At 37.4% G+C, this 72089-nt stretch overlaps 1 long non-coding RNA gene across 1 annotated transcript; it reads left to right on the plus strand.

The window, feature by feature from the left end:
• Window positions 1–2454: 2454 nt before the first annotated feature.
• On the plus strand, window positions 2455–54981 carry LOC123582261. Its single transcript, XR_006704289.1, has 4 exons — window positions 2455–2662; window positions 19130–19265; window positions 36346–36440; window positions 54678–54981. It is a non-coding gene; the product is annotated as an uncharacterized LOC123582261 (long non-coding RNA).
• Window positions 54982–72089: the final 17108 nt, after the last annotated feature.

Consider the following 72089-nt stretch of genomic DNA (forward strand, 5'->3'; position numbering starts at 1 on the left):
TGACTTCATCTAGTTTATAATCCATGAAGAGATAGTATCTGAAGGTAACCCAAAGCAAGTATATTGGAACACCCTTCACTTTGATGAAAGTATGGAGAAGTGGTAATCAGTTTCATTATATGCTTTTATTTCTAAATACTATGTCATGCTTGGTGATTCCGTGGTGAGGGACTGTGGGGCAATGAATTGAAGTGTCTACTTTTTGGGAAATGACTTTTGTACTTTTCTCTGTGAATAGAAAATTGTGACTGAGGGAGAGTCCCAGGTGACAGCCATTTCTTTAGCATCTTGCCCACCAGGAGAGTGGAAACAAGGCTCTGACTCTGTCAGTAACTTCTCTGCGTGCTTGTTTAATTAATTAACCACAGCCTCAGAATTTGGCTTAATAGCCTTAATTACGCAGGAAAACAATACACTGTGTAAATTAGTATACACCAGACGTGACATAATTACCAGGGCAGGGTGGACAGCATTTTGTTGAAGTGCTGCTTTAAATGAGTCATTTCAATGCTGAAAATATATTTTTTGTATTTGAGAGCTAATGTACTGAATTGTTCTTTCAGAAACCTGGTTCCAAGTGCTCTAAAATGCCAGGTAGGTGGAAAATAATAAATTCTGTGTCTTTTGGGATAAAAACCACATTTTGTATTATACTGCTGGGTGGCACAATCACTGTAATTTAGGAAGGTTGCTATTATTGTATGAGCAAACTTTTTTTTATATTATTACTGTTTATTTTAATGCAGGGACATATTCTCTAGCAGACACATAATGAAAATGGCCTTGTATTAAAATTGTTTACCTGCTGTTTGCTGAAAGGTGTTGTAAAAATTAGAAATAGCAAAGACCTCCTATGGTACCTAGTCCATCCCAGGCAGGGCAGAGAAAAAGATTATACCCTTTAGCAGCTTTGCTAGGGAGCCAAAAATAGACCCCACTTTCATATATCTCACTGAGTAAATTGTAGGTGGAAGGATGAGATCGTTTGTGTCAATTCAGGAGGAAAAACAGTATTCCCACAAATGTTGAGAAAGAGGGGGTACCAATTTATTGACAAATAAATTGACTGAGGTCCCACATTTGAGGGATTTAAGGTCAAAACAATTTTTTTTAATTCCTCGAAATTGATTGTGCTGACTTGTGCAATTATTTAGAGTTTCCCCGTTAACTTATCCAATTATCTGTGTAACTACATAGGCATTGGAAACAAGAGTGGAGAACGTTATTCTTTCACTCTGGAGATTAAGTGCAATAAAATACTGGATTGCTTTGAATATTACCAGCTTTTCGTTCCTTTCTGAATTTTCTCAAGGCACAAAGGAGCAAGACATGGCAAAAAATGTACATAAAAGCAGGAGGAAGCAGATGAGTCACAAGAGGCCTAGATTATTTGCACCAGAAATGAGCCCAAAATGGGTTGAAGTGACACTGCTGTGATAAAGCTGAATTAGCCCTTGGCAAAATTGTTTCTGAGACCTTTTCTCTTTTCTCCACCCTTTACCTTTCCCGTCAGTACCCCTCCACTCCCATTTTCCTTCCCCGGGGCCCCAAGAACCTCCTCCAGTCAGTGAAAATCTTCACCAAACTAAATTGGAAAAAAACCGATGTTAGGTATCTACCCATCTATTTCACAAATTCAGTATCTCTTTGTGGCCCCTTCCTCCACCCTTCTGTCAGATCTCCGTTGTGATTAGAGAAGGGGCTACTTAGCAAGTCTTAGTCGCTTAAGAATTTCAAGGGCTTTCATGTTAATGACTGTAACAGGCAGCAGCTAAAGGGCCCCAGTGATCCCCACCTCCTGGTGTTCTGCCTGTGTGTAACCCCCTCTCCTTGAGTGTGAGCTGCACCTAGTGCCTGGATTCTAACAGAATATGGCAAAAGTGATGAGATGTCACTTCTGAGATTAGGTTACAAAAAGATTGTGGCTTCTTTCGTAGGCTCTTGCACTCTTTCTGGCTTACTCTGAGAGAAGCTGCCTGCCATATTGGGTATGTCCTATGGATAGGAACAGAAGGAGGCCTTCAGCCAACAGCTGGTGAAGAACTGCATCATGCCAATGACAGGAGTAAGCTTCCAAACTGAACCTTCCGGGGTCAAGTGAACCCAGACCTAGCTGACAGCCTGCCGGCAATTTCATGACTGACTTTGAGTCCGAGCCATCCAGCTAAGCTGTGCCCAGATTCCTGACCCACAGAAACTGTGAGATAATAAATGTTCGTTCTTTTAAAATTCTAAATGGGTAACAAACGACACAATGAATTATCTCATATAAAACATAAAAATGAATTTCAGTTAAAATGATAATCAATCCGCTTAATTAGTGAACCAATTAGTTAACTTTGCCCCGTATTGCAGACATCAGAACTCACCAGTCAGACTTTCAGTGTGCGTGCTGGGCTGAAGAGCCGAAAGGGCACACTACCATCTGTAGTGCGATGACTGAAAATTGCTGTCAAATCCCTGCCCAGGCGTAACTGTGCTGCAGGGCAGGGGGCGTGGCTTGGCCTCGCTACTGGCTGCTCCCTGCGCCTGCGCCTGTTCCTGCGCCTGCGTGGTGTGGTGTCCTTCGGCTGGCTAGGCTCTAGTTGGGAGAGCCCAAAGCACAGAAGTCGGAGGTCGCTGTGGCTGTAGCGGGGGGGTCACCCCTCCACCTGACCACAAGGTACTTTTGTGGAGGGCTAAACGCCTTCATAGTGGATCTGCTTCTGTTAGTTCTGATGGTTGGCACTCAGGGCTAATAAGACGAAATTTAGAATTTTGAACTCACTATGAACCCACGTAGTCGCTTAGCTTTTATGTCACGTGAGCCTGGCTTGTAAATTTTGCCTTTCATTCCAAGGGAATTCCCACATTTAATTACTGTGGAACTCTTTCTCAAGCAGAATCTTATGACACTAGTGCTCTAAGGAACACATTTTGGGAAACATCGATAAACTATTTCCTGTTATTGGACAGATAGATTGTTGGCAGTTTTTAGCCATTGTAAATAACTGTCATCTTTGGGAACATCTTGAATTATTTCCCACAGTACATCCCTAAGAGAGGAATGCCTGGGTAAAACAACATCTTAAAATTTTTTGATAGAAATTCTCAAATTACTCTTGAGAAATATTTCACCAATTTTATACTCCGGCCTTAGGTATTTTCCTCAAACCATATCATTGGAAATTGCTGTATTAAATATTTGTCCGGGCACCTGGGTGGCTCAGTCGGTTAAGCGTTGGGCTTCAGCTCAGGTCACCATCTCATGGTTTGTGAGTTCAAGCCCCGCCTCAGGCTGTTTGCTGACAGCTCAGAGCCTGGTGCCTGCTTCAGATTCTGTGTCTCCCTCTCTCTGCTCTTCCCGGATTTGCACTCTCTCTCTCTCTCTCTCTCTCTCAAAAAATAAACATAAAAAAATTAAAAAAAATATATGTCAATTTGATAGGTAAAAAAATATGTATTTTAAAATGCGTTTTATTTGATTATTAATGTGGTTAAACATTTATACTTTTGTTTGGTGAATTATTTATTTTTGTACTTTGCCCAGCTATCTTGGGTTTTCTTTTTCATTATTGTGGAAAATTTTAATATAATTTCATGTAAATATAAGTGCTTTGAAGGCAGATAGCTGAGTAGGGGGTTGGGGTAGTGACAAAGGACAGAGGTTGGAGGCACCTTAATTAATTAATTTAGTTTCTAGTTTATTTTGAGAGAGAGAGAGAGAGCACATGCAGGTGAGCAGGGGAGGGGCAGAGAGAGAGGGAGACAGAGAATCCCAAGTAGGCTCCATGCTTTCAGCACAGAGTGCAGCATCCCCACGAACTGTGAGATCATGACCTGAGCCTAAATCAAGAGTTGGAAACCTAACCAAGCCAACCAGGCACCCCAGAGGCACATTATTTTAGATAGCATGGTTGAAAAGATTGCTCAGAGAAGGTGACATTTGTTTGTCTGAAACATCTTTTATTTGCCTTTATGGAAAACAATGTCCGCATTCATTTCCATCCTTCCCATTGAGCTCTCCTCCAGGGGGTTGTTCTATATGCAGTGTATTAAAAACTTCCTCTGGCTTCCCATTGAGCTTAGCAAATGGAGAGTCCAGCAGGAGGTCAGAGGGAGGAAAGAGAATGAAATTGGGGTATTTATTTTCCTAAACCTCCCTCCCTTCCCCACCAGTAGTCACTCTGGGCTGATGAAGGTCATTACTTCTCTCAAAGCAACTTTCTCTTCATGAAACTTTCATGGTTCCAGTAACTGCTTTATGCCATTACCCTCTGCCCCCCCCCACCCCCACCCAGTTTTTGAAATAGTAACACCTCTATCCCTTGTAGTTTTCCTAACCCTAAACACACATTTATAGTTTCTTTGCAAATACGCTGTCTTTAACTTATCCCAATTTGAGGGGTGCCTGGGTGGCTCAGTTGGTTAAGCGGCCGACTTCGGCTCAGGTCATGATCTTGTGGTCTGTGAGTTCGAGCCCCGCGTCGGGCTCTGTGCTGACAGCTCAGAGCCTGGAGCCTGTTTCAGATTCTGTGTCTCCCTCTCTCTGACCCTCCCCCATTCATGCTTTCTCTCTGTCTCAAAAATAAATAAACGTTAAAAAAAATTGTTTTAAAAATAAATAAATTATTCCAATTTGAATGTGCCGTCTATTTACTTTTGAGACCCAGTACCAGAAACCTACCCAGATCCCTTCTACTATTCACCCATCTTTCCACTGCTGTAAGTATTTGCTGCTAATGGCTTATGACTACACACTTCAGAGAATTGCCTTTAGGCTCACGGAGCCACCTTACCCAGAAATGCCCCAGAAGTTTTGCCCTCTCATCCAGGGGGCAGCCTGAAGCCTTTGACTGATGTAAGGGGCAGGGTACAAAAGTCTATTAGCCTTAGTGACTAGGAAAAAAACAACAAAAGGTCAATGAGTCATTTTATCAGATCCTAGGCAGTAATATGAAAATGTATTGTTTAAAACCGGGAGGTACTTGGGCAGATAGACAAATAGACTACTAGAGAATAGACTGAAATCAGACCAATGTATATTTGGGAGCTTTATATTTGAGAGCTGATAAAATCCATAGGAAAGGATGAACTATTTAACAAATACTTCTGAAGATACTGGCTATGTTACAGTACAAGATAAATTTAGATTTCCATACCACATCATTCACAAAAATACATTCCAGTGAGGTTAAAAATCTAAATACCAGGGATGCCTGGGTGGCTCCGCTGGTTAAGCATCTGACTTTGGCTCAGGTCATGCTCTCACAGCTTGTGAGTTCGAGCCCCGCATCGGGCTCTGTGCTGACAGCTCAGAGCCTGGAGCCTCTTCAGATTCTGTGTCTTTCTCTCTCTTTGCACCTCCCCTGCTCACACTCTGTCTCTCAAAAATAAATAAACAAACATTAAAAAAAATTTTTAAATAAATAAATACCAAAAGAAGCTCTAAAACTTTTAATAAAAAAATGGGAGGTATTCTTTATGCCATTAGTAGATAATTCTTAAATGCAAAGAGCAAACAGGAAAATATTTATACATTTTCCTACATTAAGACAAAAAACTTCTGTATGATAAAATGTAAAAAAAAAAATGAACACGCAAGTTACAGAGAAAACAGCTGCAACTCATATTACCAATGAAATATCTATGTCGGGGCGCCTGGGTGGCTCAGTCGGTTGAGCGTCCGACTTCAGCTCAGGTCACGATCTCACGGTCCGTGAGTTCGAGCCCCGCGTCAGGCTCTGGGCTGATGGCTCAGAGCCTGGAGCCTGCTTCTGATTCTGTATCTCCCTCTCTCTCTGCCCCTCCCTCATTCATGCTCTGTCTCTGTCTCAAAAATAAACATTAAAAAAAAAAATATCTATGTCCAGAATATATAAAATGCTTTTAGAAATTGAAAATAGCAAAAGAAATATTGCCAAAAGATATAATAGTAAATTCAGAGAGGAAGAAAGATGTCCAATAAATATATGTAAAGATGTCCAGCCTCTTTAGGAATTAGAAAATGTTAATTAAAACAAAGATATGACATTTTATATTTTCATATTTATTAATTTTTCTAATATCAACTGTTAGTGATAATGTGGAGAAATAAGAACACTAATGCAGGACTGGAGGGAGGGCAATGGGTATAATTTTGGAAGGCAATTTAGAACTAGCAAATAAAATTGACAATGCACGTTCTCTGTAATTCAACGTTTCTACTACTGGGGCTTGCTTATCAGGGAGAAACTCTTGTTCAAGGAGGCATGTACAAAGATATTTGTACATGAAAAAATACGTTGTAGTTTGGTCCAATGGGAAGCATAAGAATGAAACGAATGAACTAGATTTGAATGTGTCAATGAGTACAAATCTCAAAAACTTGTAGGTTAAAAAAAAAAAAAGGTTGAGTATAGATGTGGTACCAAACATTTAGCAAGTTTACTCAAAAGAAGAACAAAACATATATAAGTTTGTTAATACTCATTTTAAGTGGGGTGTTATTTCTGGGCAGATAGGGGTGGAAAGTGGGACTGTACTTGTATTTGTAGTGTTTTGTTTCTTTGAAAATAAAGATAATCTAAAGAGAATTTTAAATAGAAGCAATATATTAATAGAGATTTAATCTCAGTAGTGAGCATATCAATATCTGGTACATTTCCTATAGTTTTCTATTTGGCATAAATAATAATAAAACATTAAAAAACAGCACATGTTAAAAATATATAGAAAAATTAAAATGAACAATGAAAATAATAAAGCTTTAAATGATGCCTAAATTATTTGTGTTAACATGGCTGTAAAACTCCAGTTAAAAATTTGTTGATGAGGCAGATACTTGATGTAAAGAATTAATAAATACAGTCTTGGTCTTTAAAAAAAGTCAGAACATTTTGCCTCTCATGGAATAACCATATGGTGCTTTCATACTATAGAACTCCCCATGGGAGAAGTTTTTTTCAACACCAGAAACCAAAATGTTTAAGCAAAAACATTAATTACAAAATACTGTTTCCAATGTTCTCTTACCTCTTGAGATTAATGTTTTTGCTTAACATTTTGGTTTCTGGGATTGAAAAAACTTTTCCATTAAACTATGCATTAAAAATATTTAAAAGTATCTTATCTAGCATTCTGGTGAGGTAATTTACTATCAGTTAACTATTATAAATATAGTATCTATTGTTACAAATTAATACATAATAGTATAAAAATAATACATTGAAATAATGTGCATTAAAATATTTAAAATATATTACCTAGCATTTTTAGCTCTACTGGGGAGGCATTTTTTCAAGATACCTAGTTTGCTGCATTGCTGGAAACAGAAGTTGGAGGTGATACATATGTAGATACTTGAATGTGGTAAAGAGGCAATCTATGCAAAAATTAGTTCTGTGGAAAGAACAGAAGTTCTGAGCAGGGATAGTTTAGAGTATCTGAGAACTGTCAATATAGCAAGTATAACTAACATGGTATAGTAGAGAGGGGAGAGTAGTAGGAGACAATGTCAGAGAGGTAGGCCTAAGATAGGTCCTGTTACAGTCTTATAGGGCATGGCAAGGATTTTGGATTATTCAGATTTTGGTGGGAAACCATAACATAGTTTGATAAGAGGAATGATGTGATAGGATTTACATTTGTCTGTTTGTTCTATGGAATATAGTTAGTAAGGGAATCAGCTGGATTTTGAAGTAGTCCAGATAGGCTACTATATTGATTATCATCTCTTTTCCTAAAACAAACACAAAAGCACTGAATACTATGGCACATAGATATTATTAGTATGTCTTTTATTACCAACATCATTTTATTGCCACAATGCCCTTATTTCTACAGCTGCTATGAGGCAGGCCACTTGGAAGAAGAATTCATGTAATGGGGTTTTTTAATGCCATAATTTTACTTCTGCAAACTCTGCTTCCATTAATTATTTTCAACATGGTATGTTTTAGTAAATTCCACAGTTAGTCTTCTTGGTTGAGGTAATTTCTCATCTAGTTCCACAAATTACCTGGAATATATTATTGAATTAAATAGAGTATCTGGGTGGAAAGGCTGTTTATGGGCAGGGCATCATTTATTGCACATAAGTACCATTATTCATCATTATGCTCATTACAGTACAAAGGCTTTATCTGCTTTTGACATCTTGCCCTTTAAAGCAACCCAATTTTGGCTGCATGTGGAGGTTTAAGAAGAAGTACAGCCCATTTTTCTAATGATGGTGCTATAGAAGCTAATGGCAGCATAAACCACTCTACACAACTAAGAACAACTTGAGTAGTACTTTTAAATACTTTTAGAGGAAAACCTGAAAACCTATCAAGAAGGAAAAATTGAAGTTTACTTTATAATCAAAGAGCTTTTAATTCTTGTTATTACCATAAGGAAAAAAGGAAACACACCTTAATATGAATAGAATTTGCATGTATGCATGTGCATGGATAATCTTCCCCACAGAGACTTTGGTTAGTACAAAACATGCATTATGAGGAATTAGAAATTGAGTTCAAGTATGAGTCAAATTCTGGTTTGGCCATTTGTTGAGTGACCTTAGGCCAGTCAGTTTGTCTCTTGGGGTGCTTGCTTTAATATTCCACAGTTCTGTAATCTCTCTTTGTATTAAAAAAAGGGGTGATCAATTCCCACTTGACAAATGTCTCATTTGTGGATAACTGCTTGACAACTGTGATGTTTGTCCCTGCAACTCTGATCCTCAGAGGCACTGGCCTCATGATTTTCTGTCTGCTGCTCGTGATGTGTCATGGGTTTTAATAATAATTTTTGGTGATGAAGGGAGTGCTGATAATGCAGTTGAAAGTGCATGAAATTGAACGTTTGTTGTGTTTTAAATCTCTTTTATTATGAAGCCTTCTAAGAATGTCTTAAGAAATACTACTACTGGGAGCATAACCACCCATGATACCCACTGTCTTTTGTTTTATTGATGATATATTGGTGATATATTTCCTTTTGAATGGGGTAAAAGTTACTATTAGATCTTTAACTTCAGTGCTGCTTTAAATTTTCTATTTGTGCTTTAGAAGTTTTCTATTTGTCCTTTAAGTTTCTGAGATCACTAATCTGGGATTACTTAGAGGTAGGAGTAAGAAAATGTGATTGTAGGAAGGCATGGGCAAAGGAGAGGGTAATAGTAAGTTTCAGGGTTCAGGTTGGCATGGTTGGAAAAAAAATAAGAGCAGAAGTATGAGGATGGGAGAGAGGGGAGGATTTATTCTATTTACCCCAAATGTAAATTTATAATACAGGCCTTTTATCAAGTCATCCATTCATTAATTCATTGAATATTTGTTAAATGATGTTACGCTAGGTGGCAGGGAATCAAATGCAAATAGGATACCATCAAACAGTGAAAAGAGATAATAGGTTTATGGAAGAGATGCAAAACAATTCTTTGGGAGTCTGGAGAGATAAGAAAGTTCTTTGTTATTGAGAAGATCAGGGAAGTCTCTGGAAAAGAGGTCTTGAAGGATGGGTAGAAGTTTTTCATTTATAGCAAATATTTAGTGAATACCTATATTGTGGCAGGATTTCTTCTTGCTGCTGGGGATACAGAATCAAGCAACACAAAGCCCTTGCTCTTGAGGAGCCTTCATTCTGGAAGGAAAAGACAGAAATTTAGCATACAGTGTTTCTTTTTTCTTCATAAGTGTTACAAAGAAAAATAAAGCAGAATAACAAGAGTTCAAAATAATGGGTGGTACTATTTTATATAGGGTATATACAGAAATGGCTTTATTAAGAAGATGACTTCTGAGCAGAAACATGATGGAAGAGGGTGCAAGACACGTGGATATCTGGGGTGTGAGCACTGCAGGCAGAACAAGCACGAAGACCCAGAAGTGGGAGCATGCTTGATATGTTTTATTTTTATTTTTTAAAATATAATTTATTGTCAAATTGGCTAACATACAGTGTGTACAGTGTGTACAGTGTGCTCTTGGTTTTGGGGGTAGATTCCCATGATTCATTGCTTACATACAACAAACACCCAGTGGTCATCCCAATAAGTGCCCTCCTCAATGCCCATCACCCATTTTCCCCTCCCCCCATTAACCCTCAGTTTGTTTTCTGTATTTAAGAGTCTCTTATGGTTTGCCTCCCTCTCTTTCTGTTTGTAACTACTTTTTCCCCCTTCCCTTCCCCCATGGTCTTCTGTTAAGTTTCTCAAGTGCCACATATGAGTGAAAACATGATATCTGTCTTTCTCTGACTGACTTATTTCATTTAGCATAATACTCACCAGTTCTATCCGCGTTGCTCCAAATGGCATAATTTCATTCTCATTGCCAAGTAGTATTCCACTGTATATATAAACCACATCTTCTTTATCCATTCATCAGTTGATGGAAATTTAGACTCTTTCCATAATTTGGCTATTGTTCAAAGTGCTGCTATAAACATTGGGGTACATGTACCCCTGTGAATTAGCACTCCTGTATCCTTTGGATAAATTCCTAGTAGTGCTATTGCTGGGCTGTAGGGTAGTTCTATTTTTAATTTTTTGAGGAACCTCCATACTGTTTTCCAGAGTGACTGCACCAGTTTGCATTCCCACCAACAGTGCAAGAGGATTTCTGTGTCTCCACATCCTCGCCAACATCTGTTGTTTCCTGAGTTGTTAATTTTAGCCACTCTGATTGGTGTGTATGAGGTGCTATCTCAGTGTGGTTTTGATTTGTATTTCCCTGATGATGAGTGACTTTGAGCATCATTTGATGTGTCTGTTGGCCATCTGGATGTCTTCTTTGGAAGAGTGTCTATTCATGTCTTCTGTCCATTTCTTCACTGGACTATTTGTTTTTCAGGTGTTGAGTTTGGTAAGTTCTTTATAGATTTTGGATACTAATCCTTTATCTGATATGTCATTTGCAAATATCTTTTCCCATACTGTCAGTTACCTTTTAGTTTGACTGATTGTTTCCTTTGCAGTGCAGAAGCTTTTTATCTTGATGAGGTCCCAATAGTTCATTTTTGCTTTTTAATTCCCTTGGCTTTGGAGACGTGTCAAGCAAGAAATTGCTGCAAAGAGGTCAAAGAGGTTGTTGCCTGTTTTCTCCTCTAGGGATCTGATGGTTTCCTTTCTCACAGTTAGGTATTTTATCCATTTTGAGTTTATTTTTGTGTATGATGTAAGAAAGTGGTCTAGTTTCATTCTTCTGCATGTTGCTGTCCAGTTCGCCCAGCACCATTTGCTAAAGAGACTGTCTTTTTTCCATTGGATAGTCTTTCCTGCTTTGTCAAAGATTAGTTGGCGATACATTTGTGGGTCCAATTCTAGATTCCCTATTCTATTTCATTGGTCTGTGTGTCTGTTACTGTGCCAATACCATATTGTCTTGATGATTACAGCTTTGTAGTAGAGGCTAAAGTCTGGGATTGTGATGCCTCTTGCTTTGGTTTTCTTTTTCAACATTACTTTGACTATTCAGGATCTTTTATACATCAAGAAGGCTGGTTTGGTGGGGCACCTGGGTGGCTCAGTCAGTTAAGCATCTGACTTTGGCTTAGGTCATGATCTCATGATTTGTGAGTTCAAGCCCCATGTTGGGCTCTGTGCTGTCATCTCAGAGCCTGGAGCCTGCTTTGGATTCTGTGTCTGCCTCTCTCTCTGTCTCTCCTCCACTCACTCTCTCTCTCTCTCTCTCAAAAATAAACATTAAAAAAAAGAAGGCTAGTGTGGCTGCAATAAAACAAGCATGAAGAAAAGCATTAGAATATGAAATCAGAGATGTTGAGGGGCCATATTATGGAGGGTCTTGTAGCCTATATAAGAACTTTGGATTTTACTTTAAGCAAGGTGAGAAATCACTCGATTTAAGTAGACAAATATGATTATACTGATGGGTAAAGAACAGATTATGTGTTCATTGGAGAGGGCGCAAGTAATGATGGAAGCAGGGAGACTTGTTAGTAGATTATCAAGGTAATCCAATTGAAGAGTGATGGTGGCTCAGATCTGAGTGGTAATAGCAAACATAATGAGAAATACTTGGAATTTGATGTATTGTAAGATTAGAACCCAGGGGATTTGATTTTGAATTGGGTATAAGATGTGAGAAAAAGAGAAGAGTCAAGGATGACCCCAAAATTTCTGACATGGAGCAACTGTAAGGTTGATAAGTAATCTTAGAAAACATGGAACAGTTGATATGGTAAGGGCTACAGAAAAGAGCAGGTGTAGTGGGGGAGGTACTATTTTATATACGGTATATATAGAAATGGCTTTATTAAGAAGATGTCTTTTGAGCAGAAAAATGGTGGTCTTTAATCCAATTTGAGTTTATTTTTGTGTATGGTATAAGAAAGTGGTCCAGTTTCATTCTTTTGCATGTAGCTGTCCAGTTTTCCCTATACCATTTGTTGAAGAGACTATATATCTTTTTCCCATTGGGTATTCTTTCTTGCTTTGTTGAAGAGTAATCTATATGTCTGTTTTTGTCCCAGTCAGAACTATACTATTTTGATTACTACAGCTTTGTAATATAACTTGGAGTCTGGAATTGTGATGCCCCCAGCTTTTCTTTTCTTTTTGAAGATTACTTTGGCTATTCAGGGTCTTTTGTGGTTCCGTACAAATTTTAGGATTGTGTATCCTGACTCTGAAAAATGCTGTTGGTATTTTGATAGAGATTGCATTAAATGTATAGATTGCTTTGGGTAATAAGCATTTTAACAATATTTATTCTTCCAATCCATGAACACGGATGTCTTTGCATTTCTTTGTGTCATCTTCAGTATCTTTCATCAGTGTTTTATAGTTTTCAGAGTACAAGTCTTTCAGCTCTTTGGGTAGGTTTATTCCTAGGTATCTTGTTCCTTTTGGTGCACTTGTAAATTAGATTGTTTTCTTAATTTCTCTCTCTCTCTCTTTTTTTTTTTTTTTTTGCTGTTTCATTATTGATGTATAGAAATGCAACAGATTTCTGTTGATTGATTTTCTATGCTACTTTACTGAATTCATCAATCAGTTCTAGCATTTTTTTTGGTATAGTCTTTCAGGTTTTCTATATATAGTATCATGTCATCTGTAAATAGTGAAAGTTTTACTTCTTCCTTACCAGTTTGGATGTCTTATATTTCTTTTTGTTGTCTAATTGCTGTGGCTAGGACTTCTAGTATTATGTTGAATAAACGTGGTGAGAGTGGACATCCTGGTCTTATTCCTGACATTTGGGGAAAGGCTCTCAGTGTTTCCTCATTAAGGATGATGTTAGCTGTGTCCTACTTTGTTGAGGGTTTTTATCATGAATGGATATTGTACTTGCCAAATGCTTTTTCTGTGTCTATTGAAGTGATCATGTAGTCCTTATTCTTTCTCTTATTGATATGATGTATCATATTGATTTGTGAGCTACATTTGCATCCCAGGGATAAATCCCACTTGATTGTGAATGATTTTTTTAATGTATTGTTGGATTTGTTCTGCTAGTATTTTATTGAGGATTCTTGCATTGATATTCATCAGAGATATTGGCCTATAGTTCTTTTATTTTGTGGTGTCTTTATCTGGTTTTGGTCTCAGGATGATGCTGGCCTCATAAAATGCATCTGGAAGATTTTCTTCCTCTTTTATTTTTTGAAATAGTTTGAGAGTAGGTATTAAATCTTCTTTAAATGTTTGGTTGAATTTGCCTGTGAAGCCATCTGGTCCTGGACTTTGTGGGAAGTTTATTGATAACTGATTCAATTTCTTTGTTTGTTCTTAGTCTCTTCAAAATTTCTATTTCTTCCTGTTTCAGTTTTGAGAGGTTATATGTTTCTAGGAATTTACCCATTTCTTCTAGGTTGTCCAATTTTTTGGCATATAGTTTTTCATATATTCTCTCATAATCCTTTGTATATTTGTTGTGTTGATTGTTATTTCCCCTCTTTCATTTCTGATTTTATTTATTTGGGTCCTTTTCTTTAAAAGTCTGGCTAAAGGTTTATCAATTTTATTGTTTTTTTCAAAGAACCAGTTCCTGATTTCATTGATCTGTTCTATTATTTTTTAGTTTCTGTATCATTTATTTCTGCTCTAATCTTTATTATTTGCTTACTTCTGCTGGTTTTAGGTTTTGTTTGTTGTTGTATTTTTTCTAACTCCTTTATGTATAAGATTAAGTTGTTTATTTGATATTATTCTTGCTTCTTCATGTAGACCTGTATTGCTATAAATCTCCCTCTTAGACCTGCTTTTGCTGCATCCCAAAGGTTTTGCACCATTGTGTTTTCATTTTCATTTGTTTCCATGTGCTTTTTTATTTCTTCTTTTATTTCCTGGTTGACCCATTCATTGTTTAGTAGCATGTTATTTAATCTCTATATATGTGTGGTCTTTCCAGATTTTTTCTTGTGGTTGACTTGTGGTTGAGTTTCATAGCATTGTGGTCAGAAAAGATGCATGGCATGACTTTTATCTTCTTGACTTTGTTGAGGCTTTTTTTTAATGACCTAATATGTGATTTGTAATTTTAATGACCTAATATGTGCACTTGAAAAGAATGTGTATTCTACTCTTTTAGGGTGGAATGTTCTGCATATATCTGTTAAATCCATTTGGTCCAGTGTGTCATTCAAAGCCATTGTTTCCCAGTTGATTTTTCATTTAGATGATCTGTCCATTGATGTAAGTGGAGTATTAAAGTCTTCTATTATTATTGTATTATCATTTCTAGTTCCTTTTGTTTGTTAATAGTTTATGTATTTGGATACTCCACTTTGGGTGCATAAATATTTACAATTGTTAAATCTTCTTCTTGGATTATGCCCTTTATTATTATGTAGTGTCCTTCTTTGTCTCTTGTTATAGTCTTTGTTTTAAAGTCTAGTTTGTCAGGTATAAGTATTGCTACGCCAGCTCTCTTTTGACATCCACTTGCATGATGTATTTCTATTCCCTCACTTTTAATCTGCAGGTGTATTTAGGTCTAAAATGAGTCTCTTGTAGGCAGCATATTGATGGGTCTTTTTGTTTTTAATCCATTTTGTCACCCTAGGTCTTTTAATTGGAATATTTAGTCTATTTGCATTCATAGTAATTATTCATAGATATGTATTTATTGACATTTGATTACTCATTTTGTGGTTTCTGAGGATTTTTCACGGATCATCTCCTATCTTTCTCTCTTTCATGGTTTGCTGGATTTCTTTAATGATATATTTGAATTTCTTTCTCTTTATTCTTTGCATATTTATTGGTGGTTTTTTATTTTGTGGTTATATAACATCTATATATAGCAGTTTGTAGTAAGTTGATGGTCATTTAAGTTTGAGCCAATTCTTTACTCTTTTCCTTCAAAAATTTTAGGTATATAATGTGTCATATTACACCTTTTTATTCTGTGAGTTCGTTGACTCATTTTTTTAAAGAAATATTTATTTCTACTGTATTTGTGTTTCCTACCTTCACTGTCACTTTTGAACTTTGCTTTCCACTCAAAGTGTCCTTTTAAATGTTTCTTGTAGGGCTGGTTTAGTAGTCATGAACTCCTTTAGTTTTGTTCATTTGGGAAACTCTTGATCTCTCCTATTCTGAATGATAGCTTTGCTGGATAGAGTATTATAGGCTACAGATTTTTTTTCATTTTTCAACACTTTGAATGTATTATGCCAGTCTCTTCTGGCTTGGAAAGTTGCTGCTGAAAAATACCCTGATAAAGTTATAGGATTACCCTTGTATGTTACTGTCTTCTTTTGTCTTGCTGCTTAAAAAGTTTTTTTTTCTTTATCACTATATTTTCCCATTTTAATTACAATATGTCTTGGTGTGGATCTGCTTTTGTTGATTTTGTTGGAGGTTCTCTGTTCCTCCTGGATCTGGATATCTGTTTTTTTCCCAGATTAAGGAGGTTTCTTGCTATGATTTCTTCAAATAAATTTTCTTCTCCCTTTTCTCTTTTCTTCTTCTGGGACTCCTATAATATGAATGTTATTATGTTTGATGGAGTCACTAAGTTCCCTAAGTCTGTTCTCATTTTGCATGATTATTTTTTCTCTCTTTTGTTTAGCTTGATTGCTTTCCATTACTCTGTTTTCTAGGTCATTAATTTGTTCCTCTGCTTCTTCCAGCCTGCTGTTCATTGTATTAAGCATGTTTTTACTGCACTCTTCATCTCTGGTTCTTTTTTACCTCACTGATGTCTCCCACTCTTTTCTCAAGTCTATTGAGTATCTTTATGATTATCGCTTTAAGTACTCCATCAGGCATGTTACTTATATCTGTTTCACTTAGATCTCTGGCTATGGCCTTGTCCTTTTCTTTCATTTAGGATAAATTTCTCTATGTTCTCATTTTGTCTAAATCTCTGTGCCTGTTTCTCTGTGTTAGAAGAGTCAACTATATTGCCTGTTCTTGAGAGTAACAGCCTCATGAAGAAGAGGTCCTGTAGTGTCTTGCTATGTATTGTCCCTTATTCCCTAGAGCTTGGCACTTCCGGGAATGTCTCCAATGTGTACTGCATGTGCTCTGCTTTTGTGTCCTAGCTGCTTTATCCTTTGGGCTGGTCATTTGCAGAGGTTCTCCTTACCTGCTGTGAGCAGTGATGGGTTCCTGGCCTGACTGTGGTGCATTTTAACTAGGTGTGCTCTTGTCTGCTTATAAAATGAGACCTGTTGCCATGCTGTGGAAACTGAGGCTCCACAAAACTCTTAGGATGGGAGACACAGTGTTGGTAGGGCCTGTCTTCTGGGGGAGGGTCCCACTGTGTTGGGACTGAGGCAAGTGTGACTGGTTTCAAAGGAAGGTTCCAAAAGAGCATGGGGGTGTTTGGGCTTAGTGTAAGCAAGTGAAGTAGTAAGTGTGAGTGCTGTGCTGGTTCCTGTAGGTGGCCCTGTGGTTATGCTGAGGGACAGGCGAGGGAAATGGTGCCTGCTAGTTCCTTTGCTCTCAGAGGGATCTCTCCATGAATGCTGCCTCTCTGGCACACACTCCAAGATGAGCAAATAACCTTGCCACTCAGGTGTCCTTCAGATCACTATTTCTAAGTTGTGTATCCAGGGGCTGTTTGCCTTGCCTTTTCTCCAAGAGGAGCACCAATGCCTCTGGGCTCTCCTCAAGCCAAGCCTGCTGACCTTTAGGAACTACAATCTTTAAGCCCTGCTGGTGACAAGAACTCACAAAATTCAATCTGTCTAGCTTTCCAAGAGAATATCTATGGGGATTTGTTTTCCCCATGCACTCCCCTGTGTGTTCGTCTGAGGCTACCTCTCCACTGCAGTGTCACTCTCCATTTCTCTCCCACACCATGTCTCTGTACTTCCTACCTTCTTCAGTGTGGCCTCTTCTCTGCCTTTAGTTGTGGAGTTTGTTCTGCCAGTCTTCAGGTCAATTTCTGAGGTATTTAGGATGATTTGATAGTTATCTAGTTGTATTTGTGGGACAAGGTGAGCCTAGGGCCCTCCTATTCTGCTGCTATCTTCCCTTAAGGAAAAACTTGTGAAATGCTTCCTTGAGCAAAATTTTGAAATGTTTTATGCAGAAATGTATCAAAAGGGTGTTAGGCATACAGGAAAAAGAGGTAGTTAATGGCAGAAGAATCATTAAAAAAACTGAGATTTAGAGATCTCATAGATGAAAAATTAGAAACATTTTTTTTAATAGAGAGAAGATAGTTGGATTCTGGTTAAGGACTGTATGTGAGAGTACATACACTAACAATATCTGCTTAACCACAAGGAGCTCTATGTCTAGTTCTGCTTGATTATGAAATATTATCTAAAACTGGTGCTTTCTTCAGAACCAAATGCTTTTTAAGTATTTGACAAGATTGTTAGAGAAAGGGCTTGTATTTTAAGACTCCCAGAATTATTATTAAAAAGTTATTCCTTATAGATCTATTTAGTCCCTAAGAGGGTGTTACATTTTGTTATTTAATCCATGTATGAGTATTTTACTTCCAGGGCTCATCTGCTCTGACCAAATCCATAGAGAGGCTCATGATATAAAATAAGAATGCCATAATAATGTTTCAATTAGTAAGTGGATGCTTTATATCTTCTGTAAAATGGTAATTTTATAGTATAATGCTGGAAATATTTTTTAAACATTAACATTTATTAAATACTAATTTTATTACTATAAAGACAGATATGGTTAAAAATAGCCACTCACTTTTCCCACTCTGAAATATATATGCTAATTTATTTCCTTCTTTTAAAAGAACTAAGGGGGCATCTGGGTGGCTCTGTCGATTGAGCATCTGACCCTTGATTTTGGCTAGGTCATGATCTTGTGGTTCCATGGGTTCGTGCCCCACATCTGGCTCTGAGCTGTCAGCGCAGAGCCTGCTTGGGATTCTTTCTCTTCCCCTTTCTCTCTGCCCCTTCCCAATTTGTGCTGTTTCTGTCTCTCTCTCAAAATAAATAAATACTTAAAAAAAATAAAAGAACTGAGCACAAAGTATGAAGTGGGAAGTATTTAGGCATTTGACAAATATGACTTCTTGAAATATTCAGGTTATGTATGAACATGAGGAAACTTTCTAATAAAAGGGCAGTTTATTTGTTTGTTTCCAGTAGTATTTATGAAACAAAATATATAAATTCAATAATTTATCTAAGCTATCTATTTCAAAATGGAAAGCCAATACATTTGCTGTTTGATAGAGAAGAGAAGAAGTGGTGGGGAAAGGAGGAAGTGGAGTTAGACAGTATACACAAGGTCATCATGTTTGGGTTAGGAGTTGTGGTAGATTATAGAAATGACCACAGATTCTTCCCATTCCTGTAAACATGTCCCTTTGTAATGTCACCTTTCAAATCCTCTAACAAAAGTTGGTATCTACTCTGTCTTGAAGCTGGGTTGTCCACATGACTTTATTTGGCCAGTTGGACACTGCCAAATAAACGTGTTTGCCCTCTTGCTACATTTTAAGGGGGTTTACCCTCTTGCTACACTTGAAGCTCATAGATCACCCATATGCTGAAGGTATGAGAGGCTGTGTTGAGGAGACCCAAGGTGCCACAGCCAATAATCTGTCAGGATCTGGCCAACAGCCCAATAACCACCAGTCATGTAACTGAGGCCATCCTTGAACATCCAGCCAGCTTACCTGCCAGTTGATGAAAGAAGAAAGAGAGGCATTATATGTTGATGAAAGTGTTAAACAATTAATAGTATATACTATTTATACCTTTTTTGCTGGCCATTCTTCCTCAGAGGCCCATAGGCAACAGCCATGGTACCCATCTAGAATAGCCTGATCCTGAGCCCCACTTCCACAAGCTTGGCAGCAGCTATGTGACTCAACCAGATAGCACAGAAGATCTGAAGACCCAAGGCCCAGCAAGCCAAGGTAGGCCACATTGCCCTGTGCCTCGTTTCTGGGCCCATCCAGCCTATAGTGAGGTGAAGGCTGGCAGGGGCTTTGGTTTATGAGTTAAGGGTGGCTGGAATTCACAAGAAAGTGGCATGGACCATTAGGATCTCAGTGGATCCAAGAAGGTGGAACAAGTCCACAGAGTCTCTGCAGGCAAACATGTGGCCCCTGAAGGAGTACCACTCCAAAATCATTCTCTTACCCAAGAAGCCCTCAGCTCCCAAGAAGGGAGACAGCTCTGTTGAAAAACTCAAATTGGCCACCCAGCTGATAGGACCAGTCATGCCCATACAGAATGTCTACAAGAAGGAGAAGGCCAGAGTCATCTCAGAGAACTACAATGGTTCACCAGCATTTGCATGACTCATGCCAATGCCAAGCTCGTTGGCAAAAAAGACCAAGGAAGCTGAAAAACAGGATGTTGAAAAGGAAAAAGGAAAAAAATAAAATGCCATTGGCAACTTGTGATAAAAAGTACATATATATTTCTAGAACTGTATGCAGTTAACAGCACAACCTCAAAAATATAAAGCACACGTTGACAAAACCAAAAAGAAAAACAGGGAAAAAAGAAAAATCTACAATCATAAAAAAATTTTTTAACACACTGATAGGAAAAGTGAAGAATAAAAAAAATAAAATTTGAATATAACAATTATAAACTGACTTAATGGATATCTATAAAGCACTTATTCAGCAACTATAGGATATATCTTCCCAAACCTCCTCTTAGCAAAATTGACCTTGTGCTTGGCTGTAAAACGAGTCTCAACACACTTCAAGGATTAAAATCATATAAAGTATGTTCTTTTACATAGTGGAATCAAGTCAGAAATGAGAAATATAAAGATAAGTTTATTTTTTTCTAAATTTTTATAATGTTTATTTAATTTTTTAAGAGAGAGACTAAGTATGAGTGGGGGAGGGGCAGAGAGAGGGAGACACAGAATCTGAAACAGGCTCCAGGTTCTGAGCTGTCAGCACAGAGCCCAACGCGGGTCTTGAACCCACAAACTGAGAGATCATGACATGAACCAAAGTTGGATGTTTAACCGGCTGAGCCAATCAGGTGCCCCTAAAGATAAGTTTAAAATCCAATAGGATAAGGAATAAACCACAGTAGAAGTTAGGAAACATTTTAATTTAATAATATTGAAAACATTACATTTGAAAAATTGTCCAATGCAACTTAAACAACATGTCAAAAGAAATTTATAGTCTTACTTGCATATATATATTAGAAAAGAAGATCTGAAAATCCATGATCTATGTACCCATCCCAAGAAGTTAGAAAGAGACAGCAAATTAAACCTAGAAAAGAGAAGGAAGAGATGATAAAGACAAGAATAGAAAGTAATGGAACATTTTACAGAAAATCAGTAAAACCAGAAGTTAGTTCTTAGAAAACACTAATAAAATTAACAAATCCTTAGCAAAATCATCATGAAAAAAGAAAGTATTAAATACCAATATGAGGAATATCTCAACAAATTCTAAAGACATTTAAAAAATAGTAGGAGTTTAGCCATAGAGAATAGCTGATGCTAGACTTGTGCTCCTGCCATAAATAAGCAACTAGGAAATTGGGTATAATTTATGATGCTGCTATGTTTAGACATTGAACTATGGATAGCACAATACTGTGATCCTGGAGTGAAGAAATACAAACAAGGTGAACCCCATGATCACCCTGCTCTCTGACTGGAGACACTTTTCATATTGCAACATAGGAAACGGCAAACAGAGCAGAGCGCAGAGATCCCAACTGGGAGACCAAGATTAAAGTTCAGGGAGTCTAATAAGGCAGCTGGAATGGGTGGGGCAGAGTATATCAGGGAGAAGGGAAGTGTGCAAATAAATAGTTCCAGATGTCTGGTTCTTAAGTGTGTTGCTGAATGCTAAACTGAGCTTGAATAAAGTAAAACTTTACGGGGCAGGGTAAAGAACTACCAGGATGTTGTAAACTGAATAATTCCCATTGCTCACATAGGCTTGGGAGATGTTCAAATTCTGACTGGCTCAGTTAGCTCTTCGGAGTATTCTACCAAGCCTTCATGGAGGAAGTAATGCTAATTCTACACAATCTCTTCTAGAAAATAGAAGAGGGAACACTTCCTAACTCATTTTATGAGATTAGCATCATCCTAATACCAAAACCAGAGACCTCATAAGGAAAGAAATTTATAGACCAATAACCTTCATGAACATAGAGACAAGAATTCTCAACAGACATCGTTATGTATGGATCAAATTATAAGGAATTACAAAAAAAACCTAAAACTAATGATTGTCTTTAGCAAAACAGAATGCAAAGTCAGTTTACAAAAACTGCATGTGTGTGTGTATAAATAGGTAGATAGGCATACATAATACTTACATATGTAATACATGTGATGCATACACACACACACACACACACCCCACAGTGGAAAATAATATTTTTAAAATAATTTACAAGAGCATCAAACAATATGAAAGACTTGGAAATAAATTTAACAAAATATGTGAAAGACCTGTAAACAGAAAAGACATTAATTAAAGAAGTCCTAAATAAACAAGTACACCATTTTCGTGGATTAGAAAAATCAATATTTGTAAGATCTCAGTCCTTCTTAAATAGATTGATATTTCCAATACAATTCTAATGAAAATTCCAGCAGTCCTTTCCATGGAAATTGACAGATTGATTCTACAATGTGTGTGGAAATGCAAAGGATCTGGAATAGCCATATGATTTTGAAAATTAAGAACAAAGTTGAAGGACTTACAATATCCAATTTCCAGACTTTCTATGAAGCTGCAGTAAACAAGACAGAATGGAATTTGTGTAAAGATAGAATATAGATTAAGGATAGAGTAGAGAGTTAGAAATTGACTTATACATGTATGGTCCACTGCTGTTTGATGAAGGTGGCAAGGTAATTCAATTTGGGACAGGACAGTTTTTTCCAGGAAATGGGGCTAGAAACAGAATATCCAGGTGGAGAAAAAACAAATCTTGACCCTTAACTCATTTCATATGCAAAATTATCTAAAAATGGACCTAAACATCAGATATGAAATTGTAGACCTTTGAGAAGAAAACATGGAAGAATGTCTTCATGTTTTGGGATAGCCAAAGATTTCTTAGATAGAATACAAAATACATACAAGAAGAAATTAATAAATTGGCCTTCAAAATTTTTTCAAAAATTTTTACCAACACTGTTAAGGAAATGAAAAGGCAAACTACGGACTGTCAAATTATTTGCTATGCATATAACTAACAAGGATCTTATATTCAAGATGTATTAAGAACTGCATAACTCAATAAAAACAAAAAACCCAATAAAAATCAAGCAAAAATTTAAGAAAAAAATTTTAATGTTTATTTTTGAGAGAGAGCATGAGCGAGGGAGGGCAGAGAGAAAAGAAGACACGGAATCTGAAGCAGGCTCCAGGCTCTGAGCTGTCAGCACAGAGCCCAATGCGAGGCTCAAACTCATGAACCTCAAGATCATGACTTGAGCCAAAGTCAGATGCTTAACTGACTGAGCCACCGAGGTGCCCAAAAATTAAGCAAAATTTTAGACAGTTCATAAGAGAAGGTATGTGAATGACCAAAGAACACAGGAAAAGATGTTCAAAACCATTAGTCATTAAGGATATGCAAATTAAAATCACAATGAACTATCACTACACACCTACTAGAATGTCTAAAATTTAAAAGATTGGCAGGAGCAAGTCTTGGTGTAAATATGAAACTTTCATACATTGCTCTTGGGAATGTAAAATCACACAACCACCTTAAAAAATAGTTTGGCAGTTTAATATATAGTTAGACATTCTTTTAGTGTACAACTCGGCAAATCCATTTATAGGTATTTACCCAAAAGAAATGAGTATATGTTCTCACAAAGACTTGTACACAAACGATGATAGCCACTTTATTATAATAGCATAATAGCCAAAACCTGGAAACAACCCAGAACAAATTAAATATGGAATATTCAGGTAATGTAATCCTACTGAACAATTTAAAAAACCAAACTACTGATACATGAAACAACATGGATGAGCTCCAAAAACATGCTGAAAGAACAAAGCCAGACATAACATAGTATATATTGCATGATTGCTCTTCTAGAAAATTCTAACATGAACAAAAATCATCAATAATAGCAGAAATAAGATCAATGGTTATTGGTGACCTGGAGGTGAGGGTGTGGGTTGGTAGTGATTACAAATGGAAATGAATAAATATTGAATGTTTAACATTTAAACATTGAATTTAAATTTAATGTTAAATAAATGTTGTTTATTTCTCTTTATTTAATAAATTTAAACATTGTTTAACATTGAACATTTAAGAAAAGAAGGCTTTTAGGAAACACTTCTAAGGAAATTGAAAATTGAAAAGCTTTCCACAAAGAACCTACAGGCCTAGAGGGTCAATTTTTCCAAATATTTAAGGAAAAAATAAGATAAATCTTGCATTTCTTCTAGAGAATAGGATGTGAGAGAGTTCTTTCTAATTATTTTATGTCCTCAGCATTATTTTGATATCAACATCTCCAAAATCATTAAAGAGTAAACAAAACATGAAATAGAATAAAGAGTACAGAATAAGAAAGATGACACTTGTCACTTGTTTCATGTTAAATATTTCTTACTGCTGGGTAAATTTTTTTTAATTTTTAAAAAAATGTTTATTTGTGAGAGAAAGAGAGAGAGAGGGTGTGAGGAGTCAGGGAGGGGCAGAGAGAGGGAGACACAGAATCCAAAGCAGGTTCCAGGCTCTGAGCTGTCAGCACAGAGCCCATCTCAGGGCTCAAACCCATGAAGCACAAGATCATGACCTGAGCTGAAGTGAGATGCTTAACTGACTGAGCCACCCAGGCACCCCATTGCTGAGTAAATTTAATATCAATGTATATATGCCATGTGTGTATAGAATATAAGTACATATTCTATATGTGTATATATCCATATACTCATATATATATGGATATATATATATAGTCATGATGTCTAATTCAGAATATATGCACAAATCAATTCTATGTAGATCTTTTAAAAGATTAACAGATTTTATGTCGTAGCATAGTGTTTCCTATTTTAGTTTTCTACATTTTACAGAAAAATAGACAGTGTAGAGAATTCTCATATACTCCCTCTTCTCTGCTCACAGCTTCTCCTAGTTTTAACAGTTGGTCAACCAATATGGATATATTTTTTTTTTTCAACGTTTATTTATTTTTGGGACAGAGAGAGACAGAGCATGAACGGGGGAGGGGCAGAGAGAGGGAGACACAGAATCAGAAACAGGCTCCAGGCTCTGAGCCATCAGCCCCAGAGCCTGACGCGGGGCTCAAACTCACAGACCGCGAGATCGTGACCTGGCTGAAGTCGGACGCTTAACCGACTGCGCCACCCAGGCGCCCCAATATGGATATATTTTTTAAAACTAAAGTTCACAGTTTACATTAGGGTTCTTTTGATGCTGTACAGTTCTATGAGTTTTGTACATAAAGTCATGTATCCATCATTACATAATCGTACAGACTGGTTTCACTGCCCTAAAGTACCCTTGTGCTTCATCTATTAATCCCTCCCATCCCATTCCATGAATCTCTGGCAACCACTGATTATTTTTAAATTTTTATTTATTTTTTAAATTCTAGTATAATTATCATGCAATGTTATATTCATTTCAGGTATACAATATAGTGATTCAAAATTCTGCACATTACTCAGTGCTCATCACAATAAGTGTACCCTTAATCCCCTTCACCTGTTTCATCTGTCACCGCCGCCCCATCTCCCCTCTGGCAACCACCAGTTTGTACTCTACTTAGGAGTCTCTTTTGTTTGTTTGTTTAATTTGTTCATTTGTTTTGTTTCTTAAATTCCACAATGAAATCATATGGTATTTGTCTTTCTCTGACTTATTTCACTCAGCATTATTCACTCTAGATCCATCCTGTGGTGTTGCAAACGGCAAGATTTCATTCTTTTTTATGGCTGAGTAATATTGCGTATATGTTATACATATACATATACCACATCTTCTTTGTCCATTCATCTACCAATGAACATTTGGGTTGCTTCCATATCTATTGGGAATAGTGCTACACTAAGCATAGAGGCGCATATATCTTTTCAAATCAGTGTTATCATTTTCTTTGAATAAATACCCAGTGGTATAATTGCTGGATCATACGGTAATTCCATTTTTAATTCTTTGAAGAACCTTCATACTGTTTTCCACAGTGGCTGCACCAGTTTGCATTCCCCCCAACAGTGCATGAAGGTTCTCTCTTCTCCACATTCTCACCAACACTTTTTATCTCTTGTGTTTTTGATGTTAGCCATTCTGAGAGGTGTGAGGTGATATCTCATTGTGGTTTTGATTTGCATTTCCCTGGTGATGAGTGATGTTGAACATCTTTTTTATGTGTCTGTTGACCATCTGTATGTCTTCTTTGGGAAAAGGTCTGTTCTGCCCATATATAAATTGGATTATTTTGTGTTGTTATTGGGTTGTATAAGTTCTTTATATTTTTTGTATATTAACCCCTTATTGGATATATCATTTGCAAATATCTTCTTCCATTCCGTGGGCTTTTTCTTTGTTGATGGTTGCCTTCACTATGCAAAAGCTTTTTATTTTGATTTATTCCCAGTAGTTTAATTTTGCTTTTGTTTCTTTTGCCAAAGGCGACATGTGTAGAAAAACGTTTCTTTCTTTTTTAAAAAATGTTTATCTATTTTGGGAGAGAGAGTGAGAGAGACCTCAGGGGGGTGGGCAGAGAGAGGGAGAGAGACAGAATTCCAGGAAGGCTACGTACATGCTGTCAGCACAGAGCCCGATGCAGGGCTCATCTCACAAACCTTGAGACCATGACCTGACCAAAAATCAAGAGTCAGATGCTCAACGAACTAAGCCACCCAGAGGCCCTGAAATATGTTTCTAAGACTGATGTCAAGATTACTGCCTATGTTTTCTTCTAGGAATTTTATGGTTTCAGGTCTCACATTATGTCCTTAATCCATTTTGAGTTTATTTTTATGTATGGTGTAAGAAAGTGGTCCAGGGGCACCTGGGTGACTCAGTCGGTTAAGCATCCAGTTAAGCATCTGAGTCTTGATTTTGGTTCACATCATGATCTCAGGGTCATGAGATTGAGACCCTGCGTTGGGCTCCGTGCTGAGCATGGAGCCTGCTTAAGTTTCTCTCTCTCCCCATCTTTCTGCCCCTCCTGTGGTCGGTCTCTCTCTTTCTCTCTCTCAAAAAAACAAAAACAAAAACAAAAAAACATTAAAAAAAAAAAAAGAAAGTGGTCCAGTTTCATTCTTTTGCATGTAGCTGACATTTTTCCTGGCACCATTTCTTAATAAGACTGTCTTTTTCCCATTGTATACTCTTGCCTCCTTTGTTGTAGATTAACTGACCATACAGTCATGTGTTTATTTAGAGCTCTCTATTGATTTATGTGTCTATTTTTGTGCCAGTACCATACTGTTTTGATTACTATAGCTTTGTAATATTTCTTGAAATCTGAGATTGTGATACTTCCAGGTTTGTTCTTTAAGTTTGTTTTGCTATTTATGGTCTTCTGTGGTTCCATACAAATTTTAGGATTGTTTGTTCTAGTTCTGTGAAAAATGCTTTTGGTGTTTTGATAGAGATTGCATTAAATATATGGATTGCTTTGGGTAGTATGGATATAATATTGGTTTTTCTAATCTGTGAACATGGAATATCTTTCTACCTGTTTGTGTCATATTCAATTTCTTTCATCAGTGTTTTACGGTTTTCAGAGTTCAGATCTTTCTCTTCCCTGGTTAGGTTTATTTTTAGGGATTTTATTCTTTTTGGTGCAGCTGTAAATGGGATTGTATTCATAGACTGCTATATGCTTAGGATTATATATAAACCTCATAGTAACCACAAATAAAAAACCTATAATTGATATAAAAAAATAAAGAGAAAAAAATCCAGATATATCACTAAAGAAAGCCAGCAAACCATGAAAGAGAACAGGAGTAGAAAGGAACAGAGAAGAACTACAAAATCAATTGTAAACCAAGTAACAAAATGGCAAGATGTAAATGCCTACCAATAATTACTTTGAATGTAAATGGACTAAACACTCCAATCAAAAGACATAAGGTGGGGCACCTGGGTGGCTCTGTTGGTTAAGCATCTGACTCTTGATTTCTGCTCATGTCATGATCTCACAGTTTGTGAGTTCGAGCCTTGTGTCAGTCTCCATACTGACAATGCAGAGTCTGCTTAGGATCCTTTCTCTCTCTCTCCCTCTCTTTCTCTGCCCGTCTCTCTCAAATAAATAAATAAATAAATAAATAAATAAATAAATAGATAGACAGACAGACATAGGGCGACTGAATGGATATAAAAGCAAGACCCGACTGTATGCTGCCTACAAGAGACTCATTTTAGACCTAAAGACACCTGCAGATTGAAAGTGAGGGGATAGAGATACATCTATCATGCAAATGAATGCAAAAAGAAATCTGGGGTAGCAGTACTTACATAGAACAAAACAGAGTTTAAAACAAAGACCATAATAGGAGATAGAAGGACACTATATAATTGTAAGCTGAACAGTCCAAAAAGAAGATGTAACAATTGTAAATGTTTATTCACCCAACATGGAAGCACCCAAATACATAAAGCAACTATTAACAAACATAAAGGAAGAAATTGATAGTGATGCAATAATAGTTGGGGACCTTAACACCCCACTTTCATCAGTGGATATATCATCCAGATGGAATATTAACAAGGAAACTGTTTTTGAATGACACATTGGGCCAGGTAGACCTAACAGATATATTTAGAACATTTCATCAAAAGGCAGTGGAATACACATTCTTTCAAAGTGTACATGGAACATTTTCCAGAATTTATATTAATAACTGGTGTTTTTTGACTTTGTTGGTTCTTCTTTTTCTAGCTCTGTTAGGTGGAAGGGTTAGGTTGTTTATTTGAGATTTTTCTTTCTTCTTGAGGTAGACCTATATTGCAATAATGTTCCCTCCTAGAATAGCTTTTGCTTCATCCCAGAGATTTTGGACCGTTGTGTTTTCATTTTCACTTGTCTCCATGTATTTTTTTAAATTTTTTCTTAGAGTTTCTATTTCTCTGCTTATATTATCTGTAAATTCTTGCATGTTGTTCACTTTTCCTGTTAGAGCTCTTAACATACTAATCATAGTTATTTTATTTTATTTTATTTTATTTTTTTTATTTTATTTTTTTTTTCAACGTTTATCCATTTTTGGGACAGAGAGAGAGCATGAACGGGGGAGGGTCAGAGAGAGGGAGACACAGAATCGGAAGCAGGCTCCAGGCTCTGAGCTGCCAGCACAGAGCCCGACGCGGGGCTCGAACTCACGGACCGCGAGATCGTGACCTGGCTGAAGTCGGACGCTTAACCGACTGCGCCACCCAGGCGCCCCTAATCATAGTTATTTTAAATACTAGCCTGATAATTCTAAAATCATGTCAAATCTGAGTCTGCTGCAAAGCTTTTTGTGTCTATTCAAACTATGATTTTTTTTTCCCATTAATATGCCTTTTGATTTTTTGTTGAAAGCCAGACAGAATGTATTGACTGGGCAAGAGGAACTGTGGTATATAGGTCTTTAGTATGAAATTTTGTTTATCTGGCTAGAAGTTAGACTATGGCTGCAGGTATCAGAGGCTTCAGGTTCTTCTAGTATCTTGTTTTTGTTTCCTCTGTGTATTTGGGTTTTCCTAGTAACTTCTTAAATAGTCTGTGTCTTGCAGCTGTCTTAGTTGTAATCCTTTGTTATTTATCCTGGAGCTCTGTTGATATGATGGTAAGATATTAGGAAGGGAAAATGTTCTGTTATCTCATAACTGTGTGTACACACACACACACACTTATATAAATTATACATATATATTTATGTATTTTGGCAAGAGTCCCTGGGCTGTGACTTTCAGAACAGTTTCTTGGGGTTCCTCCCTGCTCCCCACCCCCACTATGTGAGACTGAGAGACTAGCCGAGGGTTGCATTGGCTAATTGTCCTTGCCCTGGTAAAATAAGGCTTTTGCAAAGTAGTTTCCCTTGGGAGCTGGCTTTATTACAGAGACTAGAAAGAGAAATAGAATGCTGTAGGCACATTTCAAAATGGATAACTTCCCCCTGTGTATATTTCAAAAAGATTACTTTTCCTCCTCTCCGTGCTGGAAGCAAGAGGCGATTTTTCTCACTCACTATGACAACCTGATGGGTCTCTTGAAGGTAAAACTTATGAAAGTATTGGAGTCTCCCTAAGGCTGGGCCCTCTGATGTTTTTAACTTTCAAGCTAGTTCATACTGAGTGACCAGCAATTTGTCAATTACAATTTAAGCATCCCTATGGGTGCTGGCTTCAGACAGTAGCTTCTGCTCCTGATAAGTGGTGAATTTCTGTATTTGCCTGTCTCCAGTTTTTGAGGAAATGGTTTGCTCTGTGACCAGAACTTTCTTACGAATCTAAGGAGAGTTACTGATTTTTTGTTTGTTCAGGTTTCTTCTTGCTGTGAAGACAGGAGTGATGACTTCCAAACTTTTCACATCCAAAGAGTGAAAACCCAAAGCCTTCTACATAGAATTTAGAACTAAATATGAAAAGTAAAGTAATGGAACTTCTGTAGTAATCACATATAAATGTATCTTCATCACTTGAGGCAGACAGGTATTCTTATACAGGTCCAAAAAAAGCACTAATTATAAAGGAAAAGGTGGATAAATTGGACTTCATTAAAATTTAAAACTTCTTTTCATCAGTGGACATCTTTGAGATGGTGAAAATACAACTCAGAGTAGGAAAAGGTATTGACAGTACTAATAGTTTTGGCAGTACAAAGATTAATATCCAGCATGAAGAACTCCGGTACCCAAGACTTACATTCAGATTATGAGAGGAACTCCTACAAGTCAAAAAGAAAAAGACAGCCCACTTTTTAAAATGGACTAAGATCTTGACCAGGTACTTCTCAAAGCAGATACCCAGGTAAAAGAAAATCTTATTAAATGTTACTCAAAATAAAGATTGCCTTAGGAGCAGTGTGCGGGTTGGATTGGGAAGAGGTAAGAATGAAGGATCAGGAGTCATTAGCAATAGCCAGGTGAGATGTGAAGAGGGCCTGCACTAAGGTAGTGTGGTTAGAGAGGAAGTTGGTACAGTTAGCTGAAATCAGGAGTGTAGGAAAAATAGCAGGTTTGGCTGACTGTGTATGTGTACGTAGGCTTAGTTTGAAACATGTCAGGATTGGGCGCCTTTGGGATACCCAGGTAGAAATGTCTCATAAACCGGTCAAATGTCTAATTTCAACATTTGTGGTTGTCATTTGATTGTTTAGCTCAATAAGGCTCAATAAAGTGAGTCAGCAAACGAAATCATTTTACCTGTAACACCTTCCTTTACATAAGAATCTCTTATATAATAAGAAACAAGTGCCTTAACGAATATTGTGCTCTCCACCAGTGCTTTATCCCACTTAAGGTGAATTTTCATGGCACAAATTTCCCCCTCAGAAAAAAGGTACAAATTCTTGCAAGAACTCTGTAAGAGGTGAAGATTAAATGACCAAAGGATGTAATTACCTTATCATTAAAGATTCTGGAGTTTACAATTATACTGTTGGAGCTCCAAGGTAATTATATGACTAAGAAATATTTTTCCTACTTACCTATCTCTACACCCAGTGTGAATCAACGGAAAAGATACGAGACAGAAAAGAGAATCCTTTATAACAATTTGGGATTACACAGTAAAAACTTTCCTTTATCAAGAAAACCTAATCAGATGATGTTATACGAACTACTTTAGATGTATAAGCATCTGGTTGTTACCTCAACTCCCCAGGAGTTCATGAGTGGCTTTCCTAATATTATATTTTTATGTATCATTAGTCTTTAAGTTGCAGTCATTTGTAGCATGAGACAATCTGAATAGACCCATTGTCCTTAGATGACACAGGAATAAACAATACATTAATAATTAAAGAAGTCCATATTCAACCCATCTGCACAGTTGACCCTGACAGATTTTTTTTTTAATGTTTATTCATTTTTGAGAGAGAGAGCAGAGACAGAGAAGGGCACAGAGAAGGGCAGAGAGAGGGAGACACAGAATGTGAAGCAGGCTCCAGGCTCCAATCTGTCAGCCTGACGCAGGGCTCGAACTCGTGGACTGCAAGATCATGACCTGAGCTGAAGTCCGATGCTTAACCCACTGAGCCACTCAGGTGCCCAAGTCTGCCAGATCTTATTGTTAGATTTGCTTGATTGAAAATCTCTTCCTCTCTTTCTTTGTCCCCTACACAACTTCACAATAGACTTGGAATCCCTGGGCTACGGCAGTATCATTCAGGGCTTGGTTATTGAATTGTATGACCAAACTGTCAGTGAAAGCAATTTGTATTCCTACACAATCCATTTATAACAAATCACCTTTTTTTTTGTTAGGATGTTATCACTGTCCCTACTTTAGCCAAAATGCTAATAAAGAAATTACATCATTTCTAAGACCATGCTGTCAGTCAATCAGTAATGGAGTTTGGACCGGTACTGGGAACATCTAGGTACTGATTCAAGACCACATCAGTTCTCCAACAGAAATGTTTTTAAACTTAGCAAAATTTCAGTAAATTATGAATGATGGAATTTTTTTCTTTTTGAAGAAAAATTTAACAATCTTTACATAAATAGCTGCTTAAGAATTGAAAAATGAAACAAGTTTAAAACCTCTAAAGCATAAGTGCTTGTCTTAGGTTTTGTTGTATAAATTGATTGAAATATAAAATAAAAATAAGCCTAAGTGGGGAGGAATTAGAAGGGGACATTAAAGAATATGTCACTTGCCCCCATATATTTCTTGCTTTTCTGATCAAGTTAGAATTTTCAGCTTTTTTTTTGGTACCTTTTCCTTATAGAATCCAGCCTCAACAGTGAAAAGTGGAAAAAGCAATTTTGACACCCAGTGTAGAAAGAAAGGAAGGAAGAACAAAGGAAAAAAGGTGCTAGGAAAGGAAGGAAGAAGGGAGGAAAGAAAGAAGGCAGGGAGAGCAGCAGGAAGAAAGGATAGAAGGAGGGAAGGGAAATCTAGACGTAAAATATAACAGGAATGGGCTAACTTCCAAAAGATAAGGCCACATAGGCTGAAATCCTATTTGGGCTCTGATTGTAGAGGAATTCTGCCCATACCTAGAGGGACTTTTGACTAAAACCTGTGAAATCTAATATTCTGTTATGAATGTTTAATGATATCAGGAGTTTTATCAATGTATTCAAGGTCAAGAAATGTTTCTTTTAAAAATATAAGGATATGAATCCTCCTTTGTCAAACTCATTAACAGAAAATGATACCTTTATTATTTGCCAGTGGATTCCAATAAATTATTATCTAATGCAAAAATAATCTTAGGAGCTAAGATTAAATATTATTTAAATCATGGAACCAAGCCCTATAGTCAGACATGACCTCAATAATGCAAATGTATTTGTGAATAGCTGGGAAGACAAATTCATTTACAAAAACAGACAGTGTCAGGAGAAGATTAAAATATATATGCACCACATAGATGAAATAATTGTAATCAGGACAGTGGAATTACCACAATTGGAGAATTTCACTGAATAGCTGAATTTCATGTATAACACAATCAAATTTTCTGCCTCATTCAGTCTCACCAGTGTTCATTTCCTAGATGTTCTGATTAACTTAAACTGTGGTTAATTGAACATGGAAATTTCCAGAAAACTATAGACAAGAACAATTTTCTATGGACAATTTCTACCTATACTTGTAAGACTTAGAGGCCATATAGATAGAGTGAGATAGGCGAGATGAATTATATTTTTACTAAATGTCTGTCTGGAACTAAGAGATTTTATTTGTGAGGATGTAAAGGAAGGAGCTATAAAAATACTAAGGTTAAAGCATTTATTTGAAAAGAGGAATATAAATAGTAATGAATGAATTTCATTGTTCATTGGTAGAAAATATTTTAGACAATTTCAAAGTTGCAGTCTTAAACTGAGCTTGCATTCATATGTTATTTTATAAAGGGAATTTGCCATTCAAGTGCACTTTATTTATTTTTTTTTTTAATTTTTTTTTCAATGTTTATTTATTTTTGGGACAGAGAGAGACAGAGCATGAACGGGGGAGGGGCGGAGAGAGAGGGAGACACAGAATCGGAAACAGGCTCCAGGCTCTGAGCCATCAGCCCAGAGCCTGACGCGGGGCTCGAACTCACGGACCGCGAGATCGCGACCTGGCTGAAGTCGGACGCTCAACCGACTGCGCCACCCAGGCGCCCCTCAAGTGCACTTTAAAAGCTAGTCATTCTTGGGCACCCGGGTGGCTCAGCCAGTTAAATGTCCGACTTCCGCTAAGGTCACTATCTCACAGTTCATGAGTTCAAGCCCTGTGTTGGGCTCTGTGCTGACGGCTGGTAGTCTGGAGCCTGCTTTGGATTCTGTGTCTCCCTCTCTCTCTCTGTTCCTCCCCTGTTCACACTCTGTCTCTGTCTCTCTCTCAAAATTAAATAAAGATTAAAAAAAATTTAAAGCTAGTCATTCTTTTCGTCATGCTAAATTAGAAAATTTCAGTAAAAGGCTTTACATGGGTTAAAATTAGGAGTATGTTTAAAAACAACTATCCTTACTTGGACACTTGTAGATTTATTGACTCTTAGTTTTCACATCTAGATGGATAATTAAAAAACACTGGTTACCTTAATCTGTACATTTCTCCATTATACCCTATGTCCCCACTCCTTTAACTAAATTGCTCAGCAGTTCTGCATTGCTGCCAGTAGTCATCAGACAATATGTTCAGAATATAAACAACTGGAAGATGATATTTTCATAGTATTGGTATTTAATGTTGATGAAATTGATATCATAGGACAAGTCATTTCTTCAGGTGACATCGCATCTTACTTTGACCAGAATGTGGGACTAGTCCCAGTTATCTCACTCTATTACTAGAGCAATGTATTGGTAGTCATAGACTCACAGGGCTTAAAGGTCTATTAATTAAAGCTATCTTAAAGATGAATTCACCCAATCTTGAGTCTACGTAATGTCTACCAACCCTTGGTTACTATTATCATTTTAGTGCTGATGTTACTAATGTAAACATTTATCAGTATGTGTTATAGCATGCCCACATATGTTATCTTTTAATTCTTGTGACCATGAGCCATTGGCATGTTTTCCTGATTGGATTCAATCATCACTAGACACTCAGGAACATCTGAATTGTTGAGACAGGGTTTGTGAGAACAGTCTGAGATCTGCCAGTATTATTGATAAGAGAGAACAGCAGCAACATAAGAGATAGGACATTAAAGGGTGATAAGCCTTGATATTTACATCCGAAATAATTCTATAAAAGACATGAAAATATCAAATGGTAGAACTGGAAAGGGGCACCTGGGTGACTCAGTCAGTTAAGCGTCTGACTTCGGCTCAGGTCATGATCTCACGGTTCGTGAGTTCGAGCCCCGCGTCGGGCTCTGTGCTGACAGCTCAGAGCCTGGAGCCTGCTTCAGATTCTGTGTCTCCCTCTCTCTCTGCCCCTTTCTCACTCATGCTCTGTCTCTCTCTCAAAAATAAATAAAACACACACACACATACACACACACACACACACACACACACAAAGAAAGAAAAAGAAAAAAAAAAAAGAACTGGAAGTAACCTTGATCTGTCCAGGCTGATACTCTTATTTTACACATAAGGAGCCACAGTGGGTCACTGACTACTCGAAGATCACACAGCTAGTGAAGGAATATTCTCTGGGATACCAAGTCAAAAGCAGCATGGCTGGAAGTGGAGGGAGTAGAGAGCAGATGGAATAGTTCATAAGACTATGTTAAGACTATGATGAAAGGACAGTGGAGGAAACAGTGAAAAAGCAAGAATATGTGATGCTTGGAGAAGGTAGTCAAAGGGTAGTATCTTTTTTATGTACACACCCCCACTACATCAAGCACAGCTGTCCCGCCCCAATGTTAGAATATAGAACAAACTACATGTTTTTCTGAAGTCCTGTGGTCTTTCTGTCTCTACTACCTCTTTAAGTGACTCAACAGTTGTGTGTGTGTGTGTGTGTGTGTGTGTGTGTGTGTGTGTGTGTGTGTGTGTGAATGCATGTGATTATTTCCATTTTGACCATTACCTTCATTTATTTACCCCCAGCATAACATAATTACAACAGATTGAGAGTTAACAAAAAATAAAAAAGAAAGAAAGAAATCCTGCAATATATGACAACTTGAATGAACCTTGAGGGTATTGTACTAAGTACAATAAGCCAGTCACAGAACACTAGTGTTTCTTGACTTGATTGAATCATGTAAGCATGATTCTACTTATGTAAGTCATCTAAAATAGTCAAACTCATAGAAGCAGAGAATTGAATGGTGGTTTCCAGGAACTGGGGGGAAGGTGGGTGGAAATGGGGAACTGCTAATCAACAGGTATAAAGTTCTAGGGGTGCCTGGATGGCTCAGTCGGATAAGCGTCTGACTTCTGCTCAGGTCTTGATCTCATGGTTCGTGCGTTTGAGCCCCGCAACAGGCTCTTTGCTGACAGCACAGAGCCTTACTTTGGATCATGTCTCCCTCTCTCTCTGCCCCTCCCACCACCTCAAAACTAAACAAACATTAAAAAAAAAAGGTGTAAAGTTTTAGTCATGCAAGATGAGTAAATTCTAGAGTTCTGTGTTTATAATTTACAATACTGTATTAAACACTTAAAAAATCTGTTTAAGAGGGTAGGTCTTATGTTAAGTGTTCTTATCACAATAAAATCATACATAAATAAACCAATCCCTTGCTTCTAATCTCAAAAAGCATTTATTTAAATTTAAGAATGAGTCAAAAAGAAAGACAGTTACCACAATTATTTAAAGAAAACTTGAAATGTTATAGGTATTTTACTGATTACCTGTCCCTTAAGTATAATGAAATAATTAGACAAGTATTTCCTATTTATTTTTCCTTTTTGATTTTTGTAGAAATTAATAGAATCTTTGAATATCTGGTACCGGAAGATAATGAAACTAGTGATTTGGAGCAGTAGAAGAACTCACGGGATGAAGTTTCACATTTGGTGAGGCAAATAGAGTTTTTATAGGGCTTACTGCCTTTGAAAACTCTTGAAAATTTGCTTAGTGGTTTGTGACTCCTGAAACATATCAAACCTTGAAAAGCTATCAGTGAACAGGATGAGAAATTCTCTTTCAAATGCAGTTAGAGGCACTGTAAAAACGAGCAATTCTAAACCTACTGCACAATCAAAATTGCTCAAAGGAACTACCATCCCCAAAGGTTTGCATGTTTCTCTTATCAGTCAACCAAGATGAACAGTAAATTCAAGAAGTCGTATTATTATTGCTTTATCCATCTATCTGTTCCTCCATCTATTGTTCACGTATCCATCCAGTGTCTGTGGCATGCCTGATTTAATGCTAGGTGGTATGCTAAAGTATTTTAGGTACTGTAGAGCAACAGCATGCTCACAAATTTCCTTTGACTTTAGACTAAGTTCTTGATGCCTTTTCAGTAAAATATGCCACAGAGAATGTAATGACTAAACATAATCCTTCCAAAGCAAAGCAGAATATGTGTGAATTATTAAGTCTTGGCCGTGTCTGAAGTTTTAGTTCTAAATGTTATAAATTGTTTTCATTTTAATGCAAGTAATACATTAATCCATTTAATTTGTTAAAAATTCAAATATTCCTGGCAAAGCAAAAGTACTGTTTCCCAGCCCAAGTGTTTGATGTGTGTCCTTATAAATGCAAATGTATACATTTCCATAGTTTTTATGTCAGTAGATTCGTATGCATTGTTCTGCATCCAGCTTTTTGCACTTCATACATCTAGCGGATAATTCATTGCAGTCATCTGGAAAATCTCTCTGTAGCTACTAGGGAATGCATGTTTATCATTGGTTTAATAGTCACTTTCATGTGTCAGGCAGAAAGAGAAACTATAATATTCATCTTGTCTAATAGTTAATGTTGTGAGGCAACTGTGGAGGGATTGCCAATTTTCTCGTGGTTTTCTTTCTAAATTTATGCCCTTCTACTGAAGAGTTGAAGAGTTAACATAGACAAAAATGTAAACACTGTTGCCTGTACAAGAAGGTTAAAATTGGAGTTTGCATGGTATAGTTACCATTGGGGAAAATACCATCTGAACTTTATAGTGTCTGACAAGTTGGGGTAGGATGGGCAGTTCATATCTTCTGGCTATAAATTCTAAGGTGATCGACAAGGGCTATACTGTATTCTCTATGTGGAATATAATGAGTTTCATGGTTGATTAGCTTTGTGGCTGAGAGGTGAAACTCTTACATGTTAGAACAAGTGCCTCAGTAACTAAGACCGTTTGAAATCCAACAATGCTGAATGCAAAGGTATTTTAATAGTTTTCTCCTTTTTGCAGGATGATTAATCCTATTATGATTTCACCAATATATTTTATATTGAAATCTTCATCATTTTCTAATACATTACAAAGAATGGAAGAAGCTAGCTGGTCTATTTCTTTCTGTTGTGTTAGCTCTCTTGGCTTCTTTGTACTCTGGTGAAAAGATGTCGATACATAACTTCTAGATGCCATGATTAATTGTGTCATTATAAATGGTTTATTCTAACTGGCCTCCAGAACCACAGGTTAAAGTATACAGTTTCATTCACAAAGAAGACTAAAGAAACTTTCACTTTTGCATCAAATGCTTGGAGTTTGTTAACTCTGCCAGTTGTGTTCAGTCCTGGGTAGAATGTGGCCTCATTATGCAACTGTACTACCAAATCCTAGCTTCTCAATGTTAGCCAGAACTGCCTTCTTCCTCAGGGGCCTAAATCTCCTCCCAGAACCTAGGGGAGTGTAAACAAATCCCTTTCTGCCAGGGTTACATGAAAAGCCAAGTCATCATCCAACACAATAAAATAAGCTTGTGAAAGAAAGAACCAATCAAACCTCTTTGATTCTAAGACTTAGGGAAAGCACTTATAAAACCTCATAGTCTGCCCATCAGAGGGGAAAAAAGGCTCCCATTAAATGGGAAGAGTACTCATTTTAAGCACTCTAAAATGTTAAGATTTTTAAAATACAGTGCTTAACATTCTGTAGAGCTACAACAAAGAATATGCTAACCTTAGTATTTACATGCCAAGCTTCTGCCAAGCCATTTCATAATGTACCTTTAAAAAATTTCAAGCTTTCTTACAAAAAAAGATACCGCCTCCCTCCCCTGCTGATGGCTGGCATGTTCCCAGGCAATGAATTGTATAATTTTGAAGTTCCAGTGAGGCTGGTAGCTTGAAGGTAAAGCTCCTGCCAATAATATTGTTTTACACGATGCTCAGAACTGTTACTGCTGAATGGTTTATTTTCTATCATGATATTTTCTCTGTATGACTTAGGCTGATTAGACCACTTTTTTGTCAGGCCAGTTTCATGTACGTTGTCTATATTCTGGAAAGTGGAATTAACCACCTGTTGGTTCCATTTCTGTTATTCTTACCCTTACAAAAGGATGTCCCTGCTTTAATAAACCATCATGTTCTTACATTCCTTCCATTATAACCTATTATTGGCTTAATTAAGCTATTGATCTGATAATTAATTAATTTCTACTTTTTACATGGCTGCAGAAATTCTTTGTTATTACCCTAATAATATGTTAGAAGTAGAGTGTTTCCCAAAACCGGTATAGATAGCATAACATAACAGGTATACATAGAGCCCTGTCCACTGGGGTGCAATAATATTACCAGAAACTCAAAGATTAAAAAAAAATAAAGACAGAAGATTTTAAGGACAGCTTAGGACTATAGTAGAAAAAAATACAAGTACCATAATTATATTAGAATGATAAAACTTCGGTGCTAAAACAGGGACCTATGAGACTATCTAGTTGACCCCTAATTTTACACATGAAGAAACATGAGGCACAGAGAGGTAAGAAATCTGTCCCAAATCACATAACTGGATCAGTAGTAGAGGAGACTGAACCTGTCATTTGATTCAGTCAGAGAGCTTTTAATTTCACATACGGAATCTGGAATGCACCATTTCAAAACTCAGCTGTGAGGCAAACATAGTACATTTTGAATATTTTTTGAATTTTTAAATCTATGGGTAATGTGTCCTAAATATATAATTGTAGTATAAGATTAAAATAGTACTCAAAGATCTATTTATGTCGAATGCATAAATGATACAGTTTAAAAACATTTATGAATATGTATTACCATTATTAATGGTGTCTTAGATCTCTAATGAGTATTGTGTGTGTGTGTGTGTGTGTGTAAGTACACAAATTCCTTTGTGTGAAAGAGGTGCAAATGGATTCAGGTACAATCAGAATCTCACAAACTCTTCTGTCTATTTCTGGCATCTGCTTTGACCAGAATAGCTTTTTGAAGTTTAGAAGTGTTTGCTCTCTTTTTCTAGTTGGTTATTATATATTCAATGACAATTTAAAGTGAAGTAGGAATGTGGAACAGGCTAATTTATTTGTCCTATCATCTTTCCTCCTATAGATCTGGTTGGGTTTGAAAGAGCAATAAATTGCACCCTTTGCCCTCCCAGGTTCTGTACAAAATAAATAAAATAGAAGAATCAGACGGGAGAGAAAAAGTGGCCAGGAGCATTACAGTTGGCAGAGCTCTATGCCCATGGAAGGAAACATAAAGCTCTTGGAAAAGCGTCCCCACTTCTCCACTTATTGACCTCCTACCATGGTCCAGGCATTATGCAAGGACTGAAAATACAACACTAAGTAAAACACAGTCCTTGCCCTTTGTGAGCTCCTAGACTAGTGGATGAATTGGATTTATAACAAAGATTTATGGTATAATACATTAACTGCTGTCATAGAAGTATGCCAGAAATCTAGGACCATAAAGTCTAGAATGTTGAACTATGCCTGGAAGTGATACTGTGTATGCTGGGCAATAGGACATGTATTTTGAGATGTTCAGGTTTATGTTTATGTTTTGAAAATGCTAGAGATTTTCTGATGCTGGGAGGGTATTATTTATGCTTATTTCATTTTATAAATGTGGATCTTTTTGTTGTTGTTTGCAAATAGAAGGTGTGTAATACATATTAAATGACTAATAGTTTGAATTCAAATGAATTTCTCAGTAGCAACAGGGAAAGAATAGCCTCAGTTCAGTATTCTGAACAAAGACACCAATTAGTCTAACAATTGGTTCAGCCAATTCCTTTTAGATTTTCATTTGCTCATTGGAGTTGATGAAGCTAGACATTAATTTTGACACCCTTTAAATACACCCTGATTCTAGCTGGGAAGGGAAGATGGCGGCGTAGGAGGACGCTGGGCTCACCGCGCGTCCTGCTGATCAATTAGATTCCACCTACACCTGCCTAAATAACCCAGAAAACCGCCAGAGGATTAGCAGAACGGAGTCGCCGGAGCCAAGCGCAGACGAGAGGCCTACGGAAGAGGGTAGGAAGGGCGGCAAGGCGGTGCGCGCTCCACGGACTGGCGGGAGGGAGCCGGGGCAGAGGGGCGGCTCCCAGCCAAGCAGAGCCCCCGAGTGTGGCTGAAAAGTGGAGGGGTCTGACGGACTGTGTTCCGACAGCAAGCGCGACTTAGCTTCTGGGAGGTCATAAGTTAACAGCTCTCCTCGGAAAGCGGGAAGGCTGGAGGACAAAGGGAGGGAGAGCTGCTGAGCCCCCAGACGACAGAGCTCAGTTTGGTGGGGAACAAAGGCGCTCGCCAGCGCCATCTCCCCCACCCATCCCCCAACCAAAATCCCAAAGAGAACCAGTTCCCACCAGGGAACTTGCTCGCTCCGCACAAACACCCAACTCTGCTTCTGCGGAGCCAAACCTCCGGCAGCGGATCTGACTCCCTCCCGCTGCCACAGGGCCCCTCCTGAAGTGGATCACCTAAGGAGAAGCGAGCTAAGCCTGCCCCTCCTGCCCCTGTGCACCCTGCCTACCCACCCCAGCTAATACGCCAGATCCCCAGCATCACAAGCCTGGCAGTGTGCAAGTAGCCCAGACGGGCCACACCACCCCACAGTGAATCCCGCCCTTAGGAGAGGGGAAGAGAAGGCACACACCAGTCTGACTGTGGCCCCAGCGGTGGACTGGGGGCAGACATCAGGTCGGAGTGCGGCCCCGCCCACCAACTCCAGTTATACACCACAGCACAGGGGAAGTGCCCTGCAGGTCCTCACCACGGCAGGGACTATCCAAAATGACCAAGCGGAAGAATTCCCCTTAGAAGAATCTCCAGGAAATAACAACAGCTAATGAGCTGATCAAAAAGGATTTAAATAATATAACAGAAAGTGAATTTAGAATAATAGTCATAAAATTAATAGCCGGGCTTGAAAACAGTATAGAGGACAGCAGAGAATCCCTTGCTACAGAGATCAAGGGACTAAGGAACAGTCATGAGGAGCTGAAAAACGCTTTAAATGAAATGCAAAACAAAATGGAAACCACCACAGCTCGGATTGAAGAGGCAGAGGAGAGAATGGGTGAACTAGAAGATAAAGTTATGGAAAAAGAGGAAGCTGAGAGAGAGATAAAAAAATCCAGGAGTATGAGGGGAAAATTAGAGAACTAAGTGATACACTAAAAAGAAATAATATACGCATAATTGGTATCCCAGAGGAGGAAGAGAGAGGGAAAGGTGCTGAAGGGGTACTGGAAGAAATAATAGCTGAGAACTTCCCTGAACTGGGGAAGGAAAAAGGCATTGAAATCCAAGAGGCACAGAGAACTCCCTTCAGACGTAACTTGAACCGATCTTCTGCACGACATATCATAGTGAAACTGGCAAAATACAAGGATAAAGAGAAAATTCTGAAAGCAGCAAGGGGTAAACGTGCCCTCACATATAAAGGGAGACCTATAAGACTCGTGACTGATCTCTCTTTTGAAACTTGGCAGGCCAGAAAGAATTGGCACGAGATTTTCAGTGTGCTAGACAGAAAAAATATGCAGCCGAGAATCCTTTATCCAGCAAGTCTGTCATTTAGAATAGAAGGAGAGATAAAGGTCTTCCCAAACAAACAAAAACTGAAGGAATTTGTCACCACTAAACCAGCCCTACAAGAGATCCTAAGGGGGACCCTGTGAGACAAAGTACCAGAGACATCACTACAAGCATAAAACATACAGACATCACAATGACTCTAAACCCGTATCTTTCTATAATAACACTGAATGTAAATGGATTAAATGCGCCAACCAAAAGACATAGGGTATCAGAATGGATAAAAAAAAACAAGACCCATCTATTTGCTGTCTACAAGAGACTCATTTTAGACCTGAGGACACCTTTAGATTGAGAGTGAGGGGATGGAGAACTATTTATCATGCTACTGGAAGCCAAAAGAAAGCTGGAGCAGCCATACTTATATCAGACAAACTAGACTTTAAATTAAAGGCTGTAACAAGAGATGAAGAAGGACATTATATAATAGTTACAGGGTCTATTCATCAGGAAGAGCTAACAATTATAAATGTCTATGCGCCGAATACCGGAGCCCCCAAATATATAAAACAACTACTCATAAACATAAGCAACCTTATGGATAAGAATGTGGTAATTGCAGGGGACTTTAACACCCCACTTACAGAAATGGATAGATCATCTAGACACACGATCAATAAAGAAACAAGGGCCCTGAATGAGACATTGGATCAGATGGACTTGACAGATATATTTAGAACTCTGCATCCCAAAGCAACAGAATATACTTTCTTCTCGAGTGCACATGGAACGTTCTCCAAGATAGATCATATACTGGGTCACAAAACAGCCCTCCATAAGTTTACCAGAATTGAAATTATACCATGCATACTTTCAGACCACAATGCTATGAAGCTTGAAATCAACCACAGAAAAAAGTCTGGAAAACCTCCAAAAGCATGGAGGTTAAAGAACACCCTACTAACGAATGAGTGGGTCAACCAGGCAATTAGAGAAGAAATTAAAAAATATATGGAAACAAACGAAAATGAAAATACAACAATCCAAACGCTTTGGGACGCAGCAAAGGCAGTCCTGAGAGGAAAATACATTGCAATCCAGGCCTATGTCAAGAAACAAGAAAAATCCCAAATACAAAATCTAACAGCACACCTAAAGGAAATAGAAGCAGAACAGCAAAGACACCCCAAACCCAGCAGAAGAAGAGAAATAATAAAGATCAGAGCAGAAATAAACAATATAGAGTCTAAAAAAACTGTAGAGCAGATCAACGAAACCAAGAGTTGGTTTTTTGAAAAAATAAACAAAATTGACAAACCTCTAGCCAGGCTTCTCAAAACGAAAAGGGAGATGACCCAAATAGATAAAATCATGAATGAAAATGGAATTATTACAACCAATCCCTCAGAGATACAAACAATTATCAGGGAATACTATGAAAAATTATATGCCAACAAATTGGACAACCTGGAAGAAATGGACAAATTCCTGAACACCCACACTCTTCCAAAACTCAATCAGGAGGAAATAGAAAGCTTGAACAGACCCATAACCAGCGAAGAAATTGAATCCGTTATCAAAAATCTCCCAACAAATAAGAGTCCAGGACCAGATGGCTTCCCAGGGGAGTTCTACCAGACGTTTAAAGCAGAGATAATACCTATCCTTCTCAAGCTATTCCAAGAAATAGAAAGGGAAGGAAAACTTCCAGACTCATTCTATGAAGCCAGTATTACTTTGATTCCTAAACCAGACAGAGACCCAGTAAAAAAAGAGAACTACCGGCCAATATCCCTGATGAATATGGATGCAAAAATTCTCAATAAGATACTAGCAAATCGAATTCAACGGCATATAAAAAGAATTATTCACCATGATCAAGTGGGATTCATTCCCGGGATGCAGGGCTGGTTCAACGTTCGCAAATCAATCAACGTGATACATCACATTAACAAAAAAAAAAGAGAAGAACCATATGATCCTGTCAATCGATGCAGAAAAGGCCTTTGACAAAATCCAGCACCCTTTCTTAATAAAAACCCTTGAGAAAGTCGGGATAGAAGGAACATACTTAAAGATCGTAAAAGCCATTTATGAAAAGCCCACAGCTAACATCATCCTCAACGGGGAAAAACTGAGAGCTTTTTCCCTGAGATCAGGAACACGACAGGGATGCCCACTCTCACTGCTGTTGTTTAACATAGTGCTGGAAGTTCTAGCATCAGCAATCAGACAACAAAAGGAAATCAAAGGCATCAAAATTGGCAAAGATGAAGTCAAGCTTTCGCTCTTTGCAGATGACATGATATTATACATGGAAAATCCGATAGACTCCACCAAAAGTCTGCTAGAATTGATACATGAATTCAGCAAAGTCGCAGGATACAAAATCAATGTACAGAAATCAGTTGCATTCTTATACACTAACAATGAAGCAACAGAAAGACAAATAAAGAAACTGATCCCATTCACAATTGCACCAAGAAGCATAAAATACCTAGGAATAAATCTAACCAAAGATGTAAAGGATCTGTATGCTGAAAACTATAGAAAGCTTACGAAGGAAATTGAAGAAGATTTAAAGAAATGGAAAGACATTCCCTGCTCATGGATTGGAAAAATAAATATTGTCAAAATGTCAATACTACCCAAAGCTATCTACACATTCAATGCAATCCCAATCAAAATTGCACCAGCATTCTTCTCGAAACTAGAACAAGCAATCCTAAAATTCATATGGAACCACAAAAGGCCCCGAATAGCCAAAGGAATTTTGAAGAAGAAGACCAAAGCAGGAGGCATCACAATCCCAGACTTTAGCCTCTACTACAAAGCTGTCATCATCAAGACAGCATGGTATTGGCACAAAAACAGACACATAGACCAATGGAACAGAATAGAAACCCCAGAACTAGACCCACAAACGTATGGCCAACTCATCTTTGACAAAGCAGGAAAGAACATCCAATGGAAAAAAGACAGCCTCTTTAACAAATGGTGCTGGGAGAACTGGACAGCAACATGCAGAATGTTGAAACTAGACCACTTTCTCACACCTTTCACAAAAATAAACTCAAAATGGATAAAGGACCTGAATGTGAGACAGGAAACCATCAAAACCTTAGAGGAGAAAGCAGGAAAAGACCTCTCTGACCTCAGCCGTAGCAATCTCTTACTCGACATATCCCCAAAGGCAAGGGAATTAAAAGCAAAAGTGAATTACTGGGACCTTATGAAGATAAAAAGCTTCTGCACAGCAAAGGAAACCACCAACAAAACTAAAAGGCAACCAACGGAATGGGAAAAGATATTTGAAAATGACATATCGGACAAAGGGCTAGTATCCAAAATCTATAAAGAGCTCACCAAACTCCACACCCGAAAAACAAATAACCCAGTGAAGAAATGGGCAGAAAACATGAATAGACACTTCTCTAAAGAAGACATCTGGATGGCCAACAGGCACATGAAAAGATGTTCAGCGTCGCTCCTTATCAGGGAAATACAAATCAAAACCACACTCAGGTATCACCTCACGCGAGTCGGAGTGGCCAAAATGAACAAATCAGGAGACTCTAGATGCTGGAGAGGATGTGGAGAAACGGGAACCCTCTTGCACTGTTGGTGGGAATGCAAATTGGTGCAGCCGCTCTGGAAAGCAGTGTGGAGGTTCCTCAGAAAATTAAAAATAGACCTACCCTATGACCCAGCAATAGCACTGCTAGGAATTTATCCAAGGGATACAGGAGTACTGATGCATAGGGGCACTTGTACCCCAATGTTTATAGCAGCACTCTCAACAATAGCCAAATTATGGAAAGAGCCTAAATGTCCATCAACTGATGAATGGATAAAGAAATTGTGGTTTATATACACAATGGAATACTACGTGGCAATGAGAAAAAATGAAATATGGCCTTTTGTAGCAACGTGGATGGAACTGGAGAGTGTGATGCTAAGTGAAATAAGCCATACAGAGAAAGACAGATACCATATGGTTTCACTCTTATGTGGATCCTGAGAAACGTAACAGGAACCCATGGGGGAGGGGGAGGAAAAAAGAAAAAAAGAGAAAAAAAAGAGGTTAGAGTGGGAGAGAGCCAAAGCATAAGAGACTGTTAAAAACTGAGAACAAACTGAGGGTTGATGGGGGGTGGGAGGGAGGAGAGGGTGGGTGATGGGTATTGAGGAGGGCACCTTTTGGGATGAGCACTGGGTGTTTTATGGAAACCAATTTGGACAATAAATTTCATATATTATAAATAAAAAAATAAAAAATAAAAAAAATAAAATAAAAAAAAATAAATAAATACACCCTGATTCTAAAATATTATGTACTATATTTTTAAACATTTTTTTGCTTTACATTATAAATTGTTAGGTCTCAAAATTAATATTTTTAGTATTCTGTTCACAATGTGGTACCTGGCATATTATATGTAACTAGTATATTTTAATAATAACACAAAGTTTAATAAACTAGAAAGAAACCCTTTGGAATCAGAAACCTTTACCATATTTGAAGTGAGAAGAAGGAGATTCCCTTGGGATCCTGGATTGAAATTTTGATACCAGCTGTCTTTTCCCAGGTTGTCCACTGTGTTGTGGCTTTGGGAATTAGAAAGGGGAAGATGGCCTATTTGATAGGTTGTCGGGCAGTTCTTTCTGAGGGTCCTGTGGTTGTGAGTTTGTGTTTGTGGTTGTGATTTTCCTAGATCTTGAGTGGTTGTCACAGCATCATTGACTGTTGCCAGTGTCCAAAGCACTGAGTTGGGGCTATGAAGAGACATTTGGCTAATATGTTATTCTCTAAAAGTTTATTTAACCTTCTGTGTAGTTAAAATACCACATATTTCCAACCAAATAGTTTTCTGGTACTATAATCTTTGTAATAATTGTATTTTCAACTACATAAGTAAATAGGCTGCGACAGGCTAGCCTAGGAACCTAACCACTGGTTATAGTATTGTTTCTATGGAAATACAGATTTTTGAGTTCCACACAATAGCTTAATAAATGAACTTTGGGAATACAACCTTTTCATAGGTTAAGGACCATAAGGATCCATAAGGATTTCCTGTGTTTGCATTTTCATTATTTCTTTTTACTTTCTTTCCTCTTATCTCTCTCCAGTGCTGAGGTCTAATGGTGATAGTGTGATTATAAACACACTACCTAGCTGCCCTTCTTTTCAGGTAACAGGTACTAAAATAGCATCATAGACTATACTAGGAAATAGAGATGATAATAGCTACACATTTCCTACTTTTCAGCAATGATAGAAAAATAATTGAGGCGATATTTGTGAATACTAAGAAATGTGCTATATAGAAATCTGAATGTCATTATTCTCCCATATGCTGTATGAGGAAGAAACATGTAAACACCATTATTGTTCATCTTACTCCTTTTATGCCAGACTGAGTGACCTTTCAGAGTCCTTTATTATGAACAATCTAATGGACATTTCTCAAATACCTATGGATGGTAGTTCCTATAATGCCACTGCTTTCGCTCATGAAATGTGTATGATATGACTAACCAAACCTCAGTATGATTTTTATTTGTAAACTTAACAATATGAAAAAATCAAGCAAGCAAAATGCATTCCTGGACAAAGAGCTGGTGAAAGCAAAAAGTTCACTATCAGGATGGCTAGGTGGTGGGGAGGGGATGCACAGAGAATGCTACAAGAGAACTTTCTCCATCAGTAAACTCCCATCACGCATACCTAGGGAATATTAACATGTGAGTTATTTAACATGTTCCATCTGCCTTGTTCTTCTTCTCCAACTAGATGCAGTAGCAAAGCTCTGGCAGAGGCTAGCAAGGAGAAAAATAAAAGCTGAAAGTTCTAATCAAAACTCTAATCAGAAAGATGACAACTGGTGAAGATTATTAAATTTTCTTCGCTCCCTTGATGAATTTAATAAAGAACTAATCAAAGATCATTAGAAGGCTTTTGTGCCTGGCTTGCATTGTAACTGGATTGCAATCTGAATTTGTGTTTTAGTGGGTTTCCAGGGTTGGATTGGACATGTAAATATATTTAAAACTATAGATGGTTAGATATTTTTTAGTATTTTTAGTTAATATACTAACGCATGAAAATGTATAAGCTATTTATTGTGCTCATCTACTCTGACAACTAAAAATATAGAGGATTTTGATTTTGATCTTTTGTAATTAGAATTTAAAAAAATTTGTATTAGAGTCTAGCTCAAAAATTTCTAATGATCTTTGATTAGTTCTTTTCTTAAATTAACAAGAAAATAAAAAATGGTATCATTTAATTTCCAGGCATAAAAATATGTAAATAACTCTGTAACTACCAGAGCCACTAGAAATTTATAGAAAATTATGGTAATATCTGAAGAGGTTTTTCACTCCCCCTGCCAATTCCGAACATTTGCTTAATGTTCCTTGTTTTCAAATGATCTCCCCATAGCCTTCCAACTACATTTTAAGCACTTACATTTTAAGTACTGCATTTATCATGTCTCATAAAGTATGTATTTATGACATCTGTATTCTTTATTTATGACATCTGTACTCCATTCATTTCTGGTGCTTGGTTTTTTATACCTCAGTATCTGATTGGTCTAATGCAGTCTCCTCCCCACCCCCAACACATTAACCCAATAACTTAGGATTCCAGACAATTCTTATGTTCTCCTATCCCAAAGAGCCTCCTCATTTTGTCTTAGTAGCAGAATACTTTATGTTCATCATCAAATAATTGGTTCTCATTAATATAAAAAAATCTTGAGATTTGCTTTGAGTATGATTATATCCTTAATAAAGTAGTTCTTAGGATTCTACCTATCTTTTTGCCAGAATAGAAAAATTATTCTGGAGTTACCAGGATGAATGAAGGAAACAAAAAAATAGTGAGTGCTTTAAAAAATGAAATGAAAATATTAAACTCTTATAGCAGGCCCTTTTATTAGATTCTACAGATAGACTGATACATGGTGTGCTTTCTATTTAAAGCAAAATTAGGTATTTATAAAAGATATAACTGTAAGTACACATTACCAGGATATCTGTTTCTGTACTAGCTAGTTCCTATGTTTCTTTTTATGTGAGTTAAAATAATTCTTGAGTATTTCAAGGTTATAGAAGAATTTTCAAAAATGTACTGAGAATAAAAGTATAAAACGCTATACACATTAGATGAGTCACTCTTTTACTAAGTATTTATGGAAGCAGTCAGTAATTTAACTCTGATTTATAGCTCTGTTCTATTGGCCAAAGGAAGTAGATGGGTACTATGAAACTGGAGTCTGAACTTGTTATATTCAATGTTAAGTTAAATTAAATAAAGTAGCAGTTTCCCAGACAAGACTAGAAAAGCAATACCTTAATTTTAAAAACTTTCCGGCTACCTTTTGGCCTCATTCTGATTATAAGGGCTAGATATTAAGGTGGTTTTTTTAATGGTTATTTTTGAGAGAGAGAGCAGGGGGGAGGGGCAGAGAGAGAGGGAGAGAGATCCAAAGCAGACTCTGTGCTGACAACAGACAGCCTGAGGCAGGGCTTAAACTCACCAACTACAAGATCATGACCTGAGCTGAAGTCAGACACTTAACTGAATGAGCCACCCAGGTGCCCCAAGACAGTTAATTCTTAGGTAGAGGTAATTTGGAATTGAAAGTCTGCAGGCACTTCAGTTGCATCATGAGCTCTATCTTTACCATGGTCTTGAGGAAATTTGTCCAATTCTTCATAGTTCAGCTCCCCATCTTATTTACTATTTCTGTTGTTCTTTCTCTTGTAGATCCAAGTTTGTCTTTCAGGGAGTGCAGCTGGGCTGGAAACAAATCTTCTCAGCTTCCATTCTCTAGCAAATGTTTTTATTTAATTTTTGCTTGCAAAAGCTATTTTTGTTGGATATAAAATTCTGGGTTGATGGGGATTTTTTTCTTTCAGCACTTTAAAGAAGTCATTTCATTGTCTCTGACCTCCATTGTCTGTGATGAGAAGTCAGTGATAATTCTTATTCTTGTTCTCCTATAGAGAAAGTGCCTTTTTTTCTCTCTGGTTGCTTTCAAGACTCTGTCTTTATCTTTGGTTATCAGATGTTTGGCTATGAAGGGCCTTGGTCTGGTTTTCTTTATATCCTGTGTGGATTCACTGAATTCTTGTATCTATAATTCAGTATTTTTCTGACCTCTGGGAGTTTGGAGTCCTTATTGCTTCAAATTCTTTTTGTCCCTATATTATTCTCTTCTTCTGGCACTCAATTACTCTCTTGCTAGGCTGACTGATCCTCTCACAGGTCTCTGAGGTTTTTTAGATTTATTTTTTAACCTTCATTTTTTTAATAGACTTTATTTTTTTAGAGCAGTTTTAGGTTCATAGCAAAAACTAGAAGGTAAAGAGACTTCCCATATACTCTCTAGTCTCACATTGTCAACATTGCCCTTCAGAGTGGTACACTTGTTACAATTGATGAACCTATATTGATACATCATTATCACCCAAAGTCCAAAGTTTACATTATGATTCACTCTTGTGTTATTCCTTCTGTGGGTTTGGACAAATTTATAATAACACATATCCATGGTTATAGTATCATACGGAGTTGTTTCACTGCCTTCCAAATCCTCTGTGCTCTGTTTATTCATCCCTCATTCCATCCTAATCCCTGGTAGCCACTGATCTTTTTACTGTCTTTATAGTTCTGCTTTATCCAGAATGTCATATAGTTGGAATCATACAGTGTATGTAAGCTTTTCAGATTAGCTTTTTTTCACTTAGTAATATGCATTTATGTTTCTTACCTCTGTGTCTTTTCAAGGCCTGATAGCTCATTTCTTTTTAGCGCTGGATGATATTTCATTGTCTGGATGCATCACAGTCCATTCACCTACTGAAGGACATCTTGGTTCCTTCCAAGTTTTGGCAATTGTGAATAAAACTCATATAAAAACTCATATAAACAGCTATTTGTGTGTATGTAAGTTTTCAACTCCTTTGGATAAATACCAAGAAGCACAGTTTCTGGATCATGCAGTTAAGAATATGTTTCATTTTGTTAGAAACTGCCAAACTGTCTTCCAAAGTTACTGTACCATTTTGCATTCCTACCATCAGTGAATAAAAGTTCCTATTACTCCACATCCTTGTCAGCATTTGGTGTTGTCAATGTTCTGGATTTTGGCTATGCCAATAATAGGTGCATAGTGATACCTCATTATTGTCTAATGTTTGTTTTTCTTCAATCTTTTTTCTTTCTATTCTTTGGGTTAATTTCTATTGGCTTGTGTCAGTTCACTCTTCACTCTGCTAACTCTGACCTGCTGTTAAGCCCATCAGTTTTTATTTCAGTTACTGTACTTTTTAGGTCTGGAATTTTTGTTTGATTGACTGTATTTATAGTCTTCATTTCCTGCTGAGATTTCCTGTTTGATCTCTCAATTAAGATAGAATTTTTCTTTGAATCCTTTTAACATAATTTCCTTTAATTATTTGTATGCCTAGTGAATTTTTCTTAAATATTAAACTTTGTGGATAACCGATTCTACAAATTCTAGAGTCTGTAATCTTCCTCTGAAGAAAGTTGATTCTTGTTTAAGAAGGCAGTACATTTACTGGCTGATCACTTTAACTTGTGTGATCTTGGTGTTTTGTATTGTTAGTGTATATCTGTGGAAAGCCTCAGGCACTTCCCAAACTTGTCTAACTTGGTAGTACTCACTCTTCAAACAGAGTCTTCCCCACAAGTCTTTTTGAAGTTTGGTTTTAGACTTTATTAGGGTAGGTCTAGAGTAGGTCTCTCTCTGAGGCATGTCTCATTCCTAAATGTGGACTCTGTGGTATATTAACTGGATGTCGGCGGTTTTCAATAACCTTTTTACTCTGGCAGGGCCAGGACTCCGTCATCCCCTGCCACTGCTCTTCCCCAAGCATTGCTCGACTTCTAGTATCTTGGTTCTACTTTTGACTCCATAGCAGCTGATACTAAAGGCCCAGGTTGCCTTACTCTGCACATGTACAGTCCAGCTCTCAGCCATGGATTTCAGGAGAACCCTAATAGATTTCTGGGATCCCCTCTCTGCATTGCTCCCTCTTCCACAGGTTCTAACTATTTCAGCCACTGTGAACTCTGATATCTTCCTCCTCAGCTCAACAGGACCTGCTTGCTCTGCTTAGACTCCAGGTAATCTGTACCATGGGCAGGAAGTTGTCTGCAGGCAAAGAGCTGAGCCAATTGTGCAGCTCACCTCATGCATTTCCCCTCTCTCAAGAATCACAGTTTTACATTGCTTGTTAGACAATGCTCGAAATCAGCTGACTCACATATTTTGTCCAGTTTTGGAATTGTTTTGGCTTCATCCAGTATCAATCACCCCATCATGGTTGGCAGTAGAAGTTCAAGAGTGATTTCTTGATTTCAGTCCTACCTGAAATCACATTCTGCATTGGGCAGAAACATAGGCACCATGGCATTTTCTATGCATTGTCATTAAATAATCCCCACCCCAGTTGTAAAAACTTAGGTAAAAGTTCCTGTTAAATTATTTCAAACTCAGAATCACATAGGCCATGTCTGGCAGAGTGCCTGGCACAAACATGTTTTTATGAATTATTAAATTGTTTGCTAGATAGATTAGAAAGAAAGTGGAAAGAAGAGCCCACTCCTTAGCATTATGACTTATCTGCCAATTTACTCTACAATCTTTGGCTTACAACTGTATTTAACATGTCTTTGTTTGGAATCACTGGAGAAACCTCATTGAAAACTAAGGAAATCTAGTTCTAAATTTATATTTGTAACTTGCTTTGACTGTATGTTCTGAAAGATACTTTCTGTGATTAAGCATCATTGTTGTAGTTTTGTTACAAAATTAAACAGGTTTCCAGTTTGGCAACTGGGACGATAACTTTGGAGGGCTTTCCTAATTTCCAAAAGAGCTTTAACTCCCATAATTATATTGAATTCATCCAGAAAGGAAAAAACCAATGACATGAGGAAAATCTGGGCAGCAAATAGCAGTTTGGTAGTATCAAAGAAGTAGAAGGAGTCTTTTCAATTAAGAAAATGATATATATACATATATACATACATATATATATATATATATATATATATGTACATATACATAATGTCATGAGTGATTAGATTGTTGTTTTTCTAGAGAACAGTTTTAAGGTCTTAGTGGACCAAAATGGTATACTGATGCAATATAATTATACCTTTGAGTGACACATCAAAGATGCAATAACCATGAGCTAATGACCAGGAAGCTACAACACAAGCTGAAATGTCATTATCTAAAGAAAAACTAGCATATTACAAAAATAGTGCTTATCCACATGATTGAGTATTCCTTCTCAGTGCAAAATCTTGGGTTTGACACTTATTCCATTCAGCCTTTGACCTGGTGCCTCTAAGTTGACTTTTCCAGAACAATCTTCTCTCACACACGAGGTAGAAGTAGGATAAAAAGAAATGCATTAGTCTCAGATCACTTTTTTCCTCTTCATTCCTCTTTCATTTATGAATCCTGTTTTTCTCTAGAGGAAAAAAAAATTCAGTCCTTGTGTTTTTTTCCTGGGCCATTACTAATTCACCCTGCCCCCCTCCCAGTATTTTGTACGTCACTCCTCAAAAATTTAAGATGTCTTAGATACTGAGCTGCTTGAAGAGAGAGTTTGTATTAGCTCCCTGGCCTCTGATATTTCTGCTGGAAAAAAACATTTCTTCATGTTTCAAGGTAAATGTACTGTATAGATTTTGCAGAGGAATTTCTGGAACTGAGCCTAGTAGTACTTGCAAGTGGTTCTAGATTGATGCAGCAATAGAGTGTAGGGTAGCTATGCCTACAGATATCCTGCAAAGAAGTGAAGGAACAAATGACAGCATTAAAGCGAACCATGAACCAATTCAGTAAAGTCTTTGGATATTACATAAGTTCTGAAAGCATGATTACTTTCTGTTGAGCTTTTTCTCATCATTATTACATGTGATTACATGTGAGGCTTCCTGCTTCACTGTTTTAGTTTAATGGGACAAACTGCAAGGACACAGCCTTTCCTCATTTTCTGTGCCCATTTCTCTGGTGTAGGTCGCTGCCAGTAAATGTGCAAGCCTATTGTTTTTTAAGCAGTGAGAAAATATAATATTCCATATAAAGGTTATTCATATAATCCAAAGTCCTCAACTCTATCCTTCCAAGGTCATCTTTTGTTTAATAACCATACGATAAATTGTTGGAAGTCCAATGTGTTCTCCAAGTCCTCTGCTGATTCTGCAGTTGAGACTTAGTCTTCCCAATTTTTCTTGTTCCAACTCTTGCTTCTGACTATTCTTGATTTCTTCTCTTCATCTGTCCATGGCTCCTACAGGCTGCTCCAGGCGGTTCAAGTCTGCTTTGCTTCAAAATACAGACTCACTCTCACCTTCATGACAATGCTGTGGTGAGTAGCAGTGTTTTATTACATTTTTATTTTATATGCATAACACAGAGGAATTGTAGCATATTCCTCTGTGTATGTAATATAGCAGGGAACGACTTAAAACTGAGTATGGAGCAGCACTAAGGCTAAAGTTATCTAACATCTCTACCTCAAGGACTCCTTCTTGGCAGCCTTTTCATTATGCATTTCTGGGGCATGCTCTCTGCTCTTTAGACTCTAAGAAAGCTTTTTGTTTCCAATCCCTCTTTCATGGTCTGATCCTCCTCAGCCCTGCGATGGTGGGAGGAACCCACTCCAAAATTCCTGTAACTTTATGATGCAGAGAAATTTGGCTCTCCCTTAGGCTCACCCTCTCCTGTCCAGACTCTCCTGGGGTCTAGCCTCATTCAGTTAAAAAAGCCCATTGGATGCCTCCCAAACAAAATAGCAGTTTTCTCTTCAGGAAGAATTCTACTGTTCTGCCAGAGCAACCAACAAAAATGACTGTCAGCTTAAAAAACAAAACAAAAACAACCTTTTTTTTTTTTTTAGTTATAGCCATCATTTCTCTAAAAATAAGTTTATATAATATTTTGAATAGAGTCATTTGACAGAAGAATTAATAAAGTGATAAATAAAGATAGGGGGCCCAGTTGTCAAGAAAGGTGGTTCTGGCTGCAGCAGGAAAAGTCATATGTAGAAGAAGGGAAGGAGTTGTGATTATTCTGTCTGCCTCCCAGTGACCTCAGCCATGTGTGGAAGAGGATAGGTTAGGCAGCGACAGGTATCTAAACTGTGTGAGGGTTCTCCCAGCCTGAAAAACAAAGCAATCTAAAGTTAAGTCACTGTGGAACCAGTGTCCACAAAGAGATGAAAGTTCAGTTGAGGCTAGGGAGTGTGAGAAAGAATTCCTGGTGATTTCTCATATTCCATGAAAGCAGTTGAGGCCTAGGGAGCTGAAAGGCTGCTCTCAGAGGTGGTCTCACTCCCTGTGTCACCTTAGGACTCCACTCAGAACAATGATGGTTTTAGAGGTACAGGGGAGTGGGTTTTGTGGACTGAGATTTGCCTGCATACTGTCTACATCCTCATTGTTATTGTATCAGATGCTAAAATTTCTTTATTACTTCAGTTAAAATACTTTGTCAAGGGATTTCTTGGAATATTGGGAAAGGGAAATTTATCCTATGGCAATATTCCATTAAATAAATTGCCTGAGAAATTTATAAAAATTTGCAAGGATGCTTACGCAAGGCAAATATATAAAGAATGTATGACCATAATGTCGTATGTTAATTATACTTCAATGAAAAGAAAAGAATATATGACTACTTTTAGGTGTAATCTCCCTACACGTTCCAACGTTGTCTTAGTAACTATGTATTTTGCATTGATTGCCTCGTTTAAAAATAGTTATGAAAGGGTACCTAACAAAAGGTTTGTAAAGAGTTTTGGAATCAGAATAGGAAGATTTTTTTCCCTAGTGAGGATAGCTACTCAAAAACAGTAAAGTCAGATGCATGGTTCTTGTTTTGAATTTACTTTCTCTCACTTTTGACATCACTGACAACAAACCTTTCTTTTTATCACTTCACTTTCATACACATTGTCAGCTGAATTATTTTTCTGTATATTTCTTCAACGTAATAAACATTTTTTTAGGTTTTATAAAAGCCAATCAAAACTCTTAAAATATTTTAAAGGTCCACTTATAGCATACACGTAGCTAGTTGCCTTAATACTTTTCTGGAACATATCCCAGTGTAAAATGGTATATAGATATTGCCTTTTCAGCTAGGTGGTCTTACATCAATGTAAAACCAGGCAAAGAGAAATACCCCAAACGTTTGTAGTGGTAATCTTTAGGTGGTGGATTGGCAGTGATTTTTCTTTTTTCTATTGTTCTTAACTTGTTTTCCAAGTTTATTACATTGGTTCAAGTATGGAAAATAAAACCATAAAGGCACTATAAGAAAACAGTAGTGAGAATTTTTATAATTTGTTGTTTGGTAAAGTCTTTTTTTTAATATTTATTTGTTTTTGGGAGAGTGCAAGTGGGGGCGGGTAAGGGGAGAGGCAGAGGACCCAAAGTGGGCTCTGCGCTGACAGGCTGACAGCAGCGAGCCGATGTGGGGCTTGAACTCATGAACTGTGAGATCATGACCTGAGTTGAAGTCTGACACTCAACCGACTGAGCCACCCAGGTGCCTCTGGGAGGATCTTTCTAAGTATAATGCTAAAGTTGGAAACCATAAATGGAAAAACATATTAGAAATATCTACACTATTAAAATTCAGTATGATAAATGATCTTACAAAGTTAACATAAAATAATAACTGCTGTGGAAATATTTGCAAAATATATGACAGAAGTTAATGCAATTCATGGATATCTACTATAAATCAACAAGATGGACAACCCCAAAAGGACAGGAACAGGCTCACATAAATGACTAAAATGTATGAAAAGATATGCACCCTCACTTATACATAAATAAGTGCAAAATGAAACTCTCAAGATAGTACTTTTTATCTTTCAAATTGAGAAATACTTAAAATAATGAAAAATGTGTTGACAAAATATGGGGTAAGAGACACTCAACACATTATTGGCAGAATATAAATTGGTTCAGTTTTCATGGAGCATAGTTTGACATTATCAAAACTAAAGTATTGATAATTGACTCAGCAATCCCATGTTTATGAATGTGTCCTGTGGGGAAAGTTTAGTAAACTATCATAAGAACTGATAGTGTTGTTCTGTATCTGAGCTCTTTTCTTTCTAGCATGAATCTGAATTTCCATAAAGATAGAGACATGTGGCTACCTATTCCAGTGGAATATGAATGGAACTGATGTAGGTCACCTTTAGGCTGAGGTGATTGTGAGTGGAGCACATTCTCTATTCTTGCTTGATTTCCTCAGCCATGGGCAGAATGCAGAGGAGGGAAGGACCAAAAGAAGAGTAGAGTTGTGAGATGAAGGAGCCTGAGTTCCTGAATGACTGTGTGGAGCAGAGCCCATCACCACTATTGCTCATCAATCTATATTAGGCTGTGATTTACACAAACAATAAGTTATTTTGTCTTAAGAAGCTGAGATGTTGAGTTGATTATTACAGCATAAAACCCTACTCAGACTGATATGTGCAATTTAATTCTGTTGAAAGATCACCATCGCAGCATTATATGTAATAGCCAGGAATTGAAAATAATCTAAATATCCACTAATAAGTTATAGAATGATATATAGAGCATAATCTCATTTTTTATAAAAATTATACATGTATAGTTTCACCAGCAGAGATAGTTGAAAAGATTTGTCAATCTGCTAATGATATCGCTATAGAGTATGGGGTAGTGGGAGATATACTCTTCTTGCTAAGTATATTTTTCAATAATTTCAATGTTTTTCAGAATTTCTTATTTTTATAATAAATAAAAAATAATACTCAATTTAAAAATCATGCACAGGGGCGCCTGGGTGGCGCAGTCGGTTAAGCGTCCGACTTCAGCCAGGTCACGATCTCGCGGTCCGTGAGTTCGAGCCCCGCATCAGGCTCTGGGCTGATGGCTCAGAGCCTGGAGCCTGTTTCCGATTCTGTGTCTCCCTCTCTCTCTGCCCCTCCCCCGTTCATGCTCTGTCTCTCTCTGTCCCAAAAATAAATAAACGTTGAAAAAAAAAATTTTTTTTTTAAATAAAAAAAAAATAAAAATCATGCACATAGTTTGATGACTTTGATTGTCTTGAATACTTCCTGGAATAGGAAATAATAAAAACAAATAGTTAATAATTCTTATGTGTGGAAGTCAGTAATTACTGGAGAACAGCAATTGACACAAAACAAACAAAACATGATATATATCAAAAGGACAGTAGTACTAATCTTAAGTGGTGAAATGATAGATAAATTTTGTTATTTTTGCTTTATTCTTTTCTGTGTTTTCCAAATATTCTGTGTTGAGAATATAATAAATTTGTAATTAAGTAGAAAGCTAAAGTATAGATGTTGCAAATGCAATTAAAAAATGAGAAAGCTTCCAAATAATACTACTCTTCTCTCTTCAAATCTCTCTTAAACCAGGAATGCGTCCTCCAAAGATATAAAAACATTAGCTTGACCTTCAGCAGTTCTTGTTGTACAGTTATAATTTTCTGGCTCCCACACACTAAAATGATCTTTTAGCCCACAATGATAGATCAGAACCTGAAATAAACAAGACCTAGCTGGGTCTTGATTCAGGAAGAAATCATTTGAATTCAGGAACCCTCTTTGCTTAATGAATCACCATAGTGTGGCTACTATACAGTGAGCAAGTAGCAGACTAATAATTGCCAGTACTTTGCTGGCCATTGTGAGCTAATTAGGCCTGATCTGAAAGAGAGAAACCAGGTAAGACAAATTACAAATATAACTTAACAAGCAAACTCTCATCTTCTGTGTTCATCAGAGTGTGGCCAGTACAAAGGATTATTCACTGAAGCTATTTATTCCTTGAGTGATTATCTGAGAGAGCGATGGAGCTACCTCCAAGACTCTGATGCTACTTGAGAACCCAGAGCTAAGAGCCATGGGAGCCAAAAGCTACACTGTGAGCTATTTGCTCTCTCTCTTGAAGCAAGCGCCATTCATGTGTGTTAAGCGCAAGTTGGTCACCATGCTAAAGGTGAAGGTTCAAGTGTTTGAAGAACAACTTTCTGTGTCATGAGTTAGACAAGTTAAAAAAAAAAGAGTTCCTCAGCAGAAAGCAAAAGCAAGTGCAGAAAATTCGAGTTTATAAGGAAAAAAAAGAATCAAAGTGAGTGTTTAGAAGGGAGTGAAGGAAGGACTGTGACAAGAAGGACAGGTTCTTTCCGGAGGGTGAGTCTGTGCTTCCCAGGTGCTGAAGGAAGAGGTGCCTAAAGATGGAAGTAGAAGCCTCTTTAAAATTGGTGTCCTCAGTCAGAAAACTGTGGTTCCTCTGGGTCAGTGATTTTTTTCTTCAGTAGTTAATTTGAAAAATTTCAAACAGAAGGTAAAAGGATTTTATAGTAAACACTCATATTTCCATCATCTAGGCCCTACCATTAACATTTTACAATGTTTGTTTTATAGTGTGTGTGTGTGTGTGTGTGTGTACCCACCTTATTCATTAAATTTTTTTGATGCATTTCAAAGTAAGATGCAGACATCAGTATACTTCTCTTTAAATACTTCAGCATATACCTCATGAACTAGAATTGAATATTGGTTTACAGTTTTTCTTTCGAGGTAATGTTTACAAAGAATGAAATGTACAATTCTTAGGTGTGCTATTCAGGTAATTTTGACAACTGTGTACATCATTTTAACTCGAATGCTTAGCAAGACACAGAACATTACCATCACTCCAGAAAGTTATCTTGTACCCCTTTCTAGTTAACCCTTACCTCTTCTCTATCAGAAGAAACCACCTTTTAAATTTATTTCCACCATAGAACAGGTCTCCTTGTTCTAGAACTTCAAATAAATGAAATCTTACAGTATCTACTATTGTATAAAGTTTCTTTCTTTTAGCATGTTTTTGAGATTCATCCCTATTGTGTATATCGATACATCATTCACTTTTATTGCCAAGTCATATTGCCATTGAATAAATATGTGACAGTTTGTTGGTCCATTCTGCTATTGACTATTTTCAGTTTTGGGCTATTATGTATAAAGTTGCTGTAAACATTCCTAAGTCTTTGTGTAAACATAATGTTTTCATTTCTATTGAGTGAATACTTAGGAGTGGAACTGCTAAATTATTAAGTAGGAATATATTTAGTTTAATGAGAAACTGTCTGACCTTTTTACAAAGAGCTTGTACCATTTTATACTATCGCAACCAGCATATGAAGATTCCAGTTACTCTACATCCTCAAGAAACATTTAGTGCTATGAGTCTTTTTTGATTTTAGCCATTCTGGAGGGTATGTAGTAATATTCCATTGTTATTTCTAATCCATATTGCCTGGGCCAGTGGTTTGCAAGCTTAGGTGTGCTTAAGGTGTATCTGGAGTGCTTATTAAACTATAGACTTCTGGGTCCCTACTGATGCATGCTTTATGTATATTTTTGTATTTGTATTTTTGTTTGTTAAATGTGACAACTGAAGCCCCAGCACAGTTTTGAATTTAGTAGGTCTGGTGTGGGGCCCAGGTATCTGCCTATTAACAAATTCTCTGGAGATTCTGGTGAGTGTGATTCATAGACCAGCTCAGGGAAACTGGCCCTCTGGTAGTTGCAACACTGATATTTGATATCTGATATCTGATATCGTTGTGTATTCACTTCTCCCTGACAACTAGAATTGGTTTAGTTTCTTCCAGTGAAAGTGTTTGGGTACTTTTCATGTTTAACAAACATGATCTGGTTACTAAAGTTTTAATCTAAAGAATTGAGAGCTCAGTGATGAACACATTGTCTTGTGTAGAATAAGAGATTATCTAGATTATCTGAACCAAATTTCAAAACAAAGATGCTTTGAAAAACTGTTCAAGGGGCGCCTGGGTGGCTTAGTCAGGTAGGCATTCAACTTCGGCTCAGGTCATGATTTCATAGCTCTGTGGGTTCGAGCCCTGCGTTGGGCTCTGTGCTGACAGCTCAGAGCCTCAAGCCTGCTTCAGATTCTGTGTCTCCCTTTCTCTCTACCCCTCCCCTGCTCGTGCTCTGTCTCTCTCTCTCAAAAAATGAATAAACATTTAAACTTTTTTTAAAAAGAAAAATAAATCCATATTTTCAGGTATCTATCATCAGCATATTATTCTCAAAAATTACCTTATGGATCAGAGATGGAGAATATGAGTGGTAAGGTTTTATTTTCGTTAGTTGATTAATGTATTTGTTAGTTCTGTTATACTAATACTGTTGTATGTGATCTATTGAATGAAATATAGGCCTTAAATAGCCTAATAGCAATTGGTAGGAAAAATGTTGGAAATGCACGAGAATTTTATTATTACTTTATTGGGTGCTAACAGTGAGGGAAGAAAAGGACAAAGCTGCTATTAATCTAAAGGGACAAAAATAACATGGTATACATAGGCCTCGGCCAAAGGAAAGGTGTGCTCAAAGAGAGTACAAAGGCTCTTTGAGGTGAGCTCAAAGAAGGCTTTCATGAGTGATAGTTCATTAAACTTCACAACATCTCTGTAAGTTAGGCAGAGGAGGGAATTAAAACATTTTTTTTTCTAGCAAAGAAATTAAGGGCTAGAGAGGTATAGAAAGAGAAGTATAAAAGAAAGAACCAAAGACAAGATGGCCCCAGAATTTGTAACTTCCTTTTGTGTATTCAATTTCCCAGTTTCTTCTTGGTAAATTCATTCATTCCCAGAACACATTTTGGGTTGCAAAATATGTACCATGTTGAACAAATAGATGGGATTCCTAGATTCATCTGGGTATAGGTGAACAGTAGCACTGATCTGCATTTGAAGCATGTTGACAGGCAGAACTCCTTTCTTGAATTATCTAATTCATCTTTTTTCTTTAAATAAGCTCTAACTAAAGAGTAAAAAATACTATTTAAGGAGAGTAAAGCAAAAGCATTCTCGTTTGAGTTCTCAGGACTTTACAGATAAATACCTTAATTAAACACAAAGCTCGAACTCCCCATTTCTGCCCTGAGTGATTTCTTCCTTTTCCTCTTTCAATGAACATGTGTGTGTCTCTTTAAAGATTTGTCTGGCTTGGTGGGTAACCTGGCTGCTGAGGCTGAATGTCATCGCAGCTGTCTTTGCTAAGGCACTCATCTTGCTCTTTGGAGCCTCTTCAGCTCTCAGACATCTGCAGCTCTGGACTGGTTATAACTAGACATTCCACAGAGAAGAATTATCTCTAGATCTCTGAGAAGAGAACCTCCTTTAGGTGTTTGGTTTGGACAAGACATCACTTTCCAGATTTGCTGTATTTGCTTGCACCTATAGAAACATTTGCCATGATTCTGCAAATTCTATTTGGCAGGTGAGGAAGTGTGTGCAGTTTAAAGATGAATGTGTTCTCTTCCATTTGAAACCTTGATGTCTCCTCTTCATCCACTAGGATACTCTAGCTCTCTTTTTTCTCACCTTACCTCTATACTTTTTGTTACCTTGACTACTCTTGTGTCAAATTTATACCTCCCTTGTCTTTTTTTTCTTTATTTTAAAAAGATTTTTTAAATTTTATTTATTTTGAGAGAGAGAGAGAGAGAGGGAAAGAGAGAGAACGCTGTATGAGCACACAAGCAGGGAGAGGGTCAGAGAGAGAGGAGAGAGAGAATCCCAAGCAGGCTCTGTGCTGTCAGATCTCGTGAACTGTGAGATCATGATCTGGGCCCAAATTAAGAGTTGGATGCTTAACTGACTGAGCCACCCAGGTGCCCCACCTCCCTAGTCTTTTAATTTAGCCAGTTTTTCCAACCAAGTTTAGGAAATATCATGCTAGTTATAAGCCATGCTATTTCCTCTCCTTAAGTAGAAATTGGAACATTGGATCTTCATCTTCATTCTAAAGCCATTTGGGGCCCTTCCTTTTTTTCTATCTTATAATCATCTTTGTTGCTCAATATTAAATCTCTCTCAGTTCCCTATGACCCCCTTAAGATAGAGAGAGACTAAAGAGATTACACTAACTTTGTCAGGGTCTGGTTTCTGACATCATATATCAGCATTGATTTTGGTTCAGAAATCACCAGATATAGTCAATTAAACTCCTTCAAAATGGAACAGTTTTTAGGGTACGGCCCAGCACCTCTTCCTCCTCTCACCTACTTTAATTTTAACTCGCTACCTATTGGTCATTGACCCTTTAAGAAAGCATACCAACTCAGCACTTTTGTGCTCAATTATCTTTGACTTTCAATATAAAATGAACCATTTACTGAACAGATGGGGAGGGAAACACTAAAAGCAAAAGCTATTAAAGAATTATAGACTTAAGAAGCCTCACAGTACCTGTGCATTTTGCTCTGAGGTTGAAGAACCTATGAAATTGTACACACATTAGGGGAAAAGTTTTCACCCAGCATGCATTGATTTAATGGCATAACTCCCAGTAATGTAAAGTGTGGACCTTGATTCTTAGGGCACATTTTGTTGTTATTCTCTCTTTCTTAATAGGATAGGGTTTAAAAATATGCTACTGTGCATACACAATAGCTGCTTTTCACTTGTGCTTTTATCTGTGCAGAAATTACTCTGTCAGGCAAGAGATTAAAATAGTGCATAACAACTTTTTAGAATTGCTAATCCAGGCAAACTTCTCTGAGAAAATACAGTCTTTGAAAAAGTCATCTAAAACCTTGACATAAATAAACACTAATAAAATTTACTTTTTCCTACAATGGACAATGATGAAAATGAGATAGATGTATGACTTTCTTCCCCCTTAGGTTGCTGTTGGTAGAAGCCAGCGCTGCTTTATATGGTACCCATAAGGTTGAATTTATGTGTGTACGTTTTGTTTCTGAACCAAAACAGGGATCAAACAAAGCTGATGTTTTGAGCCAAGTGGATAATAGGGTGGAATGTGAAGTGGGAGTACACTGGTACCGTTGGAAAGGAGTTTCATGGGTCCTGAGGCTGGCATTGGGTTCTGGTTCTTCCTTGTGGCCTAGACAAGTCACTTTTTTGTGGGGTTGGATGGGAGGCAGAGAAAGGAGATCCTTTGTGCCAAGAACATGCTACAAACTTCACTTCTGTTGTCTCCTTTTGACCTTGACATTCTGGTTTTTTTTTTTTTTTGAGAGGAGGAAATACTGGCTGAGAACTTGGGATTTGTTCAGAGTTCCTCAGCAGAAAGCGATTTTCTTTTCTGGAAGTGAAATAGCCAATGCTTGACCGTTTTCTGTGTTTTTTCCCTTAATTATGTTGCTCCTCTCCTACTCCCTCCATCTTCTGTTGGGCCTCCAGACTTTGTCCAAGGGAATCTTCAACCAGGCTTATTTACTAGTGAGTTGACGCTCTAGAAGCTATAAAGCCTAGATTGAAATTCCTTATGTCTGCAATTTCTTTTTTCTCTTTATGGTGGGCCCTGCCCATACTTTCCACTAACTCAGATTACCCCCACTCTTTCCTTTCCTGATACCACCATGCCCTGCTTTCTTTTAGGATCCTTTCCTGTAGTCACAACTTTGAGACTCCATCTCAAAGAGTCTCATAAGATAATAAAGTTATTTTAGAATTGAATGCGACTTTAATTAACACTCGTTTTACAATGAAGAAACTGAGATCCTGATTTATCCTTATGATAAAATAACTTAAGAAAAGAGGTAAGACTAGAACCCAGGTCCTGTGACTTCCAGTGTGGGGGTCTACCACATCAGATAGTAGTTAAAGCATTAAAGACCGCTAAAATCCCAGTACTGTCGTCTTTTACAAATTTTAGACATGGAACTCCACATTAACATTTTATCCTGAACTTTGATTCCCTTTTTGTACTGCTATAGGCATTGGCTCCTGAATAATGTCCTCAAATCTTTTTCTCTCTTTTGGTGAGAAGAATGTGCTGAGTAGAAGTACATGGAGTCGTATAATTGGCTGCACGTTGTTTGTCTTTTATAAAATGACTTTGCCTGGGTCCACTCCCCTGATCATATAATCCAAGCCAAATTATTTCCCCTATGATACCATACCATGCACATCTGTCACAGTGCTACCCACACCTGTATCTTTTAGCCAGGTAGTTCCCAAACTTAATGCACATAAGAACTACCTGGATGGCTTATTAAACAGGTGGGCCCCAACTCGTTTCAATCCAGTAGATTTGTTGTGAAGCCTGAGAAAAGCCTTGCTTTTCTAAAAAGTTCCCAGGTGTTGCTGCTTGTCCAGTGCCACACTTTGAGAACTGTTCTACCAAACAGCCTCCCTCTAAGTCCTCAGCTCAGAAGAAGTCATAGACATTTCTTTGGAAGTAGTGGCCATTGATTGGTCCAGAGGTGGACATCTGATACAGGGGATTCGCCAGTGATTAGCAAGAGGAGAATGTGTTTAGAAACATAGAGTAAGGTTGAGAAAGAGGAAGACAGTGTGTGTGTGTGTGTGTGTGTGTGTGTGTGTGTGTGTGTGACAGAGAGAGACAGAGAGAGAGAGACAGAGAGAGAGAGAGAGACAGAGAGAGAGAGAGAACTCCTCTGAGGGGCTTTCATGAAATGAATCCCACTCTACAGAGAAATGATGATTGTGGTCATTTTTGAGTTTTGAGGACACGGGTGTTAGTGCTATGTGCTGTATATAGTTAGAGCTATTGAAACCTACACAGGGGTGGAGATAAAGTTTAAGAATCTTTTACATTCTACTCTTACTGTGAGAGGGGTAGAAGTGGTACTATAGGTCCAAAGAGTGCAGCTACAGGATTTGTATACAGGAAGGACTCAAGGGCTTTAGTCTAAATAGAACTGAAACAACCAGAAGGACTTGCTGTGAAGTTCAATTTGCCTAGCAAGAGGACTGTTTTTATTTAGATTGTTTGTCTAATAGGTGTGACTTAGAAGTGCTGATGGAAATTACAATGGGTGGAGAAAGAAGCCCCAGTTGACACCTCAACACTGCTATTGGTTTCTAGTAGGAAAAACAGCTTCAAACATCTGTATCCCGTCCTTTGCCTTTTATCTCAGAAATTGCTGTTATTGCACAGTCTCTGTTTACATCCTGTACCACGGTTCTTTTATGTCAGAAGTCCTGTACAGGCTGTGAAGTGCCTTTTCCGAAGGCAATAATATGATTAGCTGTGTTGTTGTTGGGGAATTCACTTGTAATGGATCTTTAGGAATGTGTATAATCTAATAAGTCCCTTAGATATCCTAGAGGAATTCTTGGTTTCTCTTACTAATACAAGGATAACCAGATTGTTAGAATCAGATTTCCACCATTGATGGTGATCTTGAAGATTTTTTAAAAGAGATTCAGTACTTGGTACTGGGAAGTGTATGGTGAGATGAGCACTTTCACATCTTGCTTTATATGTGTATAGTGATTAGTTTTTCTGGAAAGTAGTTTGGCAGTATTCATATATCAGGAATCTAAACAGTTTCTCTTTTTTGGCTTAGTAACTTCACTTCCAGGAATCTACCCGAAGGAAGTAAACAGCAACGCAAACAAAGATCAATGTCAAGTACTTTCCTTGCAGTCTTATTGCAAGAGTTGTAGCAGATATAGTGGGTTAAGGCTCATCATCCTTCCAACCTTGTTCTTGTCAGCCCCTCTGTTCTTTAGAGACTGGAAAGCTAAAACCTACACAGCCCAATATCCCTTACCTATAGGATTTGCAAATTAGGTTTCCCTCAAGTAGGTGTACCCATGTGATACACAGAGAGTATAAATGAAGCAGATGACAGACATCTTCCTATTGACCTAGACGTTTATTTTTTTCTTTTCTGTTAGCAAACATGGTAGGGACGCTGAGTTTTCCTGAATAAGCATACCAGTATCCATCACTCATTTGGGAAATATCAAGATAGGCTGCGCAGGTGGTGGCAGTCGTCCTTAGATCATAGCTTCTTATATCAGAGCTATGGCAGTGTGTTCCTGAAGTCAGCAATCCCAACGGGGTCTCCTGATTCCCACACGCGTCAGTTCTGTCATGGTTTTCTAGGAATCGTTCCCTGACACAGTATAGAGTTCTAATTTTCTGTATTAAATGCCTTTCTGCCTAACATAGGTAGAGAGGTTTCTGTCTCCTGACTCTTCATTAGGATTGGCTAAAATCTTCAGTAATAATGAAAGATTAAATATCTTGTAGTGTATCCCTCTGCTGGGCTGCCTTACAGACATTACAAATAATGTTTTGAAGGAAGGAAAGTGTAATGATATAGAATAAAGCATGGTCTCAAAGATTGGGAGGAAATTGACTCCAAAATGTTAACAGTGGTTACCTTTGGGTAGTAGGAATATTAATGATTTTTATTTTATTTGTTATAACTTTATTTTAATCTTCAAGTTTAACAATAAACCTTATTACTTATGTGATCAGAAGGAAATAAAAATAATACACGCCAGGTATTTTTTAGACAAACTATTTACTAACTCATAATGATGTAAATTTTTTTTAAAGGTTGAATCAAATTCTTGCCTAGTCTTATTCAAAAGCCATTAATTAGAACTTTTGTTCACTAGTTTTATAACAAACATCATTTCTTTTCTATACTGATTTACTCTTTGCATTTCACAAAATGTGCAAAATGTGCATGCTACCATGCATATCATTGTTACTTGAAAATGAGTATTTTGTTGATGTCCAAAAGAATTTCACATCAATATATTCAAAAGCATTCTCTTTTGCTTTCTGTCTTGAATAAAGAATAAAAAAATAGATGTACCAGGTAATAGATAATAGAAGGTAATAGGATTCAACTTTTTAAAGACAGAATCAGTTGACACTCCCAGTTATGTCAAAGCCATAGCCTTGGTATATAGATTAACTCCATTTGGGAAGGAAGTAATTATGCTTTTATTCCTAATCTTAGCTCTAGAATTCATGTTGTGATTATGATGTGTTAAACTAGATATTAAAGTTCTGATTAGTCTGTCATCAGAGAATCATGGATTTTAATCTTAAAATTTTGTCTTGCACATTGCTCTATTTAAACTGTTTCTAGCAGATGAAATTCCCCCCTGTTGAACACCAACAATGAAGCATATTCTACCCTCTTGGGTAATTTATTACTCTTTTATCTATGAGAATTACTTCTTTATCTAACTTTCATTTCTTACTCCAGTGTTTCAGCTTATTTCTTTTGCATCTAACCTTAATATTTAAAATCTATTATCAAATTACCCTCTGATATTCCGTCTCCCAGATTAAGAAATCTCAGTATCTATTATGTCTTTTCACATTTTCCTCCCATTTCTTTCACAGTCCCTGAGGCACACTCTGTTGTATCTCGTTCCCAACAGAGAAATACATAAAGCTATGAAAGGCCAGGTTCATTCAGTCAGATAGTGCTCCATGAGGACATGACATAACCCTGAACTCTCTATGGATCAGGAGAGAAAGGACAGGTACTAGTGTCCCTTTCTTTGTCTTCTTCCTTAGAGATGAACTGGGAAAAGGACATTATAAGGGAAAAAGTAAGATTTCCAGATAGATTAGAAAAAGAGCTATCTTTGACAAGATAGAGGAGAGGAAAAGACACCAAGTAAGCTATATAGATCCATAGCCAGGCTGTGGTTATCTTGAGTTCAGAAATTTGTGCCTTGTAAACATATCCAGTACCAAAATTTTCCTTTTTCCATAGTGGAGACTTAACCTCCTAAGACTAAAAGTGATGGCATATTTTGAACAGTTTTGCTGACAGTGGGGACCTCTATGTATGTCCTTTTTGGCATGATTCCTCACAGATTCTTTGATGTTAGTCTCCTTTAGGTCTTCAAATAGGTGCCAGTATAATAGAATGCAAAGGACAGAGAAAGTATGTTGCTTGGGATAATCAAAGAAGGTTTCATGGGAAAGAGGGATTTGAATTGGGCTGTAAACAAGTGGGTGTGATTTGACTGGTGAATGAATACTGGAGAAGAATTATACCCTCTCCACTGGCGATGATCAGCTAATAACCAGTCTCTACTTCGTGTCTTCTCAGTTATGTATGTGAAGACCCCACCAGGTTTGTTGGTGAAATGGATCTTAGTCATCTCTAATAAGTTAATTGAATTGTCAAATTCTTTTATTTTTCAAATATAATTTTTAGAAAATCTCATTATGTTAATATGAAAAGAAAAACGTTTTTTAAAAAGTTTTTTTTAAGTTTATTTATTTTCAGAGAGACAGAGACAGCGTGAGTGGGGGAGGGGCAAAAAGAGAGGGAGAAAGAAAGAGAATCCCAAGCAGGCTCCACACTGTAGCACAGAGCCCGATGTGGGGCTTGAACTCACGAACCGTGAGATCATGACCTGAGCCAAAATCAAGAGTCGGTTGCTTAACCGACTGAGCCACCCAACCACCCCGAAGAGAAAAACTTTTTAAATGTGGCTATGCAATTCTATAATTTTTATTGGCTTTATGTAATAAAATCCTTTTTTCCCCCTGTACTCTTTCCACGAAATCAGATAGTATGTTGACGATGTATGAATGAAAATCCTGCTGAATACCTTAGAGTTGTTAATAAACAAACAAGCAAACTGAGATGGTATGGAGGTGAAATATATCCCCTAAAGAAAAATAATGAAACAAGGGGAAACAAATACAGCTGAAGCTTTCGTATGTCGAGAAATGATTTTTGGATACACCATGTGCTGTTGAGAGTAAGTACTGGCTCACAAGTTTCACAGAAGAAAGCATGACATTGCTGTCAGATTAAGATTGATCTATGAATTTGGAAGGGCAAAAAAAAAAAAAGACAAAACTATTCAGAGTACAAGGGTAGTCTGTATTACAAATACCACCTGGCAGAATTATTTGGTAACTAAATACTGACACTGGCTTTTCTTACACAATTTTATTTCCAACAATAGTACAGCATGACCTTCTGGAATTTTGCTATGAATTCCAAAACAAATTTGTCAGAAGATTTCAGAAATTGAGATAGAAGGGAAATGGGGCTTCTCCAAAGTGTTTTCTGAAATTCATGGAACCTTAAGTTATTTAGACTGTGGTTTCTTTTTTTATTGCAAGGCATGGTCAGTGTATTTGACAATATTGGGGATTTGCAGTGACAGCTAAAATTATACCTGAAAAAAGTAAATTAAAAAGCTGAAAAAAGTTTGTGGTAAATGGGATCTAAATAATCCTTTCAATAAAACCAGCACAATTTCACTTTTTTTCAAGGAACAAACACAGTGAGCTCTAACCTCAGACAAACAAATTTACCTAGGGAAAATCCAGGCAAACAGTAAAAGCTTGATATTGTTTCTTTCTTGTATACTGAGCAAACTGTCCTTTAAAAACAACTTAAATTTCCCTTAAGATTTAGATGGGGGTCTATTCCTCATGTTTGAGGTCAACATCAGGTGTCCCTCCAAATATCCCTTGGTGTCACTGCCAGAGTCAGAATTTGAGGTTGGATAGACCAACCTCACTAATAGGAATGATCTCATGAGTTCTTGTTTTTCTGAATGAGGGAAATCCAGCAGGAGAATATGGTCAAAATTTGGGAGAGGCAGACATAATGGCATATTTCCATTGGAGTTCTCTTCAGTCCTGCCCAAGGATGCTGGCAGCAAAATTCCGTCATGGCCTCTAAAGTTACAAGTGTGTACCCCTCCGTACACACCAGGTATCTTTTTTTCTAGGTTAGGGAAAAAGGATGAAAATCCACCAAAGTACATATTATTACAACAGATCTTAATGTCAAGCTATGTCAGTTCTGCAAATTCTTTCTTTCTAAATATTCTACCCACCCCCGCTCCCACAACCTTCTCCTAGAGAACTGAAGGTGAATTTATAAATGTGGTGGCAGAAGAGCTGGACTAACAAATTTAGGGCATCCACCATCCATAAGACTAGTGCCTTGCGTATAGGAGGTGCTCAAGAAACACTTTTTTGAATGAATGAATGCATGAATGAATGAATATACTCTAAAATGCAAGATAGGTGAGAAGTGCCCCAGAGGAGCCAGAGACTAGGCTTCTGGATTTTTGTAGCTATGTTACTCTATGACTTTCTAGTGAGGACTGGCAACCCTGCATTTCGTAGACTAGCTTTGCTACTTTGTGGGCAACATGTAATTTGAGGAGTGATGCCATATTTGCCAATAAACACCAGCTGTTAATATAGCCCAATGCAGGGGTGCCTGGGTGGCTCAGTCAGTTAAGCGTCCGACTTTCAGGTCATGATCTCACGGTTCGTGGGTTTGAGCCCTGTGTCGGGCTCTGTGCTGACAACTCGGAGCCTGGAGCCTGCTTCAGACTCTGTGTCTCCCTCTCTCTCTGCTCTTCCCCTGCTCACTCTCTGTCTCTCAAAAATAAATAAATGTAAAAAAAAAATTTTTTTTTTAAATATAGCCCAATGCAAAGCTTCTCAGAAACCTAGGGAACAGATTTAAGTGAAGTTCTTTTAAACAGTCTCCATCTGTTTCCTAGTCAGGACACCATTTTTAGGTTTGGGTATGTTATGCATATGTTATGCAAGGATAATTTATTTACATTTTGTCTTCTTATCATTATGCATTGTGGTTTGTGGGATAGAAAATTTAAATTATAAATGAGCAAAGTAAATGGATGTTTATAAGTGAATAATATCCTGGTTCTCAAACTCCTAGGTAAAATGTTAAATGTAGTGTCCCTTCCCCCCCAGTCCCACAAGATTCCATCCAGTCTAGGGTAAAGGCCTGGAATCTGCATTTTGACAAATCCAGGTGCCAGATGCAGAAGGCCCATGGATCTTACTTTAAGAAGCATTGGGAGGCACCTGCCTGGCCCAGTGGTGGAGCACACAACTCTTGATCTT

The sequence above is a fragment of the Leopardus geoffroyi genome, chromosome B3, assembly GCF_018350155.1.
Source record: "Leopardus geoffroyi isolate Oge1 chromosome B3, O.geoffroyi_Oge1_pat1.0, whole genome shotgun sequence".
In the NCBI taxonomy this organism is placed as follows: Eukaryota; Metazoa; Chordata; class Mammalia; order Carnivora; family Felidae; genus Leopardus; species Leopardus geoffroyi.